General features: G+C 48.3%; 2 protein-coding genes across 22 annotated transcripts in view; one reads left to right on the forward strand and one right to left on the reverse strand.

Moving 5' to 3' along the window:
* Nucleotides 1-28,553: 28,553 nt before the first annotated feature.
* PAX6 (paired box 6) lies at nt 28,554-54,572 on the forward strand. 21 transcript variants are annotated; one of them, XM_050337058.1, is made up of 14 exons: nt 35,014-35,223; nt 35,436-35,578; nt 39,076-39,152; nt 39,497-39,551; nt 42,286-42,416; nt 43,317-43,358; nt 43,452-43,667; nt 44,269-44,434; nt 48,813-48,971; nt 49,843-49,925; nt 50,196-50,346; nt 50,488-50,585; nt 52,605-52,755; nt 53,577-54,572. In XM_050337058.1, the coding sequence occupies exons 4-14, from the start codon at nt 39,542-39,544 to the stop codon at nt 53,660-53,662; spliced, it is 1,293 nt and encodes a 430-aa protein (XP_050193015.1). In that variant the 5' UTR covers nt 35,014-35,223; nt 35,436-35,578; nt 39,076-39,152; nt 39,497-39,541; the 3' UTR covers nt 53,663-54,572. The 21 variants fall into 21 exon arrangements, with proteins under 21 accessions (XP_050193009.1, XP_050193011.1, XP_050193015.1 ...); XM_050337067.1 differs by having other exon boundaries at nt 43,452-43,466; XM_050337056.1 differs by having other exon boundaries at nt 35,015-35,223; nt 50,470-50,585.
* A 10,371-nt stretch (nt 54,573-64,943) lies between these two features.
* Nucleotides 64,944-70,674, reverse strand: part of ELP4 (elongator acetyltransferase complex subunit 4) — a 127,889-nt gene continuing 122,158 nt past the window's right edge. The window contains exon 11 of the mRNA XM_050336729.1: nt 64,944-65,506. Within this exon, the coding sequence (XP_050192686.1) occupies nt 65,361-65,506 (146 nt within the window). The 3' untranslated portion in view covers nt 64,944-65,360. The remainder of the gene's footprint in view (nt 65,507-70,674) is intronic.

The raw sequence follows: 70,674 nt of genomic DNA on the forward strand, positions 1-70,674 counted from the left end.
CGCATAACAATTGGAGAGAAGTTTTCAAGCACAGGGCTTTTTATTTTCCAATCAGCAGCCCCGAGTTGGGACTTCTGGGGTAAACTGGTAGCTCTGGGCAGCTTTGAAGCACCACAAGTGGAGGGTTTTGTCTCCAGAAGATTTACTAGCGGTGATCTTTTCTTCGACCGTTTTATTAGCCTCCTTTTACATATGTATAGCGGTGAGGGGAAAAAACCTGTTGTTGGTGAAGTGCAGAGCTTATTTCCCCTGTGGTATTCACACACACACACACACACACACAAAAAAATAAATTGTGTGAAAAGTTGTTGCCCAGGGCATCCCCAAATCTTGAAATTTAGCTCAGCACCATGAGGTTTTCAAACCCTTCCAGCCTTGTCCACGCCCACCCCCCTCTTTTAAAGGTTGAAGCTGGGGTAACAAATTCAGCAGTGAAAATGGACGTCTTGCCCTTGGCTTCCTGGCGCTGCCAGAATAAATCTGCCTCCCCACTCCCCGCCCCACCTCGGCCGAACTGCTGAAAAGTTTTCACCCACTTAACATGGGTTTTATAATTTTAACTTGCAAGTTCTTCGTGAATTGAGCCCCGTTGCGTGGACAAATTGGACAAGAAAAGTTTAAATGTTACCACTTTGGCTTCTCCTCAAGTGGTGCTGAGCACAGATGTTTGCAGGGGCCATCATGTCCCTGTAAGAATGGGGGCTTTGTGTGCATAACCTTACAAAGGGCAGAATAGCCCTGCTTTGCTGCCAGCCACAGGATCATCCTATCTTTATGTGTTGATTTATTAGGCCAGGGATGAATGAAACCGTAATTAATATTACTGAAGCATTAGAGTCTATTTAATTTAAATGCCACTGAATATTTCACTTTCAGTTGGGAGTGACAATGTGTTCGGGACTGTTGGTGAAAGCCTCAGCCATCTGTTACCCCTACTAGGAAGGGAAGACAAGAGAGACACAGGGAGACAGAGAGCATTGAGCTTTGTGGCTTTTCCAAGCCTCCAGGATCATCATTCAACTCAAGGGCAGCCAAGAAACATTCCTGCACACTGGACCCTTGGCGTATGGGGGAAAGGCCTGAAGGGGTACAGGGGCAACACAGCTCCCCAGAGGATGGAGAGAGGGGGAGACAGAGGGAGAAAGGTGGAGGTTTACAGTATGTAGCTATGTGCATACAAGCCTAAAATAATAATAATAATGGCCAGTCTTCACGAGTGAGCAAGTGCAGCAAAGTCGAGTGCCATGGCAGTGGAAGGAGGGTAGAGTGGGAACCCAACTTTACACCAGCTTACAGCCTTTGACCTGATGGGTATCACAGTGCTGGGAGCATGAGACACTCCCTACGAGCTGCTGCAGCGACAGGGATCCACACCCATCCAAAATAAAAATAATAATAATAAAAAAAAAAAAAGATTTGGAGGATGGGAATAAAAAGGGCAGCGGTGCAGGCAGCAGGCTTAGTGCCGGGGAAATGCTGTGGGGCAGGAAACGAGCAGCTGGTGAAGCATCACCTTTGCTCCTGCAGTGGCAGAGGAGGGTCCCGGGCAGAGAGAGGGGTGGGAGGAGTGTGCCTGTGCCGGGCACGGGAGATGGCAGGGCGGGCGGCTGGGCAAGGACGCGGGTGGGAGGCTCCGTAGTCCGTGGGATGGTAATTAGCACAGTGGGTTTTCTTATAATTGGGATCATTTGTTCTCCCAGTTTTTCTCCTGCGAACTGATTTCATGCCAGAGGGAAGCTGTGTGACTCACACCTTGCCATACCAATTAGCTGATAAACATCAAACGTAAACAAAGATGGCCTAATTAAGACTAGTCGTCCAACCTCTACATGCATCTTGTCAAAATCCCACCGGCCTTTCACATCCAGACTTATTTTCTCGTTTGCTGGGACTAAATTAGCGGCTTTGCACAAGAACCACTTATCTTCGGGAGAAGCTTAGAGCAGGTAATGAAGAAAATTGGGAGCTGGTCTCAGGGGCGGTGTCACCCCCTCCATCTCGGGAGATGCCTCCTGCCAGGGCTGAGGGCAGGGATTTGTCTGCCACTGGGTAACGCTGGAGGCCGACCCGGCAGCCACATCCTGACGTATTCACTCAATTTGTCTTCCTGAGCGCTGCTATCTGTACATGAAATCCGTAATGTGTGTGTGCGTCTCCTGCTGCTCTCACCTGCTGTGAAAATTCATCAATCAGAGCCCATCGCTTACCGTGGGCCCGTCCCCCGGCTCGCAGCCCGGGGAGTTATTTGCACTTTGGAGCGGAGGTGTACGACAGCGACACATCCCAGCAGCAGCGTTTCACACCCACTTCGCACCAGAGCGAGGGATCACACAGGTGAGCTGTGGCAAAGAAACAAGCCCGTGGAGGGAATTTTATTCCAGGAGGTAGCCTAATGAAGTCTGTAGGATTGTTTCTCGCCACTATAAAAAAATCGAAAGGGGCCAGAAAGAGATCTCAGTGGATCGTCTGGACCATCCTTCTGCACCTAAACCGGGTCCCCTGGGTCCCTGAGACTCCCACGGCTCACCCCAGCAGCCTGTCCTGGCATCTCGCTGGCCTTGCTGCCAGGGAAGACACACCCTTGGTTTGAACTGAATCTCTCTGTGCCACAATAACCCCATTTGCTCCAGTCCCACCCAGGATGAGCACAGAGAGCTCCCCTTTGTCACCATCTTTAATGTACTTGAAGGCTGCTATAATCTCTTTCATCCCGGCATCTTCCGCCCTTTTAAGCTCAGCAACCCCTGGTCATTCATCTGTCCCCCATAAATCGTATTTTCCGAGTCTTTCACAATTTTCAGCACTCAGCTGAAGTATCTTCAAGCATTCCTGAAGCATAACATCCAAACAGGAGCATGGCACTCACCTAGCTGTGCTTCACTCCATCCCTGGCTACATCATGCTTGTCCCTCCTATGTCTTTTCCTTGCTTCTTCCAGCCCAAGGTGCTCACCCTGAACACCACTCCACCTCCCTGCGTGCCATTGGGGTACATCCACCGCTTCTCTCCACATGACAGAACCTCCCCTGTCACAGAAAATAACTGGAATACACTAAGTTTATTCTTGACAAATCCCCATTAGCAGCTTCCCCCCCACACCCTAATGTTTACAAATAGTTCTGCAGTTATTTGTTCCAGCACTTTCCTGGGGTGGAAACTGAGTTTCCTTTTCTAAAACTCACCAGTGCCTCTTTTCCCAGTGTAAAGGTCCTCTACAAGCCCTCAGTGGAAGCCACTGATGGCTCTGAGCCCACGTCAGGCCCTGTGCCAACCATCCCAGGTAGCTGGGGAATAACCCCTCATGCCGTGTCAATGAGAGTGATAGAGCACTGCCAATACTTCCCTGCTCCACACAAAAGATCTCAGGAAATCACTTGGAGAAATCACCTCTTCTGTTTTAGTCTGATTGAACTGGTGGCTCATTTACCCACACACACGAGAGAGGGACCTACTCCACTGAGAGGAGGTAGCAATTAGCTGTGCCTTGGGTACCCTTCTTTCTCAGGACCTGCTATGCAGTTTATGTCAGGATCCCTGTAAATGGTAAGGTTCAGTGGGAGGAAAGATGAAGGAATGCAGACACAGTGCAATTGTAAAGGGTGACCAGTCACAGTCAGTGGTGTTTCCTTCCCAATCACCTGCTTGGAGATGCTCCAGAAATGAGCACGGACTCCCCTCACTGGTCTGACCAAGTTGGGAACTGGGACTGAGCGAATCAGCTCTTTTTAAAGAGGGAATGGGAAGTATATATTTTCACACAACAAACAGAAGTAATTCTGATGTCATTTATTTATATAACCTTGCAGACAAAACCTCACACATTTGAAAGTTATCTGCCTTGCAAATTATACAAATGATGGGTTCTGCTTCCCAGAGAAGCCAGGAAGGACATGTTGGTACATGGCTGGAGGAATGAGTGAAGAAGCTTCATGCCAAACTGATGGCTGATGTCCCAACCAGTGTAAAAGTATAAAAAAAATCAAGTGGAAAAATGCAGATTGTGCTACCAGTGTGGATTTATTCACGGCTCACATCAGCACAGAGGTACTTACAGCACAGAAGTGAAGGTGTGAAGCTACCTCAACTGTTTTAATGGGTAAAGTCATCTAACAGTCATTGTAAGAGAAAAATTTCATGGCCATCCAGTAGTCTGGTGGGGTTCTTGTGAAGACAGTTCGCTGTAACACGTAAAGCAGGCCCTTGTCAGTGCTATCAGCTGGAAGTTTTTATATTCCATGAACTTACTGTTGTCTAAAAGCATTTTTGAAAAGAGTTTATGAGCTCATCAGCAAAGCAACATAATTATGCCAGATGACAAAGGGTTTTGCCTGTATGAGTTTCTCTCCACTGGCAGAGCTCAAAACAACATGTAGCCTCATAACTTTTTAAATTCCAGTCAGATCCCGCATGCTCTCCCCACTGGCCTCCAGCTGACTCATCCTTTTCAGAATATTTCTTTTCATTCCTGCGTCTGTAGGCTGCACATCCCGGAGCTGGAGCCAGATCAAGCTGGTGCCAGCCAGTGTGGTGAACCAGAGTTTCTCCACGGTGGCCTCATCAGCTTCTACCGAAATTCAGATTTTACTGAAAAGGAAAGGAGGAAAAAAAAACAATCAAGCTCTCCAGGAACTAGGAGCAAGCTTTGTCACTGTGGCCCCACGGAGGACCGCCTCACCGACATGGCAGGGAAAGAGGAACAAAGGGAAAGTGTGACTGACCCACAGAGGGGACCTGTGGCATGTCCCGAGGGCAGTGTCACCTGTGGGAGCTGTGGGTGTCTCCCCATCCCCACCTGCACAGCCACGGGGACACTGGGGGGGAGATGACCCCACACATGTTTACCGGGAGGCAGCTGCAAGGGGGAAGCAACCTGGAGCAAACCCGGTTCTCGGTGTCCCTTTCCCCGGGTCCTGCAGAAGGGGGAACCCCTCAGGCACAGCGGTGTCTGCCTCCTGAGGTGGCTGTCCCTGCCTGACACAGCTGCTCCGTGCCAAGCAGCCCTTTCGCTGCGTGAGAACCAAAAGGAAAACGATGCTCATCGGCCAGAAGAGCACCATGTAAGTAGAAATGGGAGATTTCCAGTTCCTAAAGAGCTACCACCAGTGAGCATTTTCAAAGCGGCGTTAAAGAGCACTTTGAAGTGCAGCCCATGAGTTTAAAAAAAAAAAATGCGTTTGGGGGATAAATCCATATCTTGTTCCAAAGACACAAACTAAGCTGCGTTTTACTAAATATAGGCACGTAAGGCGCAGCAAAATTCATCAAAACTCTCAATCATATCTCCCAAAGAGATGTGTTGTGACAGGAGACCAGCAACACCATGAAAATGAGGGCTCGGTGTTGCAGTACTTACACGCACGAGTTACCTCCATAAGCAAAGCCCCTGGATCAAACACTTGCAGGATTACACCCCTCATAGCTTACACCAGGTCATTTTGGCAGGATCTTTCCCACCAGACAGTGGTTCACGCTCTGGCCAGGCTCCCAGCACTTCCTCCACAGCTCAGCTCTTCCCCCCATCAGAGATCAAGTAGGAAAGTAACGCTAAAAAAAAAAAAAAAAAAAAATTAAAAAAGCTTTATTGATTCCGTTATACGAAATGATCCCCTTTGCAGCACAGTTTACACTAAGCCTCCAAATCTGACATCCCTTTGAAAGCCCTCTTAATATATCCAATTATAGATTTTCAGCAACTTTGTGGAATGTCGGCTTTCCCGGCGACTGACCCCGGAAAACACCATTGAAATCAGGAGGGATTTTGCTATTGAGCTCAGTGGGGGAGGATCAGGTCCTACATAATTTTATTGTCAGCAATGATGACCTCTCTTCACAAATGAAGAATACCCATCCTGAACCACGGCCCTCGGAACGTAAACCATTTATTTTTATAGCTGGATCCTTCCCCAAGTGGGATATTTTGTGCATGGTTAACTTATCCCAGGGCTTTAAATGCTTGCCAAGTGGCTTTAATAGCAGGATGTTGTTTAAAAAGATTGGGAAGGATTGTGGGCAGTAATAGAGATAATTACCAAGGAGAGATAAATGAATCTTCAATCTCAAACCAACTTGGCTTTATCATTGGGTCAGGAGGGAAGATCCAGAAAAATCCCCTGTCTAAGACTAAATGTGTAATGATGGTTTGGGATTTAGGGAAGTTGGCAGCTGTCGAGATTTTTTGATAAAAACATCTTTTGAGGCTTAATACAGGTCTGCAATTCCATATAAAGGCATGAAATCCCCTTTTCACTCCAGGGATTTGGCATCATGAAATAAAAAAAGCTGGAGGTGAATTTTTTTGGGGGAGAGGAGCAGACAGCAAGTGACATCCTGAACTGAGAGTTTTGCAGGTGGCACCAGGGTAGGGAAACGGCCCATGAAGGGACTGAGCACAGATCTGAGCAGGTAAGGAGTGTTTTGCAGGGCATGGGGCACCTGCAAGGGGTACAGGTGTCCTTAGGAGGCATCTCAGAAGCCTCTGGACCACTCCACGAACACCCCTCAGCTGTCCCTCAGCCCTCAGAGCGGCTGGGAGAGGACAACATGTGCCAGACTCAAAGCTTCCCTCTCTGCTTTGGAAGTAGCAGAGAGAGAGCACATCGAGGACAAATTCAAGTGTATTTATTTATTTATTCATTCACCAGGGAGGGGAGGAGGTTGGAAGCCAACCATTTTAATGAGAAATTAGCTTACCTTACCAGGCAGGGTAGGGTACTGCATGACACAGCAACTTTTCAGGTCAATCTTTTTAAAAATGAGGTGCCAAATAAAGAGTGTTGCAAAAGAAAAAAAACAAGGACTGACTTCAGACAGGTCTCTCCTGCTAGGATTTGGGGGGTTGGAGTGGAATCTCAGCTTTTCTCCCTCTTTTTCCTTGCCTGGTGCCAGACAGTGCCCCAGGCTGCAGGACCCTGTTCTGCTCTCTGCGGTCCAAGCTACCCGAGGTGACTTCTGCAAACACTCACGGGGCTTTTAAAAGAATTGGAGAAGGTATTTTAGAGAGAGATGACTTATTTTTCAGCAAAGGCCTTACCCAACCGGGAAGGGGAGGGGGAACTTCTGGGATGTAATCAGTCAATGTGGAGCACTCATGGGGCTTTCATGAGAGTGGAAAAGGCCTTTTAGTGAATTATAACTTATTTTTCAGCAAAGACCTTTCCCAGCTCAGGGTAGGGCTTTTCCCAGTTATCCTCTTACCAGTCTACTTTTCTCCTTTCTAGAGCCTGTACTCTCAGCTATGGGAAATAACATAGGGGAAACTCAGAAGGACTGTACAGGGAGAAGCCTGACAAAATGATTTCTCTCAATATGATCTGAGAAGGAAACAGTGACCCATTTTTCCAAAAGCAGTATCAAAAATAAGGAGAGGAATGTGACACGAGCCACACAAAACGAGACATCTTTGGGTTAAAGAGTCACTATTTCAAACCACCCGGCTACTTCCCCAGGTTTGCAATTGCCCCCAAGACATGGACAAAAACCATGAAAGAAGTGTGTGTGTTTTGGTATGAGAAATTCTCCTGTGCAAGCAGGGTGCAGGAGAAAAAAAAAAAGACAGACCAAAAACATGAAATAAAACTGGTAAAAAAATCCCAAAACACGAAAAACAAAGTCCCCTGGCAGTGATCCCGAAGGAGAGCCTTCCCACCCGCGTGGGAACCGCAGCCCGTGACATCCTGGGATGTCAAGCTCAGGGATCTGCAGTTTCCAGGCTCCTCGCCCTTTCTCTGGGGAAGGGGTGCAGCCTCCCCAGCCAGCAGGCCATCAGCTAAACTCACCAGTGCCTGGGGCTCCTGTTCACAGCCCGCTTGCCTTTAACGTGGACATGCTCGCACTTGGCGGTGTTTTCGGAGCTGTGGGTCTGATGATCATATTTATACGGCTGACACCCAGGCCTACTTGCCTATTCCTGCGGATTCCCGTGAAGTGCTGTCATGGCTTATTACCTGTCTATCTGCCTTCAAGCCTGGGTGACTTTTAATTTTTCTGAAGCCTGATGCTGGGAAAACAGAGTCGTTTCAGATTGGTTCAGTTCACCGCCTGGGTGTATGGATTTACGGTGTATAGCACCGTAGCACACACAGCTTAGGGGGGGGTTTCACTGCGAGGCTCTTAGAAATGGCCTTATTTTGTGTGAAATAAACCTTTTCGGGAGTGGATCAGCAAGAGGGGAGAAGGGAAAAATACCTTCCTCGGATTTTGGAAACTTCCACAGCCTTTGCTCCGTGTTGCTTGCCAGGCTGAGGAGCCCTTGTTCATGCCTCGGTCTAATCCAGAGCTGTGTATCAGAGCTCAGTGATAATTGGAAACTCTTCTCACTCCAGCATTTTCAGCTGTTGTAAAAGTCTGCAGCTAATGTCATAACAAGAATTAAGCTGTCTCATCATATTACACCCATCTTAGCTGACTTCACTGCCTATTAAGGTGACAGCGCATTGATTTAAAATTTGTGTTAATTGTTTACCCCTTCTTGCAGAGGCTTTCTTGGGGGGTTTTGTAGCAACCTGCAGGTTTTCTGTAGCTGTGGATTACTTTTGTGTTCAGCTTTCTATGGACTTTAAAAAAATGTCCTTTGTCTGGATCACACCATGTAATACCTCAGCCCATGGACTTCTTTGGCACGTATATTCCACTTCTAAAAACAAACTAGTGGAGAAGGCATAGCTGGCCTTCATATTATAAGAGTTTAAGAGGGTTTTTTTTCCCCCTCTCTGATATTTATTTGTATTTGCTGTCTTCAGTTTTTCTGACTACTAATAGCAGGGGTGATTTTTTAATGATAAAGGTATCACTCTGCCCACAAAACCTTTTGTTTTATGGGTTTAGCAGAGAAAGTACTACCTACCAAAACAGACCTTACAGCCCATCATCCTCAGGCTTCCACTTTTGGGTTGAATGAGTCTGTCCCTGTGTAAGCCTGTGGTAACAAGATTTTTACCTAGAGCTGAGAATGAAAATTGTTTCGTGCCATATGCTGTCTCTGGCATAAAATGAGCATCACCTCAACAGGAATTTGGTATGGTCTGTGATTGCAAGGCTGGAAAATAGAAGACATTCTCTTTCTTTTCCATGATCTAGTTCTCCAAATCCATAAATACTGTATTTCTCCACAGATATTTGAAAAAAATCCTTCATTGTCTCTGAGACTATGAGGTTTTTTTCCCCCCCTTCAATGTGAGCTGAAACATTTCTAACTTTCTGCTCCACTTTGTTGTGCTTTGTCTCACTGGAACAGCTACTGAACAGGAAATGGTACGATGCAAACTTGCCTTAACAAAAAAATCTTATTTAAGGGAAAAAGGTAAGTAATCAAGTAAATAATAAATATTTGTTTGAGATCAAAATCCCTTTGACATCACCAACTTTTTGTCCCAGGTGTCAGGGACTTTGGAGCAGGCCTTGGACTCATTCTGGGAACGTGACCTTAACCAATGGACATGTTCCTAAGGAGACCCACTCTGCCTTCCCCTGGCAAGTAGTGCTAATCACACAATCAGCCCTTCCCTCGGCCCATCTCCCACTGGGTCTCTTTTTGCTTTTTAGTTAAAAAAAATGAGCCTGTGCATGAGCTGCAGCCGGATTTTACAATTCTCCAGCGGCCGGCACATTTTACACAGTTTATAGCTTATTAACACGACTGCGAACCGCAAAACTATTCCCGGTTATTCGAGTTCCCGGCGTTTGTTCCCAGGGAAAAAGCAAAGCCTCCCGGCTGCCATTAGAGAGCACTTCATTAGAAAACAACATTCACTATTTATACTTTGAGCGGAAAGTGCCACTCGCTTGCATGAATAAAGCATGTGCTTTCCCAGGCTGTTCCCTGCACATCAGCAGCCTCGGCCGGCCCCGGCACCCACACCTGACAGTGCCTTGAAAACAGACAGGGATGGGACGTGCTGCAACAGCCCCAGCAACAAGTAGGGCTGTGGGATGGCACCCAGGGCCGCCGGGTGCTCTCCCATGAAAGGAGAACCAGGGAGGTTGTCTCTATTTAACATAAACTCTTCTGCCTTCCTTGAACGGCGCTGCTCGGGAGTGCGATAACCGCGCTTTAAAAGCCTTTTGTTTTGCCCCTGTTTTGATGAACTTCTCTCCCTTTGATGTTCACCTGAGGTTTAGCAGCGATAAAACAAGCACAACGGTTAGATTGTGGAGTGGTGGGGGAAAAGGTGCTGGGAGAGCACAATGCAGCGCATTATCCGCTGGCTCCCCTGTGCCGCTCGCTTGGCAGGCAGTGGGGAGAGGGAACCAGGGTGGCAGCCTGGGTGTCACCAGTGTGACACCAAAACCAGGCTCATAGCAGAGGATCTGGCATCAGCCAGGCCCCAGGAAGGGCTCACTGCTGCCAGCACCCAGCCCCTCAGCTCCTGCTTGCAGCTGTGGCAGTGCAGGGCTGTGGTGCAGGGTCAGTCCCAGTTTTGGGGCATCCTCCCCCAAGGCCTCCTCCAACCCCAGGGAGCTGTGGGTGGCTGCAGTGTGTGGCTCTACAAGAGCAGGGTGCATCCCAGCTCCCTCAGTGCTCATCAACATCCCCTATCAGTATCCCATGTCATCCCCTCCCTCACCCGCTCTGCCTCTAGCACAGGAAGGTGGAAGTTTGAGGAAACCCCCTGTGAAGCACTGGGATGCTCCCAGCATGGGGTAGCGCTCCAGCACAAATGCCAGCCTCTTCTCAAGCTGCCAGAGCTCTTGGCTCTGACAGGTTTTCAAGAGCCAGGTGGTACTTGCTGTTGTTTGGGGTCTGGCTCCCAGGGTCAGGCTCTTCTGTGGGCAGCTTGGTTTTCCTTCAGATACATATTTCCAGTCCATCTGACTGGAAAGGAAATCCCCAAAAGCAGGACACAGAGGGAATCCCTAAATGTGTTATTTTAACAGTCTTTCCACAGTTTTATGAAAGGCACTGATGAACCACGTCAGAAGGCAAGAAGGGGCAACAGGGCCAGCAGCCACTGTGGGCAGTCCAGACAGCATTGTGCCCACAGGCCAGTGCTTACCTGAGCCCATTTCTCCCTGCCCAGACCCCTTGCAGGTGTGAATCAGCACCCTCGTGACTTAAACCTCTTTACAAATTATTTGTGCTTACTGATTCCTGGCACCACCCTCTTGTTCCCTGTCCGGTGGCATCTCCCAGCAGCCGAGGCTGGTGCTGCCTGCCCAGCTGTTCACCTTGCAGAGGTGCCCTGAGGCTCCCAGGAACTCCCGTGGAAAGGGCAGTGCCCAGGCTGCACCCCCGTGCCCACAGGGGCTGGCAGAGCGAGGTGACCTGGTGACACCTCTGTGACTCAGGTATCACTCTTTTCACCCCCCACCCTGCCCCAGTCCTGCCCCTGGGCGGTTGCTGCTCTCAGCCACTTCATGGCACATGCCATCCCTGCTCACATCTTGGGACATGCCATCCCTGGGCACATCTTGGAGCACACCTACCCCTGTCACACCCTGTCCCCACGAGGCTGGGGTGGGAATTCTGCCCCCTCTCAGGCTGGGCACATCCCCAGAGCTGCCTTGCACCCCAGACCTTGCACCCACTTCAGCTGCCACAATCCCAAACCTCTGACAGTGTGTGTTAGCGATATTTTTGTGCAGCACCAACACACTGAGTCATTTTCTGTGAAGGCCCTCAGCATTTGGTAGCCTGAAACCCCTTTTCCCAGTAGTGGCTGAGGTGGCTCCTGTAGTTCTGTGGGGACTTGCAAGAACACGTGTCTGTCCTGTCCGAGCTGTCCCACTGTCTCCAGACAACCTGCTGTGCAAAATAAGGACAGAGTCCTAATGAACTCATACATAATCTCATTTCTCCTCAGATGGCCTCTGCCACCAACAGCTGTCTCTGAATAGGTGGGGTTTTTTTAAAAGAAAATTGTATATAGACCTTCTGCAAATATAATTTCTTACCTGAGAACAAGTTTGAGGGATTTTAAATACTCTTTGAGTTGCCAGGTTTGGGGATGGCTCATTTTCTGTATTTTTGCTTAGATTTTTAACCTTATCTTATGACATCTGCATTCACTGCTGGTCTGACCTACTTAGTGGAAGTCAAAGATACTGAAGATTAAACTGAACAATCCACTTCAATGCATACTTATGATTTTCAGGGTTTTGACAGGATTCATTAGTTTCTAATAATAACTTCTTGCTATTCAAACACTGATTGTAAATTTACATTCGAAAAAGTCTTATTTGCAAAAGAAAACCATTTTGTTTGCCTGAGAAGGCAAAATCTGCAAGCTCAAATAACTGAACTGCACCTGAAATGTACGCAAGGATTTTTAACGACACTGCTTGTTAACTAACCAGTGGTAATATCTGCCAGTGTAAACCCTGGTGTGCCACAGTCCCTGTAAAATTTAGCGTAACTGCAGTGAAAAAAACTCTTTTTTTTTTTTTTTTTTAGGAATGCTTTCCACTGCATCCCCCTTTCCAAACCAGAAAGCAAACAAGTTGTAGCAGACTTTCTCTTGCAAAATGAATTTGTCAAGCTCTGCTGCATTTTGCTGAAGTGTAAGAAACTTAAATAAAAGCGAACCTGAAAGTTAAGAAGCTGGTTTCAGGACGGAGATCAGTGAGGATTTCTGTGTGTATATGCACTATTCCTAAAGTTGGAGGTGTGGGTAGGTTTTCTGGTTGCCAGAGGAAATCATTCATGAGTCTAAAACCTTCCAAGACTGATTCCCTTCCCTACGAGCACTGTGCAGCTCATATTTTGATAATATTCCTCAGATACAAGTAGGAAATAGGAAATAACTTGTAATTGGAGATAGAATGTGGACTCTTCCTTTTCTCCATTACTCTTTCACATAATGTATTTTATATATATATATATTTTATATATATATATACAAAGCCTCTGAAAACTGGGCACAAAGCCTCTGAAAATCAGGTGCAAGTGTTTCAAGCAGGTCCTGGGCACTGAACATTTGCAAAGCACCTTATTGTCTTGACACAAAAATACTTGGAGTGTAACACTGTGTTTTCCTGGTAGCTGATGCCCTGGTTTGTGCTTGGGAGAGTATGGGTGCACTATTTAACACCACATTTTTCTGGCTTTTAATCCATATTATGAACCTATCACCAAAGAGCCTTTCAAAACCACTGTGATTGTGGCATTAATGTTTGGAAAAGCAGTTGCTGCCAGTGTAATATTTTTCTGTATTTTTACCCTTTGTGCACAGGCTGGAAAAGGTTTTTTTTGCTGGATCTGAGCTGCACTGAAGCAGCCTGTGTAAACTGCTGTTATTATTCAGCGGGCTTGTGCTGCTGTGACCCCTTCAGACACAGGCACAGACCTGCTCTGCCACGACACCAGCCCCTGATACACTTGAGGATATTTGTGGGTATGCTTTGCTGGGCAATAAAATGTAATTAAAAAATGTGCAAAATGAGTGCGTGCAGTGTTTTATTCCTGGAGGTAAAAATCCACTTAGTAAAACTTCAGCGTTCTACCGAGTGAGAGACTTGTGCTCAAAAATGCATTTCTGCAGTTTTTTCAATGAATTTCCTCGGGTGATTGATTTATAGATGGCTGAATGGTGGTAAAATACAGAGTGCACACAATCAAAATAAATTAGTAGTACTAAGCAAGTGCCAGATACTCAGAGACTCTTTATTACTCTGGAGTATCTCATATCAGTACAATAAAACTGTTTCATGTAACATGAGGCAAAAGCCATTTGCAAAACAGCATATCCTACCTAACCATGGCAAATTTATTTCTAAGCTCTGTAGTGCAAGAGCTGCTTTGCTCTGTTGTTACCATAACCACATATTCATCAGATGTGCTATACAGAGGTTCTTCTTATCCAAAAATCAGTCACGTTCACGGATGTTGCTTTCAAATTAAACCACAGACCCCTGAGCCTGCAAAGATTCAGCTGGACCCTGAACTCTGTGTACAGCAAGGAAGCTCAGAACCCAGGTGAAATCCCTTGCAAAAGCACATGAGGAATACTTTTAGGAGCAGGGTCTGTAGAAGCCCACCTCAAGGACCATCACCCCACCCTGGTAAACACTGTCTGTCTCAGGGACAAATTACAAAGAGTTAGCCCTAAAGCCTGGCCTGGCCACCCTTGAGTTGTGGGTTTTGTCCCACACTCTCAGGCTGAGATGGGCGGGCAGCGCCTCGTGTCCAAATCCAGCCCAGCTGGATCTGTGGATCCCTGGAGAAGTGCCGGTCTGGAGTGCAGGAGGGTGGGCTGTGGGTGGCTTAGAGCTCATGGATGGCTCTGCATTTGTTCCCTTTGAGTCCTTTCCCCTCGAGGATTTGGGACTCTGGAAAGTTTTCTGCCCCACAGAGATCTTGCCTTACGTTGTAGGCGAAGGGCAAATCGCACAAACTGGAGCTTGCTCATGTAGCTGACCCCTCCTGCTAAACAGCATATTTCTGTCTTTGACTGCCTTTTTCTTTGTTTGACTGCCTTTTTCTACCCCATCTCCTTCTGCTCTGCATAATCTGTCAATATTAGGTTTGCTTTCATTACACTTTACTCTCCCTTAACATCTATTCTTCCTCACTGATGGTTCCTCCCTTTACCGAGGATTTTTTTCAGCGCTTTGGGTTGATTCAAACTGAAACAGCCAGAGTCATATTTAAAAGTAGTGAATTTGGTTGTATCTGTTTACTGTAAAGCACACTCTTTGTATCAGCTTCATTCTTTGGGTGTTTTTAAGGAAATTTTAACACTCCATTGATTTTAGATCCTTTTTTTTATCTTGCTTCAGGCATAGGCTCCAAGAGATGTGCATGTAACACAGATGCTTAATTCACTCCTCCAAATATGCAAAGAATATGGCTACGTGCAATAAACATCACTAAGAGAGCGGCTGAAGACCAGAGGAGAAAAAAAATCATTAAAGCTGCTGTGAATTCCTTATTATCTAGGAATTTCAACACCTATTGATATGTCTGGTCTTCCACTGCACCCTCATGAACTTAAGAGGCCTGGGACACACTTATTCAGGGCTGCAAGCTGTGTGTGCCTGCACTAACAGTACAGCAGATTTTGAAACAACCACCTGAGGATGTTATGGTTGTTGGTCAAAATCAACCAGTAAGGGGGATTGAACAGGGGGATTCAGAATGTGACTCATAGAGAAATCACACGGGATACAGGGGCTTCATGAAAAAAAAAAAAAAGCCTTGGAAAAAACACACTATTGTCTGGAAAACCTGGACGTGCAAGTGCAAAATCTGCAAGATCTGAATCCTATCTCTTCCCTGTTACCTGCAGACTGCAGATTAAGTGACATCTGCAGTAAAATATTGAGCAGCAGAGAGAGAAAAGGAGGGGCAGTGGCTAAACTTCCACCAGCCTCGGAGAGACTAAGCTTTCCCCTGCACACCTTGAGTCTCTGATTTTCACATCTAGGTGTAAGTCTGGCTTTGAGCTACGATGCACACTTCTACCCGTCATGGTTGGTATTAATCACATGTTATTTAGATCAATAGGATCTCCCATGCATGGAGCACTTGCCGCTCTGTATCCTCTAACTCTTCATAATTAACAATATCAGATCCACAGAAATGCATACCCACAACTTCACTCCCCAAGCCCCCACTCTTGCTGGTAATGTAAATAAAACATAACATTAAATGTTACAGTCCTGAAATTTTTTAATGTCCCAAATAGTCCCGCTGATCTGACTATTGATGGGGTTTTTCACATCACACTATTTCATATTAACTGTGTGTACCTGGAGAACTGAGTGGTGAAATAGCAGCATCAAACACTCAAAATGTACATATTGTAATCAAATGTATGCTCAGACATGTGGCAGGACGCAGCAGCAATTTACAGCCACATCAAATGCCATGGATTTGGCTTCCTTAAGAAGCATTTCTCACACTAGAAAATGCAATTACTGTTCCGCTGTGCCTTCCCACATGGCGATCTGAAATGCTTCGGTAAATGAAGCAACCTGTCAATACTTTATCTATTGCAGATGAGACATCTACAGATAAGGATCAGTGTAATCCAGCCATTGATTTTAGGATTCTCAGTCCTCCAAGGACTGTAACAAATCCATACATTGTCCCTGAGTGATGGGGTTTGCTTTTGTATCTCTGATTTTGTTGGGGAAACCATGTAAAAGTTAATGTAAGCAGAGAGAGCTCTGCTGCTGCCCAGCTGGGGAGGCTCAGGTCCATGTGGGGGTCCTTCCAAACCCAACTGTTGTGCACAAGGCTAATTAACAATCACACAATTACAGACAGACAACCATCTCTTCTTTTCTACTTTTTTTTTTTTTCCTAAGACAAGAAAAGGAGAACAGTTTCAATATTTGCCAGCTTTCCTGCCTTGCCCCAGATTTGCCTTGCTTTGGAATCCACTTGTACTGTCCAAGCACAGCTACCATGTCTGGTGGGGTTTGGTGACCTGGGGATGTGAAGGCAGCATTTGGCTCTCAGTGCCAATCAGTAAATCTTGTTTGTAAGAATGGACACACAGAAAAATTCCTGTCCTGATGTATCTTCATCTGGAATTTACATGTGTGTGTTATTCCTTTGACATGCTTGCCCCAAAGCAGCTTATAAACAGATAAATGTGTCCTTGTAACAAAAAGAGAGATTCTCTCTTTCTGAGAGGCCCAGGAATTTGAGGGGCTGGGTCTGTAGGTGTGTGAAGGCACACACACACACAATAGGGTCCTTCAAACATACACACTTACACAAGGTTTTATGTAACTGAACTTCAGTGCAGCGCAAATGTTTACAGGCAAAGGTTTGCAACTCACTGGCTGAAGACAACTGAGTAGTTTACTAAAGAAAGCAGGGGAAAATTCCAAGCAATGAGCCCAAACTTCTCAATCTTAAACCAACCAGAAAAGAAGTTTAAAAAGTATGAAGAAATGTTCAGATTTCAGCTAATCTGTAAGATTTATTACACACATAGAGGTATTTGGGTATTATGTGGAAAAGCCATACAATACATTTAATAACCTGGAATTACTAGGAATTCCCACAAATACCCTGAATATTGTCATCAGGGGCTTTTTCTGCCATTCCAAATTGCTGTTCCCAGGAAAATAATTGTAAGCGCTTTTTGGAAGTGTTAAATTTGCTTCTGCTATGTTTGGAGAGAGTATTTTCTCACCCTTTGCCTGCTATGACGATATGTAATTGAGACAATCTGTCCCTCAAATTGGAGAAAAATCCCATAATATTTCATCAAAACGCATTTTAAAACCCTGGCTTCACGAAGTGCATGGCAACCTTGCAGAAGGATTTTGTGGCCACTCAGACTGACCTGCAGAGCTGGGCTTTGCTGCTGTGAATCACCCGGACGTTCCCAACTCATGACCCTCCGCAGACAACGTCAGCTCAGAGCAACTCCAAGGAACAGGCTCTTCTGCACCAAATGCATTATTGCATCTACTCTACACCTCTGAAACTGCTAGTTTATGCACCATCATTACTGCATGAAATACAGCTCACACGTGAGTAGCGATCGCGGCTGTGAGATGCGCTGTTAAAGACACAGGCTCCTCCACACACTTCATCGGCTCTCTGCTCTCAACCCCGACCCAACACACTGGGCAGAAACCCAGAAACACGGAATTCATTCATTCATAAGGCTGAACAACCATAAGGACTCTCATTTTCCAAGGAAAAAAGCTTGATTTTACACTACAATAGGGGGAAAATGTGCTTAGATCACAAAAGAACAGAAACAAAACCTGCGGTATTCGGTTATTGACATAAACACCATCATGCACTGCATGAGCTGTGATTTCAGCCTAGTGACCGTGTCACGTGGACCTGGGAATTTGTCCATCACATCAGTGAGCTTTGGATCAGACCTGTGAAAGTCAGAGCTGTATATGTGGCTTTAACTTTATCTCTGGCAAGGCTTGCGACTCGGAGAAGAGCACGCTTCACTTGCTCACTTGCTGTGTAAACAAGCGCAGACCACGTCACCAAAAAGGCTCTGAGATTTACCCAGCAGATCAGTGAAACATCTGTAGTCTTTCGCATATTTCACAAAGAAACATTTGTCTGGTAACATGTTGCATCCTTTCTGAGCGGCGACACGTGGGGCCATAGGCAGAGCAGTCAAACCACAAGGAAATTAAGTAGTATAAAAATCTAGATTCTATTGCTGCATAGTCTATACAAAGTATAAATATATTCTAAATATGGGTTTATTTAAGTCTATTTCTATTGTACATATAATATAAATATAGAATACAAATACAAAATATAAATACAAAACATAGATATAAATATGTTCATTGATTTAAATAAATCTATATTCTATATTCTGTATCCAATCTAAATGCACTACTGCAATTTGGGGCAGAAGTTTTTGTTTGCTGATGTGCAAATATGCACAAAAAGTTCTATATAAATAAGCACTATGAGCTTTTCAGGAGTATCTATAATCTTATATTGACCAATTACATTATATACATAGGTTTTCCTAGATAACATATGTAATTTGCACAGTAACATCACTTCTAAGCCTGAAATTACTCTGCTTTTCTGATAATGGAATTTCGACATCAGGGTCACTTTCAGAAAGTGGGAAATGATAGCAAAATACAGGGCTAAAATTTGAACAAATAGAGGAATGCTATGTTTGTTCATTTTGAAATTAAATACGAGTCTAGGAACTGAAATGTGTCTCACGTCGGTTTGTGCGACCATCCCTACTGACACTGGGCAATCACAAATCACAGCATTACTGGAAGCCCCCAGTCAGCTGATTAAGAGGCACTCAGAGAGGTCTGTCCAAATAACCACCTTCCTGACATGAGGGCCACAAGAAGCCAAGAGAATCTGCTCCTGTTCCTCCACCACACAGGCAGGTTGGAAAGGGAAAAATGTGACGCTATTAACAGAGGGTGTGTGAAAGCGTGAATGTGCAGCTGAGGTTCGGGGGAAAGGGATGTTTGCGTGTTTTAATCTGTCTTTGGTTTGTACTGGGACATCTTTGGGGGCTGAAGGTGGCTGGGTCAGGTCCTGTCCTACCCTGCTAAGCAGAGGCACAATGGAAAGCAAGGCCGAGACAGGACAGGGAGAGCTTCATTTCTTGTGTCTGTGCGTGTGAGAGGGAAGCCATGGACAGGGTACAACCCCAAGTGCTGCTCCCACAGGCAGTAAGGTTTTGGGGGTGGGGGTGCAAGAGGTTGCAGGGGGAACTCCGAGCAGCCTCACACCCAAGGCCTCCTGTGTCCAATTTCACCTTCAAGAGGCACTGAAGGCATCACAGACCATGTTGTGGCTTGAAGGAGAGACACCCCCCACGTCAAGGCGCTGGTTGGATTTTTGTTGTGTTTTTCCCACAGAGGTGGAGTTGGGAAGACTAAATGTCCCAGCTTAATTTCTTTTTAATGGTCTGATGGAGCGTCTGACATGTGAATCTTCACTGTCCCCGCTCTCCAGCTTGACTTCAATGACTGCTTTTAACAAACAGCCTCCCCCAGACAGGGAAATTCTGTTACCTTGCCCAAACCTGCTCAAATACTTTGAGCTCCCAGTTATCCATTTAGCACAGGATTTTGGCAAAACGCAGGAGAGGCGCATTCTTTGAACTGGAGGTAGACTTAAAAACAGCCCCTTGATCATCAATGATGCCTTTATCCACTGAACCAGAACTGGGTTTTATAAAAACCTTACGCCCATAGTCTCTTGATCTCCTCCCGACGTGCCAGCCAGCCCCTGCAAACCAGGTCATTTTAGAGGAGTTCCTACGCCTGTATTCCTGCAGCCCCGCAATATGCATCACAAGTAGCTTATCCGGAGCCATCAGTGACCACAGATTAGCGGGGCGATATTCCCTCTGGAAATCTTTGAGCCTGCACTGCCTTCCCTCATTACAGAGGCTATCGGGTCTGCATTGCTTTGCATCCGCTAAAACCGAGGGGGCTTTGCATAAACTCCTCTTGGGGTTTCGGAGTTTTGCCTCTGAGCAGATCGTGGGCAAAGCCGGGTTGTTCATTTCCAGCGCCTGCCGGGGAAGGGGAGCCCTGGTGCAGTGCTCGGGTGCCCTGACATCCCCAGGCCGGGCCTGGCTGCCAGGACAGGGTGGGCTCCAGCCAAGAGCGCCCAGCACGGGGGCTTCGCTGCTTGTGACTTCTCAATGCCAAGTCCTAACTGGGAATTAAAAACCTGCCCCTTCTTAGTCTTCAGGGGTAAATTTCAGGGGCTCCAACGCTTGATAATTAACGAGTTCTGTCGTTCCCCTTGCCTTTGCACTGGCTGTGGTATTTTTAAAGCTTTTTATTAAAAATTAATTTCTTTATTTTGTTGGAGACCCATCACTCAGTCACGTGGCTCCCTGTCATGTTTCTATCCTTCCTACTCATATTCGAGTTATGCCATCAAGCTAATATATTGTGACTGCTCTTCTCTCTTGTGACAAAGCCTTGCAGCTGCCTCCAAATCAATAGATGTCAAAGAAATATGAAAACAATCATGACAGAGAACTTAAATCCTGGCTAGAGTCTGCATAATAAAAAATGTGCTTCTGTTCTCAAGGCAGCGGATTAATTTATCCTAAAGTTTAGTCAAATTTTATTCCGGTACCTTTTTCCCAGCAGATAGAGCTACATCTGTTGGGTTTGTAATGTAATTTGTAATTACTGCCCTTCATGTGGTCCAATGCCTTGAACCATCTTTAATTAAAAGCATAATTAAGGGAAGATCTAAAGGAAGACAATTACCAGATGGTCTTTTTTTTAGAAACAGTTAGTTGCATTGAGGATGTATCCTGGTCCATTTCTGACTTGGATTAAAAGGCAGGATGCCTCCCACACAATCTGCGAGGTGAGAGGCTGAAAAGGGGCTCGGGCATCCCGGGCGGCACCACAGCCAATAACTGCGAGAGAGGCTGGGGAGAGCCAGAGGAAGATTCGGGGGGGGGACTTTAGGACAGAGGCTCGCCCTGGCTCCATCCCATTTCCCTGGGTGGGTGAGCCCTGCTGCCCTGCTGCAGCCCAAAGCCCTGGCAAAAACCACCTAAGTCACACCCCGCATCACCAGGGACACCCCACACCTTCTGGGGAACGTTTCTACGGTGAAAATAGTAATAAAAAGTAATAATGATAGTCATAGTGATATTGTAGTAGTAGTAATAATAATAATAATAGTAATTTTTAAACCCCACAGGGATCGAGTCCTAGAACAGCTTCCAAAAATGAATTATCGCTTTTACCCCGGGTAGGACAGACCCTGATGGGGTTTGCCGTGCCTGCCCAGCCCTTGCTCATCACCCGAGGCGGTTGTTTAGTCAAAATCTCTTCTCAGGCTTCAGCAGCCGCCCCGGCCTTGCTGGGCTTAGTTTGGGGATCCCTCCTTGCCTTTTCGGGTGCTCTCCTTCCGAAAGGTTCCCCACACCCTGCATCTGAAAGTTTCAGAGACCATTACTAAAGGAGAAAGGGTAGGAGGGGATGGGAAATAACCCCGAAAATATGAATAATGCAACAAAGTGCAGAATTATGTGTGAGCACAAAATTTCTAGGGGAAGCTAGGCATAAAAAAAGCGGGGAGAGAAAAAGAAAAAGGGAAACCTCGAGCAGTGGTGTAATGTAAATTAAATTTTTGCTGTATTACTAAGATTTCATTATTTGACTGTTCCTACTCAAAGTAAGGCAGCAATGAATTGTAATCATTTCAATTATCTTCAAGATAGTTTCTTTAGGACACAAGTTGTCAGAGATAAAAAAGTACATTCTTGCTGCTCCATGGGTCCATTTTCCAGACGGTTTGTCGTTCTTGCTGCATGATTTAGTCGGGGCTTTTTTTTTTTTTTTTTTTTTTGCATACTCCGGCTCTCCCGCACGCCCTCCGCGGGGGTGCGGACCCCCTCCCTCCCCGCGCCGAGCGGCTGCGCAGCGCTCCGCGCCCGCGGAGCCGGCGGGGCTGACCCTGCCCCGGCGCCCTCTTCGCCGCCATCCTCTTGAATTAACTTCGCACAAGAGCTTTTTTTTTTTTTTTTTTTTTTTCTCTCCCCATCTCGCTTTCTTTCCTCCCCCCCCCTCCTTCCCTCCTCCGTGGAATATTTCCTGACCCATTACTCTGATAAAGCAATAAACGCGGGGCGGGAGGCCCCGCACCTCGCCTGGCCGCGGGGCACCCGAAGCAGGATCCGTCCTCGTCCCCATCCCCGCAGCCCTGCAAATACTGTTTTCTCCCTGCTGATATGGGTTGATTTGCAAGTGAGAGCAGCTCTCCGCCGGGAAGGCGCTTAGGTCTCTTTAAGCGCAAACCAAATAACATTTAAATGCCTTTTTACTGCCGGGGCATTATTTATTTAAGTGGCCGTCGGAAATCACAGCAACGCGGTTCCCGTTCCTCCCGGAATATTGTCCTTGCCGGTTTATTAGAGCGACTGGTTTAAAACGGGCTCTTTCGGAATAAAAGGGCGCGTTTCTCCCCATTATTCATATCTAGGGAGTCCCAGGCCTTTAGTACATTAAAAAAGCTTCAAAAGGACAATTCGCCATCCACAGATATTATATTTGTGAAATGTCCTTTTGTCGAAGCTTTTAACACCTTCTTATAACGAATCATTTGTTCTTTTCTTTTTAATTTTGATAGACAATTAGCCATCAAATATACACCAGTTGACTGTAACCGAGCATTAAACTAGCCTTTATTTAACGCTAATTTAGCATAGCTGCTTTGTTTAACTTTGCCATACAAGAACCAGGTTTTGTAGCAAAAAATAGGTGTAATTTTATGTGGGGCTTCATTTCTTTTGGCCCTCTACACAGCAAGCCCTCTCCTCTTTGTAACCCATTCTGCTGGGCAGAAACACCATTTCGGAGTGCCTAGCACCTGGAGTCTGGAAAAAATTAGCATTGATATAGATTTAGTTGAAATGTAATCTCTTAAATCTGTCCAAGATTCGGGGAGATAATTACACTTTCACTGAATTGACAGAGGTCAGCGTCTCTGTGGACCTGAGGAGTTGATTTACTAACAATAGTGTTACATAAAAAATGGTGTTTGAGATTATAATGTTAATAGATGCAGTCACTGGGGAAAGCAGGCAGGCTACAACTAATTCGATGGAACTTGGTTTTTGCTTTACAAGGATTCAAATCACTTGCAGCATTTAATTTAGAGGAATGAGTTTGCCAGTAATTACAGCAAATGGAAAGGTCGCCTTGGAATATTAGTTATTTTTTCCCAACTTGGGAATCGGGGGTTTGTGGGGAGGGTCCTTCTCCTGTGCCCCCAGCGATGGCCAGGAGAGCCGCGGTGCTGCATCTCCTGCACTTCTACCCCTGATCACCTCAGGCCCAGCATAAACCCACTCAGACAAAAGAAACGGGGGTAAAAAATATTTGTGTAAGCCCTGGAGTCACCTCTCGAGTGGGACCCGACAGTTTTCTGCGAGAGTCGGGAATTCTTTCTGCTCTTGGAGGATGCTCTCCGGGCCGGGCCAGGTCAGCATCTCCTCGGACAAAGCGCACCACGTCCTGGGGGAAAATGTTCCGCAGTTTCGTTTGCATTTTGGGGGGTCGCGACAGGAGCGGGGGGCCCACCTCTTTCTGCCCGGGAAGGGCAGAGTTTACCCAGTGACGACCTGGCGGGGACCAGATGGCCCAAATCCGGACACTGCCCCGCCAACCCCGACAGGTCACGCCGCCTCTTTGCGCACCCTGCAAAGCCCAGCCCAAGCCCAAGCCCTTGTGCCACGACGTGCCCTGTGTGTCGTGACCCTCCACACCCCGCGGGGAACGTTCCCCACTTCGGCAGGACCTCGGATTTTTTTTTCCCGCGGGGACACACGGCCCTGCTGGAGGGTCAGGACTGGCCAAGGGGAGCCGAGGGACGGGGGTCCCTCGAGGGAGTGGAGCTGGTGTCGGGTGTGGGTCCCCTCTCCGGTCCCTCCGGGGAGTCCCGAGGGGTTGCTCCCTCCCCGCTCCCGGAGGTGTCCCTGCAGACCCGACGGGCAGCGAAGGCAGAGAGAGAGCCCTGTCCTGTCCGGCCCTGTCCGCACCCGCGGGCCCGGCGCTGGGAGCCCGGCGTTGCCCGCGCTGCGCGGGCGCGGAGGGGCGCGGCAGCCCCTGCCCCGCATCCATCCCCTGCCGAGCATCGCCGCCGGGGAGCCGTAAATGCACACCGATTCCCGGCAGGACACACCGCCGCCCACCGTGCTCCGTATCCCGGTCGGAGCGGGCGGTCGCTCATCACCGGCGAGCCCCGCACACCTCGAGGGGATGCGCTACCTGCGCCGCGCACCCCGCTCCGGCCCCTCCGCGCCCTGGCCGGCTTGGGGTGCGGACAAAGGCGGGCGGGAGAGTCCCAAAGGCTCGTCCCCGGGCTCGTCCCGCTGCCCCGGCAGGGCCATGCCCGCACCCGCGGGCTGGGGGCGGCGGGGCGGCTCCCGGGGCCGCGGCTCCGGTGAGCGCCGGCAGCCCGGGCAGCGCCGGCTCCGCAGCCTCCGCCGCCCTTCCGTCCCTGCCTGTTTGTGTTTTAAGTCCACCCCGATCTTATATGTAACAGCAATATATATGTTAATTGAAAACTTCTGAATTTAAAAAGGTTGTGACAAGTTATAATTTGTCTTGTCAATGTCTGGAATCCTTGTTTAGCTCTTTAGTTGTGTCTGCTGTTCGTGCCTGTCAGATAACAGCTTGCCTAACACGCTGCCTTCCTCTCTTATGGCACGGAAATGACAAATGTGCTGTTTTATCCATACAATTTATTTCATTATTGTTGCCAGCACGAAGCATCACAATCAATCATAAGGAAGTCCAGTTGGCAGGTGTCAATCTTGGTATGTTTTTGTACGTCTCAGTCTATATTTAATCCAATTACAAGGGTCATGGAGTAAGTGCAAATCCCCTTGTTACAACTCACATCTTATTCAAGATTTAAAGTAAAAAGTCAACTTGATCACATGGGCGCTTTGGGGGTCCTCCGATACCTTTTGATATGTCGTCCCCCCCTCCCAAATTATGCAGAGATAGCGTTTTATCAAAGAGTTATCGCGGGTCGGTTGGGGTTTGGGGATTTTTTTTTTTCCCTGAGTGTTTGTGTGCAAATGAAGTATCTTGTTATTTTGCTAAAGAAGAGGGAGGCTTTAATGATGGGAGATCTTTCCGCTCATTGCCCTTTCAAATACAATTGTAGATCGAACTCAGCCTTGTCACGTTGAGGAAAAGTGAATTTCTAACATCCAGGACGTGCCTGTCGACTTTCAGCGAATTGCATCCAATCACCCCCAGGGAATTCAGCTAATGTCTCAGTCTAAACCGGGATGAGGGGAGAAAAACAAATCAAACATTGTCCGGAGTCACGCTTATTATGAAAATGTTTTAAAGGATAGAGAAGGGAAATAATTCAAGACAGCCCAGAATAAAGTTTTCGACAAATTAATAGCATTAGGAGTCTTCGGGGAAAAAAAAAAAAAAAAGAAAAAAGAAAAAAAGAAAAAGATAGAGAGAGAAAGCCCAGATACAAAGTTAAGGTATAAAGAAATGATTTATAGCTATACGTTTCTTTTTTTAAGTAAGAAGCATTTTTTTTAATCTTGATTTTTTTTTTTTTTTTTTTTTTGGAATGAGAAACAGGGTTACGGCATTGAAAATAATAGTCTTATTATACAGTCTGCTACAGTGGGATTCTTCACGAGGGAAAATGTTATCTTTCTGCTAAATTTCTGTCTTTAGGACGCTTCAGTTCACAGAAGTTTCTTGCAGCATCTTAAATTAAAACCCCCAAAACACACGCTCCCGCACACTAATCCCGCTTGTTACAGCAAGTTTCCAGCTCGCCAGGGTTCACAGACCGGGGTGCCCGTGTCAGCCGGCTCAGCCCGCTCTGGGCAAATGCTCAGGAGAAGGGAAGGTGCAACCGTTTACCAGGTCGCAGGAGAGCCTCGCAGGCTGCCAGCCACACAACAGCCGGAAAGCTCTCCCAACTTTATATGCCAGCACACAAAAAGCCATTTCAATAATAACTCAGGTATTTTTTATTCGAAGAGATGGAGCTACTCAGTTCCTATCAAACTACGAGAGGGCTGAGCCGACAGGACGAGAGGATAAAAAAAAAATAATAAATAAAAAAGCCCCAACAACAATAAACCCAACAATACAAAACAAGAGCAAAATTACATTCCTGCACCAAGGTTTAAACGCAATCCTGGGGGCAAAAGAGAAATGTTAGACAAGCAAAGAAACGTGTGGGGGGGAAATAAAGTATTTAAAAGCACATACCTTGGACAAGGGCAAAATATCCCAGCTAAAATGCTAGTCAAGAGCCTCTTTCCTTGAAAGCCAAAACCACGTTTCTATCGCAATATTTTTCCTGTTCTAGAGGTTTTCCTTTGGTTTTTACCGTTTATTGTAGCTAGTCTTGGACCCTGCAGCCTGTGCAATGCCACAGTAAACAAATTGTTCTGATGTGCTTATTATTATTGCTCAAGTTCTGCTTGGATAGAGAATTAAAGCTCATTATTACAGTGTGTGTTGAGAATTGCTCAATCTATGTGAACACGGGGGTTTGGGGCATCCTCGGGAAAAGGAAAAAAAAAAAGAAAGAAAGAAAAAAAGAAAGGAAGAACCCCCCCACAACTTCGGAACGTAGTGTAAATCAAATATGTATAATGCTTATAAATTTGTAACACGTTGCCGTGCCCCTGCTCCTGTCCCCTGCCCGGCGCCGCGACGCCCGCACCGAGCCCGCTCCCCTCCGCGCCCGCGGGGCTCCGCTCCGCGCTGCACCGCGGAGCCGCCTCCGTCCTCCGCGGCTCGGGAAAGGCTGCGGACCCGGCCGTGGCAGAAGCAAAAATTAACGGGGACACACGCACAGGCGGGGCCGGGGGTGGAGGGGGGACACTTTGCCTGCCCGTTCCGCCGGCATCGCTCCCTGCCCGAGCCTGCCCGGCGGGGCGCGGGGGCTCCGCGGGGCTGCGCGGCGGGGGCGGCCCTCGGGCACCCCCTCCCCGGTCCGGGTTGACACCGGGCCTGCCCGGGGGCGCCCCCGCCGCCGAGCGGAGTTTCCCGAGGCAGCGCCCGGCAGGGAGAGGCGGCCAGCCCGGCCCGCCGCCCCCGGGGTCCCGCCTGCCTCTGAGCGCAGCCTTTGCAGGGTTTTTTCCACTATTCTTTATTATTATCCTTTTTCTTTTTTTTTTTTTTCAGGCGATCTCCCAGCCAAATACGGACTCTGTTCCCGTCGCTCCCCCACTTTCCTGCCTCGCTTCCCTCTCCCTGTCTCTCTCTCTTTTTTTTTTTTTTTTTTTTTTTTTAGGAGATAAAAAGGCAAACAGAGCGCTCTGGCGCTGGCGAGGGGCTGTTTGCCTGCCTCCGCCGAGGCCTGGCCAAGCAGACTTGGCTTCACGCCTGAGCAGTTTCTGGAGAGCGGCGCGCTGGAGAGCAGGGGAGGCAGCACCTGGCCCTGCTTTAGGAGCCATCTCCTTTTATTGACAGCCAGATAAGCAGGCGGGAGCCGTGGTGTTTCCAACGCTTCCCTGGAGGACCCTGCCGGGTTGCAGGGAGCCGCAAGCCCCTTAATGGCAGCGGCTCCAAACGCGCCGCGAAACCCCTTCCTGGCAGCACCCCCGGGGCCGTCGCTACCTGCCAACGCGGCCCGGCCGTGCAAGGGACAGGGTCACCCGGGATCCGAGCGGGCTCCCCGGGATCCCTGCCCCGGGGGGTCCCGCCTGACCCCGACCCGCAGGGCCGGGGCCGGGCGAGCACCCCCGCACCCCGCAAAGCGCTCTCCCCGCACCCCCGCCAGAGCCCGCTCCTAATGGATCCGGCGGCCCCCGCCTCATCCCGGGCGGGCGGCAGGTTCATGAAACATTTAAGTGCAGTTCAATAAAACTATCGGCTGCGGGGGGGGCCCTCTTTGCTGATGAATTATTTACCCTGACAAGTGTGTGCAAATAACGGGCCTCTCTCCCTCCCTCTCTAATGGGAGAGGGTGCGGACGGGGAGCCCAGGCAGGACCCGCAGGGCCCTGAATCACCCGCAGAGCCTGCCAGGGCACAGGGAGGCTGCCGGAGCGGCCCACGCGTGTCCCGGCCGTCCCGCGGCCTGTCCTTAGGTCTCGCACGGTCCAGCATCTGGTTCCAGCAGGAGACCTGCGGGCGAGCTGGGGGGCCACAGCGTTTCCCAGGAGCCACAGGGTTGGGTCAGGTTTTGCGGGGCCTCTTCACCCGCGCAAGAGCGTCCCTCCTTCGGAGCGCCTTTCGGAGGGGAAGAAGCCAAACCTCAGCCTAAACCTCGGCCTGAGAGGCCGGGGCTAGGCCCGGCTGCCGGTGGAGCTGCGGCTGGGGCGAGCCGTCGGGCCGCAGACCCCGGTTGCCGGTGGGCAGCGGGAATAGGCTGCGACCCCGCTGCTGCCCGAGGGAGCCCCCGGTCCAAGGGAGTCCCGTCCGCTCACGGCGGAGCGCGGGTGGGGAGCCCCGGGCGGAGCGGGGCCCCGGGCGGGGCCGTGCCGTGCCGTGCCGTGCCCGCCGACGGGGCGGGCGGTGTCCGGGCTCGCGCCGTTCGCGCTCGTGTCGCCCAAAATGTCTCATTAGCGAACTACTGTCCGCCGTGACGTCACCGGGGCGGCCCAGCCAATGGGGGGAGGCGCTGGCGTCGATATTAAGGGAAAGTTAGTGCAAAGGCAGCACCCCTCTTTTGCTGTCATTGACATTTAAACTGTGTGGCAGGTTCTTTGCGTGGAAATTGGCGACCGGAGCCGCCAGGTACCTCCTCCCGGCCGCGGGACCGCCGCACCCGGACCCTCCGCGCCCGCTGGCAGGTAACGTCCCCGCACGCCCCTCCGCCCCCGGCCACTCGCCCCGACCGCGGGCCCGCCGCCGGCCCGACGGGAGGGGCCGGGCACCCCGACCCCGGGCACCCCCACCCCGCGGGGGGAAGGCGAGGGTTGCGGGCCGGAGCCCCGCACAACAGGTGGGGGTGGGAGGAGGGGTGGGAGGGAGCGGCTCCGGCCGCTGCCCGCCCGTCGGAGGGGGCGCCGCGGGGCGGAGGGGCGGCCGGCGGTGCGAGCCGCTTCCCGAACTTCCCCCCCTGCGCGGGCGGCGCAGCCCCCTCCCCTTCCCCCCGCCCCGTGACCCGGGCCCCGCTCCCTCGCCGTGACCCGTCTCAGGTGGCGGGGGCAGCCGCGGGTTACCGCGCCCCTCGGAGGACCCCGTTCGGCTCCCCCCGGGCCCTGGAGCGGCCGCCTCGGGCTCGGGCTCCAGCCCCCCGGGCTGAACGGACGGGATGGGAGCGGGTCACGGAGAGTCCGGCGCGACGCCCCCGCGGAGGGGCGCGGAAAGGCGGGCTGGCCGCGGGGCTGCAGCGGCAGAGCCGAGCCGAGCCGGGCTGCCGTCGGGGGCCGCGTCCTAGCCGCCTTTTTCCCCGCCTAACGCCGGGGGCTCGCCGGTCGCCGCTGAGATTCTGTCACCCTGCTCGGGCTGGAAATGTCCGGTCGCCGAGAGGCGATCACCTCTCGGTCCCCAAACTCAGGCTTGGCTTCCCAACCCTGAGTGCCTCTGCTAAATCAGGGCGTCAGTGGGAGAGAAAGGTACCGTAGAAAGGCCGTTCTTCCTCCGAAATAACGCTAAACAAAATAGCAGCGTAAAACCTAAAACACCGCTTACCTGTCTTCGAGCATCTCCAAATATTCCTTACGATGCGTTAAAGGGAACGCTCCCTGTGATGCTTCACTATAATATACCGGTAAATGGACATTCTCCTTCAGTAATAAATCAAACACCATCTATCTCAGATCCTCCTCCCTAATTAGAGATGTTTATTGGAGATGGTGTTTATCCAGCTGTCATGCCGAGAAAAAGCTGTGACATAATTACCTCTGACCAGATAGTCTTTTATATGCATATCTCGCTGACATATAAAGGAATCGGTTTGCATTAAAAATGACAAGATCAAATGTTGATTTTAGCCGATATAATAATATTCCTGGTCGTTAAATTAATTGAAATTCAACTTCTAGGCTCTCCAAATTACAAATCTTGCGATTTAAACTTTTTTTTTTTTTTAAGCAATTAAATGAGAGGCTCCGGCGAAATGATGGGCAGAGAGAAACGTGCCCTGCAAACTTGCCGCGATAAATCAAATATACCAGCTTAAAGAAAAAGAGCCCTCGACCTCTCAGCCTAAGAACACAATTGACGTGAATCCGAGGAGTTTCTCTATCGGTTCCTCGTGGTTTGCCAAGTTTAGGTTTTGCTGCTAATTTGGGAGGCCAGGAGAGTCCGAGGCTGGAGAGAGGCGAGAGCAGGACCCCCCCCTTAACGCGTTGTTTTTAACCCCCGCACCTCGGCGGGGCCAGCGCGATGCTGGTTCATTTGGATTCGTGGCTTTGGCAGCGCCTGCGGAACCATCTGCGTGGGGCTGCGAGCTAGCCCTGATAAGCTCCGAATTACTCTGTAATTGAAAATATATTTTTGGGAAAGGCTGGTTTTACAAATATCAAGGGTGTAGGCTTTTGATCCTTTCTGCTGCCTGTGTTCTCCAGTTGCTAATAAAACTCGCATTGAGCTCCTTAGTGGCTTGATTAACAGGCAGATTAACTGTTACTGGGGTTTTGAACAGCTTGTCCCAATCAATAGCATTTAAAAAGCCCGTCAGGATGCGCTAAGCTTTCACCCCCCCGTTCTTTTCTGAAGGCTTTTCGAGCGGGTCTGGTTGCATGACACTTTTCCCATATTTATAATCAAAGGCTTTCTCGTACAGAAAGGTGTATGTTCGTCTTCCAGTTTCAGAGCGACTTAGGCGAGGTCCAGAAAGCCTTTTTTTTTTTATCCTGCCATATAAGGCTGTGCCTTATGCAAAAGGCCAAGATAAAAGAGGTTAAATCGATTCCAAACTTTTTGCAGATTGTTTATAAACTAGAAAAGCTCCACTTAACTCAGTGTCCTGTGCATTATAGGTTTCAAACACTGTCTCTACATATACAAATAGGCATTAAGTGTCCTGAAGGCAAAAGCATTGTAGTCTAAGACGTCAGGATTTGTGTATCTCTTCAGTTTCAGACCGAACTGGACAAGAGGACTTTAAGCATTTTTCTGGGTATTAAAAAAGGTAGTTTGCAGCCCAGATATTAATACAACGAGACGATACTGGAGTCTCTAACTCAGCACTTTCTGCTTTCAACACCTAACAAAATGCGAAAGGGAAGCAAACGCTGCTGTTTAACACAAATCAAAACCCAGGCACGAGACCATGTAAAAAAAGTGAAAATTATTTTAATTAGGAAAACCAAACAAACAAAAAAAAGCGCACCTTGCCATGTATAGTAGTTACTTACCTTTCTTTTTTTAACCATTTTTTATATTACGCCCATTTTTTTTTCTTTTTGTTTGGAGTAGTTAAAAAAAAAAAGAAATATGGGCAGAGGAAAAAAAAAAAGATACAGAAAAAAAAATGCTAGTTACAATAATCCTGTGCGGATTTTAAAGCAGAAATCTTCAAAGAGTGCCTAAATCCATGCCGAGGGCCGGGGCTGCGAGGTCCCACGGCCGCGGGGGTCCCACGGCTCAGCCTTCGACCGGGAAAAGGGGGGGGGGGATGTCGGTCTGCTCCTGCAGGAGGGCAGGGCTTTGGGGGAGAGGGGAACGCTCCGAGCACCTCACTGCGCTGCTGCTCCCCTCCTCTGATTACAAAGGCCAGAGCACTAATTTCAAAAGTGGAAAATTCACTTTAAAAAAAAAAAAAAAGAGAGAGAGAGAGAGAAAGGAAAGGGGAAAATAGGGGAAAAAAGGAAAACCAGGCCGGCTGGGCAGCGAGGGACGGCTGGCAATCTGCTAGATGGGGAAAAAAAAAAAAAAAAAAAAAAAAAAAAGGAAAAAAAGAAAAAGCAGAGCGTTTCCTCGGGAGGTATCCAGGCACGGCAGTCCCGGCAGGTCCCGGCTGCCGGGAGCGCCGGGGCTGGGGGGGTGGGGGTGGCGAGGGGCTCCGTGCGGGCCGCCCGCTCCTCCGGGGGGGCGGACGCGGGTACCCGGGTACCGGCGGCGGCGGGGCCGGTCCCGCACGGCTCCCGCACGGCCCCTCCGCTCCCGCCGCTCCCGGCGGAGGTAAAATGGCGGCGCGGAGCCGGGCCGGACCCCGCGGCGGGATGGGACAGACCCGGCCTGGTGGGACGGGACGGGATGGGACGGCGCGGGCGGTACCGGCGGCTCCGCTCCGCTCCCACGCGCGGCCCGTCCTGTCCCGCCCCGCCGCTCTTTCTTCCTCCCAACTTTCGCTCGGGGCTCCCGCTCCCACCGGCACCCCCCGCCCCGCCCTGACGTCACCGCTTCACCCCTGCCCTCCTCCCTGCCCAGGGAGGGCTTTGGGTTTTTTTCTTTGGGGTGTGTGTGTGGGGGGCGTTAAAAGTTTTTTTGGAGGTTGGGGGAGGGAACACAAAGCCCGCTGCGCCCGAGGGGAAAATAGCAACAAGATTACGGCTGCTTTATTCTGGCGAGGAGGAGTAAGAAGGTGCTAATCCAAGGGATGGCTAATTGAGAGCTTGTAAAAATGATATTTGCCTGCGATTTCGGACGAAGTGGGTTTTCTCTTCTACCCCTTTAACGCCTTGTGGACGAGAGTTGGAAAAAAAAAAAAACCCAAACAACCCACAAACAAAAGGCAAAAAGATCTCTCGTTTGCTAGAGAGGGAGTGCAACAGGGAAAATAAACAGCACCACAACAACAACGACAACAACAAAGCAAGATTAAAAAAAAAAAAAATCAAAACCCACGGACACGACTGACTTCACTCCAGAAAAAGGACCGGATCCCAGCTTTTAACATCCCTTTGGAGCCTCCGAGATCGGTGCGAGCTTACAAATCGCAGCCTCTTTCTCTCGCCCGCAGGATGCGTGCGGCGGGACGCCCGGCCTCGGCCAGCGACAACTAGGAGGGGACAGGCTGCTCCGCGGGACAGCTCGCAGGGACTCACCCACCCTGGAGGGGACACACTCCGGACACAGGTTCGTACTTCATTTTGGACGTTGCCTCTTTTCTCTTCTGTCGCTCTGAAAAATTTCCTGGGCGCCCCTGAAATGATGCTTGGCCACGGGCAGGTTAACTTAGTGCCAGATGTTACTTTGGAAAGTTTTGGAGAGGAGGAGGTGAGGTGAGCGCGGGGACCAGGGGGCTGTAGGGGTAGGAGGGTCCCTGCCTGAGCCCCTAGTTTTGGCAGAGCCCCCCTTGGGGTGCTCCGCAGCCCAAGGGCCGGACTGCCCTTACCTTCAGGGAAGATCCCATCACTCCCAAATGCTCCCGTGCGTCCATCACGATAGTCGGTTCCATTTCTATAAAAACGCATGACTCGGGTCAAAACCCGAACCAAAATAGGACCGGCAGGTTGACTTAGGCCTGCCCAACGCTGCAGAGCCCCTCGCCGCTGCAGGTGGGGTCGGCCGGGTCCCGGGGCAGGAGGGTGGCAGTTCTCTCTTCCCCGCATCCTCCGAGGAAAGGCTTTGCTCGGCCCGTTCCCGGGTTGGAGGGAGGGCCGGGGGGAGGTTGTCCGCCCCAGTCCCTGCCTCCCGGGCCTCCCCACCGGGCGCGGAGCGGGGTGGTCACCGCGGCACCCCGGCATCGGGGGAAGGGTAGGGAAGAGGCGGAGGGGCAGGCAGCAGTCTCTTAAGAGCCCATTTTGTGCTATTAGGGAGCTGTGGCAGCTTCTCGGCGGGACCGGGGATGACAGTGCATGACGGCCGGGCAGCCCATTATCCCGCTCCCATTGAGGCGCCCTTTCACTCACATGCAAACTCCTTGGCAGAGTCGTTTGTCTCCTCATTGTACTTTATTTAAGAATGCAATGGTTGTCAGGGCTCTTATTCAATTTCAAGATACTTTATTGATGAGCTTTGACTTTTAGCACTTTTCACATGTCAAGAGAAGTCAAGTGTATGCGGCTACGACTTCATTTTATGCTTTGCGCGTTCATACTCTCCACTTTCCGCGGTGGCTCTTGGAATTTCTTTTTCCTGTCTCTTCTTCTCTTTCTTTCTCCCAAGCCTTTTTTTTTTTTTTTTTTTTTAATTGTTTTTTTCCCGGTGCAGACCCCCTTCCCCTCCCCCCGGCCCACTCGCCATAACCGATTGGGACACCCTGAGCTCGGACTGGTGCTCCCAGTGTAACCTTAAATGCATGCGCTGAGGGGTTGCTTTAGAGTTTACTGAGGTGTGTCTTAATAGTCCGGCATTCAACAAATGTACTTGTGGTGTGTGGTCAGAGCAGCAAAGTCATTTACTTACTTTCCCCCTTGAGTTTCTGGCAGCCAGGCAAGGGGGTCCCTTTGCAAAAGGAGAGGGGAGGCGGGGGGAGCCTCTTCGGACGGGCACAAAGCGGCAGCACTGCCCAGCGCCAGGCTCTGCCCTCCTCCAGCTCCTCCGTGGGATCTTTAAAAAAAAAAAAAAAAAAAAAGGAAAGAAAGAAAAAAAAAAATCAGCCGGGCAGCCCTTAGTCAACAAATGGCACGTGGGAGAAGTTGGTGAGTGTTTGGTAAAGGACTCTTCAGGGCCTTTTCACAAGAGCCCTCAATACACAAAGTAAATGGTGTATTTGCTCTGCTCTTTCCCGGCCGGGGCAGAGCCGGGAGCTGGGGGGAAAAAAGGCGGGGGAGATGGGGAGGGTGGCGATCGGCCTCGGGGCGCTCCTGGGGCGATTCACCGGCGACAAAGCGCGCCTGTCTCCCAAATATTTATGCCTTTACCATTTGAATGTTATTTCCACACCCTCCTCCCTCCCTCCCTCTCCCACCAACCTCCCCCCATCCTTCCCCAGCCCCCAACCTTATCTTCCATTGTCGGGCCGGGAGCGAACTGTTTAAATGCAAATCGACCTCTCCCCGCCATCGCCATCGCCATCACAACCACCATCACCATCATCACCATCACCACCACCACCGCGACCACCGCGCCGCCGCCCCCCCCCCCGGCGGACCTGTGCGGTGCGGGCGCGGTGCGGGGCGGCGCGGGCCGCGCTGGCGCTGCCGGGCCCTGCGCATTCATATTCAAACGCCTGGGCCAATTGGGCCGGGTTGGGCGGCGGCGGCCAATGGGCGGCGGGGAGGCGCTGGCGGCGCTTTGCATACGGCGATATTCGGGTGGGAGCGGAGCGGAGCGGAGCGGGCGGCGGGCGCGGTGCGGCGGGGCCGCCGAGCCATTCAAGTGGGGTTTTTGGAGAACCGCCGGCCCCCGAGCTGCTCCGCCGCTTTGGTTTGTTTTTTTTTTTTTTGTTTGGTTGGTTGGTTGGTTGTTTTTTTTTTTTTCCCCCGCTCGGGTCCCCGGCGCTCGGGAGGAAGTGTTTTGCTGGAGGATGATGACAGAGGTCAGGCTTCACTAATGGGCCAGTGGAGAGCGGTGGAGGCGAGGCAGAGACCAAGGCACACACACATTAATACACTTGAACCATCACCAATCAGCATAGGTGTGCTCTGCCTCTCTCTCTCTCTCTCCCCCACTTCACTCACACACTCTTTTATCTCTCGCTCTCCAGTCACTGACAGCCCATTTTATTGTCAATCTCTGTCTCCTTCCCAGGAATTCAAGATCACACAACCAGCAGCTTCAGTGGAGAAAAACTATTTTGCTGGCAACTCTTTTTAAAGCACCATCATTTTAAATCAGTGCGCTCTTAAACTATTGACAGGAGCTTTGACAACAAGACAGGATGCCTCATAAAGGTGAGTGCTCATTTATTCTCCCAACTTCTCCCTCCTCGCATTTTAATATTTAGGCAGGGCTCTCTCTCTCACCCCTCCTCTCTCCCTCTCTCTCTCTCTCTCTCTCTCTCTCATATTCCCATTTGCATTCCGGAGAGCTTCCAAGGGAACTTTCCAGCCCAGGAGCTCACAAACTTTCTGCCTTTCACATGAGCCCGTGTCCTCTGGAAAAGCTAAAGCATCTGACTCGGAAACCAATGCCAACACCAGCAGCAGTAATTCCCACGCAGCGTTTGCTGGTCAGGGAGAGCACAAGCGCCGGTGTCTGTGGTGCCGATGCTGCTGGTACCCAGCTCGTAGGAGCGGCGGGACCCGAGCCGGGCTCCGGCCCCACGCCACGCCGCGTGGGAGGGAGAGAGGGAGGGAAGCGGCGCCTCGTTGCCCCGGGGGCGGCCCCGTCCCCGACTTCTGCTTTGTGTTCTGCGGTCTCGGTTAGGGAAGGCTCACCCCTGATGGTGGGGGAAAAACACAGCGAGCGGCCGGGAGAGTTGCGTGGGGAGAAAAAAAAATTAATAAAAATAACCCACATCCTAGGCCAAGTCAGCTCCCAGGCGCGGTACAGGCGGGGAGCTGAGCGGAGCTGAAGGGCTGTCAGCTTTAATCAGCCACCCGGGGATCTTCCCAACTTGTCCCTAGTGCCGGCAACTTTGCCAGCTCCGGCGCGGGAGAAGCGCCGGGGGCGCGGAGCAGCCCGCACCGTGCACGGCGGGCCCCGCCGGATGCCCCGCACTGCCCCGTCCCTGTTCGGCACCGGGGCTCGCCGTGCTCCCGCTGTGGGGAATTTTTTCACTTGCTTTTAAAATCGATATGCTGCCTTTTTTTTTTTTTTTAAATTAAAAAAACCCTAATATATCTCATTTCTACAAAAGCCTCTTTGATCCACCTCTGCGATCCCCAACTACAGCAAAGCTTTCTTCTTTTTTTTTTTTTTTTTTTTAAATTTTTAAGAAGTTGCAAACTCTTCTCCATGCAAGGAAAAAAACCATATTTGCTCCAGCAAAGCGCAGCAATAAACTTGATTCCTTTTCCCTCGCAAGTGCAATTGCAAAAAAAAAAAAAAAAATCTGGGTTTGAATTTAACCTTGTAACGCTTTGCAGCAAGGGGTTACATGGGCACGCAGAGCAGGAATCATTTCTGGAAAGTTTAAAAACAAACTTTCTCGAATGATTCAATGTACCTGGCAAAGGCTGTTTTGGGAAACCACAACAACGTATTAGAGAAGAAAAATGACTGCATCTTATCCGTTTTAGGGGCCTAAAATAATAAAAGTGGCCCTTGACAATAAATGTTTATGGCTGCTGACCTTCACCAACGCTTCATCGCAAACTGATTCGTTTTTATCTTTTTCTCATTTGCCCCGGGAACGCGAAACTTTGTCCTAAAGGTCTAATTACGGTTTTACGGGGAGAGGGGGAAAAAAATGCTCTCCGCCACGGGATAATACGAAGATTCCGAGATTAAGAACCGAGTTGCAGATTAGGCCCGGCCTATTAGGACGCGGCAAATTGCATCCCAGTTCTCGCAGGGAGCCGGCCGCGTCCCACGGGCCCGGTGAGGGTGCGGGGGTTCCTGCGGGGCAGCAGCGGATGCGGGTCACGGAGGGAGGAGGCGATTTCGCGTTGGTGTCGCGGGGCCGCCAGGCCTGGCCGGGGCCGCCGGGCCGGTGGCTGGAGGCGGTGGCGAGTTGCTGAGCAGACACGCAGCTCCTTGTCCCACGCCTCCTCTTACCTTGCTGAAGATCTTGGCTACCCTCGCCCTCTATCGTAAACCGCTTTGGGCTGTGCTTGGGTTTGTTTTGTTTCGTGGTCTTCTTCTTTTATTTTTTTTTTTCTTTTCCCTCTCTTTCTATTTTTTTTCTTTCCTTTTTTTTTTTTTTTTTTTTTTTTTTCTTCCCCTCCTCCATTTCTTTTAAACCCACTCAGTGTCATTTCTGAGGTCCGTGCGGGCAGAGCTGAGGGCTGGAAGTTTCCTGGTGCCTTTCTGGACGGCTTCTTTAACCCCGTAGGCCCCACGTTTATGATTTGTGCATGAAATATGGGAGGAAATTGTGTCTGGAGAAGTGGGTTTCCCGTTCGGTGTGTGTCTATGCAGACGTGTTTGGTGTATTAAAGGGATGACTTCACGTTCAGTTCAGCTGAAGGAGATATCACCACGTCTCCACTGAAGTACAGTGTAGCTTGCTCTGCTGCTAATCAGGTAGCTCTCCAAAGAGCAGTAAATATTTACCAGTTAAAGTCTTCACGCTGCGAGAAAGTACTTGTTTGATGTTTATTTTTATGGATTTAAGATTGCTAAAAGCTACTTAATAAATTATACCATGGCTAGTCCTGAATGGGGAAACGTGCCTCTTTGAATTCTCCATCATATGCAGGAAGAGTAAAATTAATATTCATTATAGGCGCAAAAGAAAGAGAATGAGTATTTTTTGTCGAAAAAAAAAGGAGAGAAAATGAAGGCTGCGACTATTTCATTATTTTACCTCCTTTTTTTTTAGCAACCCCCTTGAATGGGCTCTTTATTGTAATTGTCCCTCCCCAATTGAGCACCCCACTGAGCTGTTGTATCTTTTTACAACCCCTAACAACTCGCACCAGTAACACAATTACCGCCAGATATTTATAACGAGAAATTACTTTTCCATTTTCACCCGCGACGATTTCAAATAAATACATGGGGACGCATAAATAAATAAATAAGTGGGCCGGGGGTGGCGGGGGGGAGAGGGAAGGAGGGAGGGAGGGAGGGAGGGAAGGTGGCGAGAGGAGGAGAGAGGGAGCAGTGGAAGGAAGGAGGGAAGGAGCGAGCGAGCGAGAGAGAGAGGGGGGTGGGGGTGGGGGGGGAAAGGCGCTGGGGACTGTCCAGGCGCTGGGTCAAGGCAGGCACTAATGAAGGGAGAAGGGGCTTGTTTCTCTGCTCTTTGTAAGTTGGAGGGTTGTTGGTCCGTTGAGTTGGGAAGCTGCGCGGCCGGTTAAGGAGCCTGGGTTTCTGCACTCGGGGTTTGGGTAGAGGAGCAGAATGGAGGCCATTGTTCGCTTTCTGTAGGCTTTGTTTAACAGTTCTCACCCCCTCCTGTTCTTACTTTTTAAAGCAGTGAGGCGAGGTAGACAGCGTGTGTCACAGTACAGTGAAAAAGGGGAAGATCTAAAGACCAAAAAAGAAGTTAATCACAAGACGGGGAGTTTGGGGTAGAAAAAGTTGCCAGTGCCGCGGGGAAAGGGGGAGGGGGGGACGGGGGGGAATAAATAACTCGAGGAAATACCCGGAGGTAAAAATGGAGCCCTGCTCCCAGCACGCAGGGCAGCCTGCGGAGGGCTCCCCCCGCCGCCGGTGCCCGCGCAGCCCCCGCGCAGCGCCGCCCGCCCCGCTCCGCTCCCCCCGGCCCGCGCCCCGCCGCCCCGCACACCTTTCCGGCGCCGCTCCACACTTTTTTTAATGTACTTCTTCTGCTTTGTCCTAGAGGGAAGACTTTAACTAGTGACACGCAGATGTGCGAGTCCCTAAATTGTATGAGAGGACAGTCCACCCTGCTTTCAGGCAAGTTTAAAAACATGACTTCGGACTCTCTTTGTGATTGTTGTCGCTCCACTTAATACACCACCTCAGCGAAGGGCACTAACGACGAGGCAATACGCCACCTGCATGCAATTAAAACGAGAAACCACTTGGCGGGCTGCTTCTCTTAATTTTTTTTTTTTCCCCGCGTGTTAGGGATACATATGTACATTTTTGCCTTGAGATATCAAAAACCCCCAAATCCTTAAACTAACCGGGGTAAGATGCCTAAGGATAACAAAATCAGCCTGTGAGATTATTAGCCTCTCTGCAGCTTGACTGTGTGCACTACCTCGCCTGATTAACGCCTATTTTATCACTGATAGACTGCTATAGGCGACCCCCGTGGGATACTGCTCTATCAGCCCAACATGCAGAACAGTAAGTGACTCCGCGCCCCTTCGCGGCCGCGGAGGGCAGGCGGGGCGGCCGCGGGCGCGCAGGAGCGGGCCGGCACACCGGGCCGGAGGGCTCGCTCCGGGCGGGGGAGGGAGAGGCGGCTCCGCCGGGAGCGGGGACCCCTGGGCGGCCGGGAGCGCCGCCCGCCCCGTCGGGGCGCGGGTACCGCCGTGGGCGGCGGGGAGGGGGCCGGCGGTGTTGTCACGGCTCCCGGGCCACTGGGGCTGGCCCGGCTCGTGGCCCAGGACCTGGCTGTGTCCCTGTCTGGTCTGCGGTGGGGATCTGGGCAGGAAAAAGCCACTCCGTGTTAGGTGCAGTTTCTCGCCACCTTCTGAGTTTATTTGCTTTCCTGATTCTGATGTCTTTGTGGATTATTAATTTTCTGGGGGACCTTTAATCTGCTGTTGTTGTTGTTGTCGTTGTCGCTGCTGTCGTTAAGACCTCGCCGAGAGGCCTGTGCGTTTCTCAGGGAGGAAAGCTCTGGCACCAGGCAGGAGCGCCCGGAGACGGGCGCGGGGGGCGGCGAGAAGTGGCCTCTCCTTGCGTCCCGGTGGAAGGGGCTGCGCGGGGATCGAAGGGACCGGGAGTGAGGTCTCAGCGAGTCTGGAGTAGGCCCCATGTCCTCGGGACGCGGGGTGGGCTCCGCGGGAGCGCTTATTCTGCGCGCGTAGCGGCGGCGAGGAGCGCAGGCCGAGTTGCGCGGCCCTTGCGCGGGGCGGCCGGGCCTCACCTCGGTGCTTCTCCAGAACCTGGCTGGGGATGCCTATCCCACCGTTCAACCGCTCAATAAGTTGTCCCCATCCCACCCCCCTCCGTGTGAGGAGCATCAGGAAAAATAGAGGTTTTTGGGATTTCTCAGATATCCTTGGGTGGAGCGCTTTTTTTTTTTTTTTGGTTGGTTGATTTTTTTTTTTAGATTTTTCTTTTTTGTTTTGATGTTTGTTTGTGGAGTCGTTTTCCTTCTTTTTTTTTTTTTCTATCGGGGCCGCTGCATGCGTGTCCGTGTGACGAATTTTCACGTATCCCGAGCAAAAACTGAGCCTCGGCAACCCGGGGAGGGTACTACCTGCGCCTCGCAAGGACGGCGGCGGCTGCCCTTGGCCGTGGCGTGCCGAGGGTTTATGGTAATGGGGGATGCCTTCACTCGGCCGTTTGGGATCGCCACTGCAAAACGCAGAAAAGATATCATTCGGGTGAAGCCTTTATTTTGTTTAAAGGTCGCGGCGGGCTCTTCAGGCTTTGTGTTAATAACTCCTGGGTGTATATGGTGCAGAGCATCCAAATTGACACCATATGTTTTCCTATTAGATGACTAGCAATAGAATACAAGGCGCATAATCATTGCCACTGGGCGAGATCTACACCGCTCTCCAGGGAAATTATATAATGATTAAGGCTTAACCTTTTAAGTGAAACTTTGATTTTGCTTTCCCCGCTGCCATTTTTTATGTCGGCGAGGGTCCCCCCCCCCCTTGAAATGGGTTCCCCGCACCGCATTTACGGGGACGGGGGGAGGATGCTGGCTGGGCAGGGGGGGAGCAGCCGTGGGGCCGCGTCCCACGGCATCCCCGAGCCGGCCCGCCCGCCGGGGCGCAGCCCCGAGCCCCCCGGGGCGCGGGCGGGGAGGGACGCGGGGCTGCTCTCCCCGCGGTGGGAAGCGCAGGTCGCAGCGCCGGCCGCGCTGCTGGGCCGGGGCGGCAAATTCCCCAGCCCCGATGTCACTTCGAATCCATTGCGCGGGGAGCGCGCCCCCTCGGTGTGTCCGCGCAGAGCCCCCGGCTACCGCAAACCGCAGCCTCCCTCGGAGGGAGAGCGAGTAGAGTTCAATCTAGTCTGAGTGATATCCAAATGCGGACAGAAAGGGTCGTTTTATCATGCTACTATTTGTCGTGACGATGCAATTTTCAAAAGCAGAGTACTGTCATAAAGTGACACGCCTGCCACAAGTGCTCCAACTGATCTTTTCAATTAGCCTTCCATGCATGATCCGGGGCGACTTCCGCCTATTTCCAGAAATTAAGCTCAAACTTGACGTGCAGCTAGTTTTATTTTAAAGACAAATGTCAGAGAGGCTCATCATATTTTCCCCCTCTTCTATATTTGGAGCTTATTTATTGCTAAGAAGCCTGGGCTCTTGGAGTCAATTTATCAGGAGGCTCCAAAGAGAGGAGAGCGGAGAGCGCGTAGAGCAGAGCTTCTCCAGGGAGACCCTCCAAAGCCTGGAGCTTCAGGTTGGGCACTGGCGAGGCAGCCTCTCGCTTTGCTTTTGGCGAAGCAAGCTGCGGCTGTGCGGATGCAGGCAGGCTCGCTTGGGCTTGGGCTTTGGGCTTTGGGGTTTTTTTTTTTTTTTATTATTTTTTTTTTTGTGGGGAGGAGAAGAAGAAAAAAAAAAAAAAAAAAAAGGCAAAGCAAGGGAGCAACCCAAGGCTATCCAGCCAGGAATATTCTGGGCTTTTGGGTTGGGTTTGGGGTTTCGCCTCTGCCGCGGGTTTCGCAGACGGGGAGTGCGGAGAAAACGCATTTTCTGAGCCGTGGTGGCTCCCGGGGAGCAGTGGGCGAGGACGGGGCCGAGGCCGGAGCCGGGAGGGGAGCGGTGGCCCCCGGTCGGGCGGAGGGGATGGGCGCGGAGCGGCGCGGAGCCCTCGTTCTGCCGGCGGGGCGTGCGCGGGTCGGGCGGGAGCGCAGGGTGCTATGGTGGGCGCTGTGCTTCCCGCAGGTCACAGCGGCGTGAACCAGCTCGGCGGGGTGTTCGTCAACGGGAGGCCGCTGCCCGACTCCACGCGGCAGAAGATCGTGGAACTCGCTCACAGCGGCGCCCGGCCCTGCGACATCTCCCGGATCCTGCAGGTGAAGGCGGCGGCGCCCCCCGTCCTCCCACCGCTCCGTCCGCTCCGCTCCAGCGCCGCTGTGTCACCGCCGGGCGCTAATGCGACCCCCCCACACCCACCCACACACCACCACCACCCGCCTTCCAGCCTAATAAAACGATCCATCTGCTCGGTTGTTGCTGCAAATAGACCCTTTCTACGCGTATATCTATCTATCTATCTATATATATGCCTTTTAAAATATTTAAATTTTTATTTTTCGTTCCCCTCTATTCCCACCCGGTGATAACCCGCACTGTCGTTGCAGTTAGTTCGCTGTAATAAACTGAATTATACGGCTCGGCATAATTCCAGTTTCCTCTCCTTCCCTCCTTCCCCCTCCTATTTGTTTATGATTTTGTGATATCTGTATGCATTTGGCGTGGCTTACTGCTTTTTTATTTTTACCTTTTTTTTTTTCTTCCAAAAACCAAAACAAACCAAAAAAAAAAAAAAGGCGGAAAAAAATTAGAGAGAGAGAGGGAAAAAAAAAAAAAAAAGAACCCCCCTCAAAGCCACGCTGTTTTAGCCCGGAATCTGTCTTTACAGACACTCACGCAATCTGGCGCAGCTCAGGGGTACTTTGTAAATGTAGGTCTTGAAAACGCCTCACTCACCCTGTCCCCTGCAAGTACTTTGGCTAAGAGCAGTGAGGAGGATGGAGAGTAGTCTGGCTTAGCTATTGTTCGCATTTAAGGAGTATTTTAACATTGATACTAAAAGAATTACGTTTTGACGAGATGATTTTTTTTTTCTTCCAAATGTTTTTAAAGTATCACTTTGGTAGAGGGTAGGGCCAAGAATGTAATTTTTTTTAAAGAAAAAAAAAGACTCTCTAAGTAAGTTCTCATACCATTTAAGGTATATTTTTGTGTTATAGACCCATGCAGATGCAAAAGTCCAAGTGCTGGACAATCAAAACGTAAGCTTGTCATTGTTTAATGCATACTTAAACAATTTTATTTTTGTCTTGAAATTATTAATAATGTGATTTTCTGTCCGCTTCCCTATCCAGGTGTCGAATGGATGTGTGAGTAAAATTTTGGGCAGGTATTACGAAACTGGCTCCATCAGACCCAGGGCAATCGGAGGTAGTAAACCGAGAGTAGCGACTCCAGAAGTTGTAAGCAAAATAGCGCAGTATAAACGAGAGTGCCCCTCCATCTTTGCGTGGGAGATTCGAGACAGATTACTATCAGAGGGGGTCTGTACCAACGATAATATACCCAGTGTAAGTTCATGAAAAAACCCTTCCTGTGTGCTGTGTACAATGCTGGGTAGCCGTAGCGAGCCTCTGCTTCCTTTGTTTTGGTATCAGAGGAGAGGATAGCAGGTTCACATCATTTGCATGTGGCAGGGTCAGACGCATTTTTTCATACAGAATCTGACAAATGCCTTTAAGGAGGGAAAAAAAAAAAACCAAAACCAAAACAAACCACAACAAAAAAACAATATGCGGGTCACCCCTGCGCCTGGTGCCTCAGGACTGCGAGCATCAGTCGAAGACATCACTCTGGTTTTTGCAGGGTTGGGTTTGGGGCTTTTTTTTTTTTTTTTTTTTTGGCTTTTTTTTTTTTTTTTTTTTCCCCGTGGTTTGTTTGTTTGTTTGCACCACCACCACCACCAGCAGTGAGCGAGTCGGGGCGGCTGGGACACGGCGGTGCGGGGCGGCCGCAGCGCGCAGCCGGCGCTCGGGGAAGCCCTGACTTGCGCCCAGGTCGAGCCGCCCGCTGTGCGGAGGGGGCGCGGAGGGGACGCGGGGGGCTGCGCGGGAGGCTGGCGGGGAGCGCGCTACCGCACTACCATTGCCTTTCCTGTCCTTTGCCTTCCAGGTGTCGTCGATAAACAGAGTCCTACGCAACCTGGCTAGCGAAAAGCAACAGATGGGTGCCGACGGGATGTACGACAAGCTAAGGATGCTGAACGGGCAGACGGGGACCTGGGGCACCCGACCCGGCTGGTATCCCGGCACCTCGGTACCCGGGCAGCCCGCACAAGGTAAGGGACAGCCCGCTCGCCTCTCCGCGGCCCGGAGCGGCTCGGTTCGGTCTCGTTCCGTGGAGGCGGCCCCGATGCGGGTCCCCCCTCGCCCCCTCCCCAGCCGCAGCCCTGGGGACAGCGGTGTCCCTCCCGCCGCCTCTCTGGGGGGCTGCGGGCAGGTGGGTGCGGGGTCCGGCGGCCCGCAGGGCGTCCAGACCCGGCTCCGGCAGGGCGGCAGGCAGAGGAGCTCAGGAGCATCCTCTGCCAAAGCCGCATCCGCCGAGCTGCGGTGCCGGCAGCCGGGCGGGATGCGGGACTGAGTCTTAACCTCAGCCCGGTAATTAGGGCTCCCGCTCCCTCCCGGGCCGCCTTCCCGCGCCGGGGTCTCTCTGCAAAGCCGGGGCGATCGGTAACTATCTCCGTAGGGCTGACTATAATTCCTCCTCAATGGACCCGAAACAACTTTGTAAATATAGGAAACTGTTTATCCTGAAGATTAATAGGTATTTGTTGTAGGAATGACAAGGGGATAATATGAAGGATAATGGGATGTTACGTTACATACTTAAGATGGTTAATGGCTTCTTTTTGAATGCGGGCTCTGTTGAGCCTCGGCTCTCCCCGGCTCTGGTCATTCCTTTAGAAGAGGTGTCTATATACAACAACCTGCTTTTTGTTTTCACCCCGCAAGGAAAAAAAAATCGGTAACAGTGTGCGGAATATCTGGTACAAAGGATGTTTCTGTCACACGCAAGAATTTGTTATGGGAACAATTCTGTCGCTATGTAATTGCTCATTAGAGATCGTTTTGTTTCTCATTAAGGCGACATGAATAAGCGTCTAGTTGAAGGAGACAGCTGTAGAAATGTTCCACAGGAGACCTCTGGACACGATATGGCACCGCTTGCCAATTAGACATGTCAGTTTTAAGAGAAGAAAACAGTCTATGAAGGACACTAGAAAGATAGAGCGGAGTCCTCGCTTCCCCCCACCCCCACTTTGGTGTTTTTTGTTGTTTGGTTGTGGTTTTGGTTTTGGTGGTTTTTTTGGTTGGTTGGTGGTTTTTTTTTTTTACATTTTGTTTTGCCCGATGTCCACCCCCAGGAACCGGGACGGCTCTTACCCCTGGCTCGCCCCTACCTGCGGGGCCCTGCCCCGGCCCGGGGCCTCTCGGCCATCCCCGTGTCTCGGTGCCCTTCCCTCCCTGCCCCGCACCCGAGAGCCAAACGGCGGGGCTGTGCGTGGCGGAGGCACCGCACCTTCCGCCCCTGGGGCTCCCTTCCCGCCGGTCCGTGGTTTCGGCCTTTGGTTTTGGTTTTTTTTTTTAAAAGAGGTGTTAAATTGAGAAATTCGGGGCGCAGGGCGGTGGTGCGAGGCCCAGCCGCGGGTGCGGGAGGTGCGGTGCGGGCTCACCTGGGGCCGGCGGGCCCCTTTGGCCGCACCAGCGCTGCGGCAGAGCCGCCTGTGCCACAGAGGATGGGGGTGCGCGGGGCTCGGTGGCGCTTTGGGAGCCCGTGGTGGCCCCTTCCCGTGGCGTGGGGATGAGCGCAGTTCCCGCAGTTCCCCGGGCAGGAGCGTGAGCGGCGGGAGGACCTCGGGAGCCCCTTCCTAAACCGCAGCCGAAATAAAAGCGCTTGCGGGGCAGGGCTGGCTCGGGCCGGGGGTGCGTGTGGGCAGGAGAGGCGAGGGGGAGGCAGGCAGGCACTTAAAACACCCGCATGGCAAAATTAAAATTAATAAAATGGATTTCCTCTGGAATATTCATGCTCCCTCTAATGTTTTTCCCTTGCAGGGGTATGTTACTGGATTTTAAGAGTCCATTACTCAAAAAGCATAAGGCGAGGTTAGGTCTCAGAGGGGTACAAATATGGTCTCAATCTGATAAACGCCATGCAGCAGTGAATAAAATAATGGATACATGAGGGCTGACAGAACAAAAAGAGACATCTCTATCCGGGAGAAATTCTCCAGTGATTTAGTGGTTTTAGGGATCACCGAGACACTGTTTCTTATCTTTTTTTCTCCCCTCCCTCTCTTATAAGACTAAAGCCTTCTATAGGATTTAGACACTTTCTCTTTCAACAGATGCTACAATGTTTTGATCCCGGCTCTATAGCTGAGAGGTGCCGCAATTGGTTTGCTATCTTTTTTTGCTTGTTTTCCGCCTCACTGATTGAGACACTAAGAAACTAAGGAATGATTTTATTTCCCAGAGTCTTTTTTTTTTTTTTTTGTCCCTTTTTTTTTTTTTTTTTTTTCCAGGAAACAAATCCTATACCCAGCGTCAGATGGTCTAGCTATAGGATAATAGGGACGGACATTCACTTGCTTTCTTACGGATTAGGTCTGGAAGGTGGAACAGCCCTATTGAGATCGCTCCTTTTAGTGACTTTAAAAAAAAAAAAAAAAAGAGAGAGAGAAAAAAAAACTAGGAAAAAAAAGGGGGATGTCTAAAAAGAAGATATCTTAATTGTCTTGGGGTTTGAAATGACGGGGTGGGGTTTGAAGTGATCATAAGCGAGTTTAGGTGAAACTTTTAGCTGGCTGAAAGGTCTGGGGGAGAAAAAAAAGAAAAAAGAAAAAGAAAAAAAAATTAGGGCTTGAAAAGTTTTAAAGATAAAGGGTGCGTGGGGGCAAAAGGGAAGCGCCCGGTTCGATCCGGCCTCTGTGCTCCCCGGCGGGACGGGGCGCGCTGCCGGGCCCCGACGGCGCGGGGGGCCCGCGGCCATCCCCGCACGTCCCCTCCCATCCCCTCGGGCCCCGGGTCGGTGCGGGCCCGTCCCGAGCGGACAGTGATGGATGAGGGCGGTGGCGGAGGTGAGCGCGGCCCCCGCCGCGGGCGGGCGCGGCCCCCGGCGCTGCCACCCGCGCTTGGCAGGGCGCTGCCCCGCCGCGGCGGCCGTCCCCGGGCCCGGCGCTTTGTGTGCCCTGAAAGGCGGGCCCCCCCGCACCCCCGCTATTCACCCGCCGCCGGCCGCCTCAATGGGGCTGCGGCCGCCCATATGGTGACCACGGCCGCTTGAATCCCCGTGTTTAAATGGAGGAGAAAGTTCGGGTTTTAAAACATTTCAAAGTGGTTGAAAGGGTCCCACCAGATCCTGTCACAATTCCCCCCGAGCTTTGAAGGCCTGGGCCATTGTTCGCCGATTATAAATGATATTACTTTAAAGTTGATTTCCCACAATATTTAAAGGATGTCGCGGGAGTGTCGCTATTTATTTTTGGCGTAACTTTTCAAGGGAATTAGCATAAGTAGCCCATGCGTCCCTCGCCCCGGCTCCCTCTTTATGCGACATCAAAACGCCTCGAAAAATATGCTTTGAAAGGAGAGGGAGAGCTCATTTAAGGGACAACGACTTCTCTGCCTCGCCAGCAGCCTCCGTCCCTCTGGCCCCGGCGGCCGGGGGTGCCCGCGGAGCCCCCCAGCACCGTCCGGCCCGGGCCGCAGCCGCCTTCGCCCGAGCACAATGAAACTTTCCCCTGTTTAATGACAGAAATTACATTAAAAGTGGTGGAAATGCCCTAATTAAAAATGTACCGCTTAAATGATATGCCAAACGCTCAGCTGCAGAACACCGTATTTAGCTAGTTAGTGAACTCGCTACTATTTCTTTTAAAATTACATGTTAAAATTTTAAAAGAAATCTTACTTTTCTCTGGTGCAACACATTACAAAGAATGGACAGTCCTTTTATCTAAATATAAAATTCCATTTTCAGCAATTATAGCCTGTTCTTGGTGATGATATAATTACAGCTGTGCTCAGTAATAGGTGTCAAGGCAATGCACACTCATACAATAGTTGAATAAAACTGCAGAACAATGCAGGCACTTCTAAATTCACAACCTTTAAAATGAAATTGACTGTGCAGAATTCAAATAAAAACTGGATAAATATTTTTTTAAAAAGATTACAAGCTTGGTTTGGTTTCTTAATAGCATTTTCTGCAAACCTATCAACATCTAATTGATTAGATAGGAATTACTGATTATAGATAATCTGAAATACTGAACATCACTATTTTAAATATAGCAATAGGTAAATAAATGCAGCAGGCAGAGGAGACTGCCATGGCACTTCAGCAGCGATTCCCGGAAAGAATCACTTTCAGGGGAAAGTATTTTTATGCAGGTTTTATTCCAGAGGGAAAACAAAATGAAATTAAGACCAGGTGATCGTAATTCTTCCTCTCCGATGTTTACAATAAGGCTGGAAACTGAAATGTTCCCGTGTTACCCATGTCATTAGCGCTGTGCTGCTTTGATACCCGAGACATTTTTAAGGGAGGGGTGTCAGCAAACATGGCTGAGCTTGTTTCCAATCGCGTTATTTCTCTGATAGGGATCTTAAAACAAGGGTACCTACATTTCACTTTCCTACTCTCCCGTTCCACAGATGGCTGTCCGCAACAGGAGGGAGGAGGGGAAAACACTAACTCCATCAGCTCTAATGGAGAAGATTCAGACGAGGCCCAAATGAGACTCCAGCTGAAAAGAAAGCTGCAGAGAAATAGGACATCCTTTACCCAAGAGCAAATCGAAGCCCTTGAGAAAGGTGAGTGACATTTTCCTGTGGCTGAAGCAGGAGAGGAAAGCAAAATGTGCCCCGACTACATTAACAGCTGAACGCAGGCATGGCATTCACGTGCCTTATATACACATATACATTTAAAAGTCCGTGGCTCCCTCCATGCTCTTTTATTCACTGAGCTCCAAATATTCATTGATGTCTGTGGTATGCCCTGAAAAGCTGTTAAAAGGTTTTTCAAAGGGAAGGTATTCGGGGCACAGATCGCACCGAAACGTCGATGCTACACCCTGGGCTCCTCTGAGGGGGGGAAAAATCTCCTCCTGCCCACTGTCCCTGGTTGGGCTGCATTGCTGTGAGCTGGGAAGGCATGGGCAGGCAGCTGGGGCTGGCAGCAGCCCTCCATGCCTGCCCCCACACACTCGCTCCCCATCCCCAGTGCTGCTGCCGCCCGGGGCTGGGAGCAGGTGCCCTTTTCCCTGGCCGGCCTGGGCGCACCTCGCCTCTGACCTGCTGCGGATCTTTGTTCTGGTTTTGCGCTGTTATTTAGCGACGTGCCATTTCGCTTCCTGCTGACAGGGTCAGAGCTGCCTTGGGGACCCCCTCGGCGGAGGCAGAAGCCCTCACTGCTTCTTGAAAGATGCAGCATTGCACCCAAGCCTGCCTACCCCCACAGCAATATTCCCCAGCAGGCAAGGCGCCCTCCTTCCTAACACACACACACAGGCACAGACACACACACACACAGACACAGAGACACAGACAGAAAGCTCAGCTTTGCCTTTACAGTGATGCTTCTTAGGAGCATTTAGAGCACAGGCAGCGCAGGAGCAACTCTGACTTTACAGCCGGCCACATTAACTCTTGGCAACTAACGCAGGAACATTTCCTTCTGCAGAATTTGAGAGGACCCACTATCCCGACGTGTTTGCAAGAGAGAGACTAGCTGCTAAAATAGACCTGCCTGAAGCAAGGATACAGGTAGCGAGTTGCTCTTCAATTATAACTACTATTACTTTTGCTGTTACCGTTTCGATTTTGTTATTCCTGGCTTCTCAAAGCACAGGGCAGCCCCTATTTATGATCAGGCATTTGTCCATATCCCCCTTTCAGGAAAATAGCAGCAGCTGGGCTTTGCTTTCACCCGCTGCTTTGCTCCACTGTGAGCCATGGCCTTGAGCTACGTGGGGGAGGCCCCACGCCTCTAGTCCTTGTAAGGTCGCTCACGACTCTCAAATGCTGTACTTCCAGGTATGGTTTTCCAACAGAAGGGCCAAGTGGAGAAGGGAAGAGAAGCTGAGGAACCAGCGAAGACAAGCCAGCAACACTCCCAGCCACATTCCCATCAGTAGTAGTTTCAGCACAAGCGTTTACCAGCCCATCCCGCAACCAACCACCCCCGGTAATGCCCAACAACCCGCTCACGCTGATCCGTCCTCTTGGGAAAACGAGGCTTTGAGACTGTACTGCCAGCTGTAATTGTGGTTGAACTAATGTGTTCATCTATCTGTCTATTCTATTATAGTTTCCTCTTTCACATCAGGTTCCATGTTGGGCAGAACGGACACGGCGCTCACAAACACGTACAGCGCGCTGCCGCCCATGCCTAGCTTCACCATGGCCAACAACCTGCCTATGCAAGTAAGTCCAGCACCTCCACGACGGCACGATGCTCCCTCGGGACTTGGCGGCCCCTGGGATATGCGGGAGTGTGGGTGGAGGCCCTTCCTCCGCAGGATGAGGGGGGTTACGAGACCCAAACCATGCTGTGCGGGGAAACCATCACCAAAGACATCAGAAAAGATGCCCGCTTTGGGAGAATCAGAAGGGAAAGGGAACTGAAGGATCTGGTGCTCCACAAGCACCTTCTTCTGATTTTTAAAGTGGAAAGTCCTCAAATTTGCAAGGCAACAGATCTGGGATGAAAAACTGCTTTTTTTTGGGAAAAAACCCTGTGGTTAACCTATGGAACTCGCTGGTGCCGTATCGTGGAAATTGCTGCCTGAATAAGCTGCTGGAGGGATCCGACATTCTGGGTGTAGGTAATGTGGCAGCAGCACATTAGGAACACCTGAGAGAGGGAAGGATGTGATTAGCATCAGTGGTTATGCCAGCTAAGCCAGAATTGCAAGAGCTGTCAATCCTCATGCCTGAAAGCATTAGCTGATCACCAGCTGGGTTAGGAAGAAATCTATTCCTTTGGGGTCTGTTTCTATAGACCTTTCAGATGCAAAATTCCTCCTTTTTTAATGGTGGGGTTGGCCTAGGAAGGTGCTGGCCAATTACGGGAGTTTTACAGCTTTGTCTGAGGCACACAGCATTGACCAGTGCTAGAGGCAGGCGAGCAGATTAGAGAGCCTGACTCCTCCGCTGCGGCAATTACTATGTTACTAATTGCTGAACCAAAATTAACCAAATAAAGTTAGAGTCTCGCAAGTCTATGGAAAGAAGTGATGTTGGCTACGTGGCTGTTCCGTGACGTCGGAGGCCGGCGGTGCCGTTCCCGGCAGCAGGCTGAGAGCAGGCGACAAAGGATCAAAAGGCTGATCCAGGAGGGGACCCTTGGGAAAGCAGGAGGCCCCTGATTCACCGCTGGGCACCTGGGCAGGGACCTGGCACGTGTTTGAGCCGCCCTGGAAAACCCTGCCTGTGTGTTCATCACGGCACAGCAGCCACGCCGTGTCGGAGAGGGAGATTTGGCAGCCGAACCATTGGCATCTCCCTGTGGAGGCAGGGTGAGCTGCTAGCTCTCCCAAAGCACAGCGTGTGTGCCTAGCGAGTGAGGCTGTCAATATTTTTGGAGACACCGTGTGTCAGGGGCATGCAGACAGAGGAAATGCGTGCAGATGTGTTGAACCTTGTGCGCTTGGAGCGGGAATTACTCATCCTGCTTCCTGCTCCCCCACTGCTTCCCTGTGTCAAGGCTGCACTGGTCCCCACTCACCTGGCACCCTGGAGCAGGAGAAGCCCCTGCTTGGTCTCTCAGCCCCTGCCCCCAGCTGCTCTCCCCACTGGCAGGTAGGGTTTTAAAGGTTGGACTTCAGGTAAATGGAGATGTCTGTTCTCCTGGGATGTTGCTGGCACAGGTTTGGGATGATTGCAGCTCTGACAGGGGATCAATGCGCACGTATGAACGGGTTTGGGGATCCCTCTTCAGAGCCTCAGTCACCCCAGACCCACACACTGTGCGTACACGCTCCAGGCTTGCAGGTGCAGGACCAGACTGTGTGCCTCAGTGGAGTAATTTTTAGTTACACCCCCTAATAGTTTTCAGTTACATCATCAAATGTGAGGTAAGATGTTGGCCGTGTCTCTGGCTGCAAATGGTATGAGACATCTTTCTTTTCCATGGGTTATAAACGAGGACATCACTCAGGCTTAGCTATGTAACACCTCCATCAGCGTCTAGATGCAGGGATCTGCTTGCCAAGCACGACTGAAAAAGCGCCAGTGACGGCCCGTGTGGATCTTCAAACCGAACACCTTCATGAAGAGTCTGCTCGGTTGAGCTCCTAAACAGGGCTTTACATCGGGGGCCCTGAATTTGAACCTCAAGCTCATTTCTGCTGCTGCTGAGGGCTGGCACGTCCATCCAGGGCAGCCTGATGCCGTGTTTGCCTCCACTGACAATTAACGCTGTTCTGTCCTTTGCTCCCACAGCCCCCGGTACCCAGCCAGACCTCCTCCTACTCTTGCATGCTGCCCACCAGTCCATCGGTGAATGGACGGAGCTATGACACCTACACCCCTCCTCACATGCAGACACACATGAACAGCCAGCCAATGGGCACCTCTGGCACCACTTCCACAGGTGAGTGACCCCGTGCTCCCCAAGCCTTTCTTCCTTGCTCCATCAGTTTTTTCACGTGTATTCACTGGGAGAGCTCCCTGTTGGGTTCAGTAGCTGCCAGACAAGGCAGAAGATGAAAATGTAAAACCTTGCAAGCTGGAGCAAAAAAATTCTGATTTTTAAGCTGCTGTTGGAGGGCCTGATGGAAGACAGCTGATTAACAGAGGTGGTGTCTCAATAGCAGGACAGTGGAGAGCTCTTCAGTGCATCCCACAAAATCTTCCCCATTTAATTAATTTCTAAATCAGCATTTATTTCAGCATTAATTTTCAGCAAAGAAACCCACACCAGTGAGGTTAAGTGTGTGGGAAAGTGTTTGCAGGACTGGACTGGGTGTATTTTTACTGCGTCTGTGCCAGACACAGTAAATACACTGCTAAAAATCTGAAGCTATAGAAAAGGCAGGGAACCTGTAGAGGTATTACCCTATGCGTAAAAAAGGCAAAACGGGGTAAAACAGGGTAAGTGTCAGCATAAACAGCAGCAAGCCAGACACTTTCAAAAAGACTAAAACTGTTCAGTGTATTTTGGGCTGAATTCTCAACTGATACAACCGAGCTGAGGCTCTGGTGTTTATCTCAAAGCATGACAGTTTATTTATAACAACAAATCAGTGAGATGTGCATAGGTTTTTAAAATATACACACACCTGATTCTGCAGGCTGGTAGATGGTGAGAGTTAATGCTTACTGGAATTCAAGCACAAATCTGCAAAACTGTAAAGCAAAAATTGTGCTATGTATAGGAAAACTAAAATATCCATTTTCCCTCTCAATTTTCAGGTCTCATTTCCCCTGGAGTGTCAGTTCCAGTTCAAGTTCCTGGCAGTGAACCTGATATGTCTCAATACTGGCCAAGATTACAGTAAAACATGTGTTAATTCCGTAAATGACTATATGGACAACAGTTGGATGTTCAGCAGTATTTTATAAAGGAAGAATGGCTCTCAGAGTACTTCTGTACTGCAACTGTGCCCAATGCTGTAACACATGGAAAAGACTTTCACATGGACCTTTGTACACTGAAGGCATTATATCAGTTGGAACAAATCTTCATTTTGGTATCCAAACTTTTATTCATTTTGGTGTATTATTTGTAAATGGGCATTTGTATGTTATAATGAAAAAAAAAAAAAAGAACAATGTAGACTGGATGGATGTTTGATCTGTGTTGGTCATGAAGTTGTTTAAAAAAAAAAAAAGAAAAGGAAAAAAAAAAAAAAGAAGCCATGATCAACAAGCTTTGCCACGAATTTAAGAGTTTTATCAAGATATATCGAATACTTCTACCAATCTGTTCATAGATTATGGATTGACGTTCCAAGTTTGTATCATTCCATTGCATATAATTAAACCTGGAACAACACGCACTAGATTTATGTAAGAAAAAATATCTGTTGGTATTTCCAAAGGTTGTTAACGGCTGAAGCTATGTGCAAACAGGGGGTAAGGAGAGAGCTCCGGTGAAGAAAAGAGTTTGATAGATAAAAGGTAGATTGTGTCTTCGATATAATCCAATTTGTTTTATGTCGAAATGTAAGTATTTGTCTTCCCTAGAAATCTCCCAGAATGATTTCTATAATAAAGTTAATTTCATTTATATTTGACAAGAATATTCTATAGATGTTTTATACACATTTTCATGCATCATACGTTTCTTTTTGGTCGGCAAGAGTTAATTGTTCTTAGATATAGTTGTACTACTGTTCACAGTCCAATCATCTTTGTGCATCTAGAATTCATTCCTAATCAATTAAAAGTGCTTGCAAGAGTTTTAAACTTAAGTGTTTTGAAGTTGTTCACAACTACATATCAAAATTAACCATTGTTGATTGTAAAAACCATGCCAAAGCCTTTGTATTTCCTTTATTATACTATTTTCTTTTTAACCTTATAGTGTGGTGTTGCAAATTTTGTTACTGTGTTAGGTTAATCTCATTAAGTTTTATTTTGATTTTATTTTCAGTTTTCAATGAGGAGGGATTCTTAAGAAACGTTTTTTATAGACTTTCAGCCCTTCCACCAGCCTGTAATTTGGGCTAACAAAAAGAAGATAGGTTCACGTACCTAATTGCAGCTGAGAGCAGGAGGAGGCTGTTTATTTAGCTTGGCTTTCTGGGGATGCTCTAAATGAACTCCAGAATCCGGCAGAATTTCCAGTGGGGAGTTTGCATCGTGCCAGTCGGTGGCAGAGACACGATGCACGCCCGTGTCTATCCGCTGTAATTGTACGTATAGACACGCATACACACAAATATACATTCCTGACTTCTAAAAATTGTTCTTGTTAGGATGCTTAAAAGGGGAAAAAAAACCCCAACCCAGCTGTGTTTTTTAACAGGCTCTTTGGGAGAGTGAATACCGTCCCTTTATATTGCCACACAGCACAATCTTAGTGTAATTTTCCATTGAACTTGTAACCTGGTTAATACCTCAATGCGCTTTGTGTGAGGGTTGTTAGTGTGGGCGTGGGTGGAGAGCTGCATGTCAAGGAATAATGAGAGAAGACAAATCAACAGGCAACAACAATGCGAGCTGGGACTGGCTAGTGAAAGCTAAAGGCCTTTAGTCACTGGCAGGGAAATCTAAACATTCCCATATCGATGAAGCTGGCTCATTGTGCTGCAGTTGTTACTCGCGATGCTGTGCTGAAAAAGGGATCTCACGATTAAAAAGCCAGTGCGCAGGGAGTTTTGAGTCAAAGCACAGGCATCACAAGCAGCCTTTGTAAAAGCAAAGATACCATCTAGGCTGGTTATGTTTTCCTTTCGGCATATTTGTCACAGCAGATAACGCTTCACCGTAAACTTGGGGTAGCAGAGCTGTGGTGCCGAGGTAGTTGCAGCGCTGCAGACGAGATTAAGAGCACGTAAACTCCGGATCCTTTAGGGAAAAAGGGCAGTTTTGCCCCAAGCGTGAGATGATAGCAAAATGAAGAGCCCGAAGCGAGCAAAAAATGAACAAAAACACTAGGTTTGGATTTCTTTTTAATTGATACTGGTCAGTTGTAAGCATATTTGTTATACTAGCATAAAGTAGTGTTAACTACCTGGAAGCCATCCGTTCACAAATACCGAAGTAACGTTGATTTTTTTTTAAAAAAAATTTTTAATACATATTTTTGTCAGACCTGTACATTATGTATTTATGAGGTATGGATAGATTGCATTAAACACCACAACAGGCAGGTCCCTTCTCACACAGCTAAATTGATTCTGGGAACAATTAATTACAGGTACCAACCCGGCATTTATATAGCCACTTAGCGTGTTTATACCTAATGTAGTTTGCTACCTAAATGCCAACTTCTGCTCAACCAGGAATGGAAAACAGCTTCCCATCCCTTCCTCCCCTGGCAGCTTTTGTGCCCTGGTCACTGTTCCTGCAGGTGCCGATCGGCGGGCAGGGGCAGCTCCCCATAGCTCTTCCCTGCCCTTCCTGGCTTTTCCTGGCCTTGCAGCTCCACCGCCTGTGGTCCAGCCCCTGGTGGCCCCCATATCGTGCCGTCGCCAGCCCTGTCCACCCCTCCTGAGGCCTTTTTGGTGGCAGGCTGTGCTGGGGGCTGCAGACCCTGCGCCTCCGCAGCCACGCGACAAAGCCGTCGTCGTGTGCGCGGATGAACCTCGAGATCATTTCGGTGACAGGCTGGCCGGCCGTGGCGGAGAGGAGACATTTCTGGCTCACTGGCTCGTTATCGTGCCCTGTGGAAGCAGGTCGGCGGGGAGAAGTCCCTGGCTGGCTGCACATCGGGAAGGAGCCAGGGCATTTGGTCCCCAGAGCGTCGCTCGCCTCGAAGAGCGCGCCGGGGGCTCCGCGGGTCACGGGCGGCCTCGGCCTGCATGTCGCGTCCACAGCCCCGCCAAGAGGCATTTCCCCGGGTGGGCTGGGGCAACGGGGCCGAGCGTGAGGGGCTCCCACGCCTGGGCACCGGTGCCAGCTCCCGGGTGCTCGCTGGGGGCCGGGAGAGGCCCCTGGAGCGGCCCCAGCGCTGTCGCGGTGGTGTGTGGCTGTGTGGGGGACGTGCTGCCTCGCCAGGCACCACGGCCAGCTGTGTGCATGGGGAATGGAAACCTTCAGCACGCTCCAAACAGCCTCTACCACCCGTTTTCATCCCCTCTTTTTCGGCCAGACTTGTGAGGACCGGAATCCGCTGTGATGTGCTGCTCAGTGCAACACGGCGATTTCCAAGGGTCTCCTCTTTTCACCACCGAAATTAGTGGGAGTTTTGCTACTGATTTCAACAGGAACGAGACATTTCCATGCATTTGGTTAAAATGTATTTCATAATAACACCTTATACCTTATTTATAAGCCCCTCCTAAGGCATTTCACAAATTATAGTCACACAGGAATTGATGTGTGAGCGCCGTCTTAATAACACCGTATTTCGTGTTTCAAATATTGTGTTCCAGATACAATATTTACATTTACAAGTGAAAAGGCTGCTAACCTAACAGTTATTGTTCAGAGCAGACAGATGACGAGCCATACGTGCTGATGGCGAAGCAGACATGCGTGCGGTGACACACGTGTTGGAGCTGCCTCGCGCCCTGCAGACAACCCGGTTTAATTGTTTTCAAGAGGTAAGCACGAGCCAGCAGGTCCCTTGCTCCAGGAGGCAGGAAGAGCTGCTTTCTCACCCAGGCTGTGACACAGAGAGGGGATTTCCCCTCTTCTTTTTATTTATGAAGTGAGCAAAATGCCCCTGTTAGGCTGGTTTACTTTAGGCAGCCTAACATGGGATTTATCTGTGGGGGCAAGATTACAGTAGCAGAGAACAACCCGGGACTGATAACACACATTGCCTCCCCCAGGCTTTCCAGCCATTGGAAGTCCTATTTCATTCCCATTTCATTCCCTTTCCATGGCCAAAGGTGTCTGGGTGTTTGGTTTTTTTGTTTGTTTGTTTGGGTTTTTTAAATGACTTTTCTGGTATTACGGGCTAAAATGTATCTCCTTTTCTCCGGGAAATATGTGCAAGTTTAGAGTTGTGCTAAGGTTCAAATTTGTTTTGCATTTTCATGGTATGGACAGTACCACGAAAACTGGAAATGTATCGTTGTTTTTAATTTCTTTTTTTTTTTCAGTCCATTTCCATTTGCTCTTGTCCTCGGCTTCAGCAGCTGAGCATTGTGCCACGTGCAGCTGATAAGGCTCCTCTGCTCTGGGAACGGTGTAGGATCTTCCTTTAAAATAACTCTTCTTTGACAAGGCACCTGTTTGCTTAATAATGAGCTCCTGCAGCCGTGTTTCTAATCAGAAGTGTGACTGGCACCTACAAATACCCAGTACAACCCCCTCCCCAGTTAGAAATAGACTCCATTTGGATTAATGCTGGAGAATGATGCTAGGGAAGTCTCTCCCATATGTTGTCTCTCACTATTTCTTTCAGAAAACAGCAGAGGATGGAGCAATCTGCACGAGGTGCGTGGTAGTAAAGATAGTACAGTTTGGATAGGAGCCAGTTTGGCAAGTTCCTTGCTTTAGAACATGTTTTAAATTAATTCCTCCCCTAATATTCTCTTAGATGTAAAGAAAGAAAACCCCAGCAGACAGTTAGGGTAGCTTACCTAGGACGGTTCACTATCCTAAGATGGTTTTCAGAAGCGACCACGTGGAAGATGAAGGTGTTTTCACAGGGTCTGCAGAAATGAAACCTCAAAGAAATGAAATGATCAGTCTGTTAATATGTACAGTTGATGTGTTGTAGATTTTCATGAATCCCCCACCTGCCACAACCCCTGTTGTTTCTTTTGGAAGGTGACCCTTTGGAGAAAAGTCTCCAAGAAACCTGCTTTCTTCTGAATTTCACTACGAACCCCTGATGTCTGTATTTCAGGGCCTTCTGTACTATTCCCTTTCCCCCTCTTGGTACCACCCCTAGTGAAAGGATCATGATTTTGAAGGTGGTGAAGGTGAAAACGTGTGCCTGATGCTGGTGGGCTGCGTGCTGGAGCTGCTTTGCCCCCACAAAAGAGTGTGATACTGTTTTTGCTGGGCCTGGAGAGGTCTGTGGTTTCTCAGGTGCTGGAGCCTCACCTCCAAAGTCCAATTGCAGGTGGGTCAGGTGGTGAGCAGAGGTTCTGTGAGTGACCCAGGAGGATTCCTCTTACCTTCAGGTGCCTGACAGGAGCTCTAAGCTGCATGAAATCCTCCAGCAGAGGTTGCAATTGCCTCCAGGCACCTGACAGACCTCACGTACACTCTGGCAGCTAAAATTGGTGAGGGTTGCAAATTGCAGTTCTTCCTCTCCTGGGACATACGAGCTTTTCCAGCTGCACCAGAGAAGTTTGTAGATTCACAGATAACCTCCTTCAGGTCAGGCCTAAGCCAGTGGATTTTGAGAAGTTTATGAACAGTTATTCCACAGAAATTACACACAGGGCAGCAGAAGGACTCTGAGTTACATGGAACTGCATGCAGCAGATAAACACCTTCAGGTTGTTACAATAAATATGTTAACTTATCATAAGCAAAGACATGTATATTTCTCTCTCTTTCTTTACCCTTTGATGAGTGAATCTAAAGGGTAAAAACATAAAGTTGAAATTAGTCTGTATTCTGCAGCTTTGTGTTTCAAATACTGCAGGGGAGGGCTTATTTATTTTTAAAACTCCCCCTGTCAGACTGGATTAAGTAAAAATCCCATCGTTTAAATGTTACAGTTTTTTTCGCTTTTAAAGAAGCAAGTTGTCCACTTGGATTTCTCTGAATTTAAGTCAACACTGTTACTTTGCAAAATACACATTCAAATCCTTAGATTCCCATTTAAACTAAGTTTTTGTTGGGTCTGATGATTTCCTGAGTTACGATTCAACTGCTCCTGGTGAACTGTTGATTCACACCTCTTTGAGAAAGGAGATATTTAAACTTCATAGCTTCTTCTACAGTCAAGGGCTGCAAAAAAAGCCCCTCAGTTACCTCTCTTGCTTCTTTTAGTGTGCCTGCCTGCTGTACTCTCCTGCTTGTACACAGGTAACTGTGGATGCCTCCATACTTCTTGTGCTTCCATCCTCTTTCCCTGTTTTTTACTGGGACAAATTCTATTTGTTTGTCTGAAGCTGGTGCATTGGATAATGTTTGAAGCTCCTTGTCCGTGAATTTCTGCTAGTTTGGATGAATCCCCTGTTTCTGAGGTGGCTCCTGAGAAGACTCCCACGCAGTATCCCACACAGATGGACTTGCTATTCCACTGTCTCAATGAATGTGCTGCCAAACTCCTTCTCACTCAAGTAATTTTCCAAAATTGCTGAGCTGTCCTGGACTGGTAGGCTAGGGAGCCCCATAAACGGGAATTTCATCATGCTGGGGAATTCTTCCAAAAGCTTTTCTTTGTCTGTCACTCCCTATCTGGTCTCGACTGAGTTCAGTTTTATTCATTAGTGCTGTGTCCAGCTCTGGGCTCCTCAGCACAAGAGAGATACGGAGGTCCTGGAGCGGGTCCAGTGGAGGGCAGTGAAGATGAAGGGACTGGGGCATCTCTTATGAGGATGGACTGAAGGGGCTGGGCCTGTTCAGAGCGAGAAGGGACCTCATCAGTGTTTGTCAGGATCTGAAGGGAGGCTGTCAGAGGACAGACAGGAGGCAATAGGAAAAGAGGCAACGAGCAGAAACTGATGCCCAGAAAGTTCCACCTGGACACGAGGAAGAACTTCTTTCCTGTGTAGGTGACCATGCCCTGGAACAGGTTGCCCAGAGAGGGTGTGGAGTCTCCCTCCCTGGAGATATTCCAGAACCATTTGGATGCAATCCTGTGCCATGTTTAATGATATTTAATGAGCCCAGAGAGGAAATGGACCTGCTAAAAATTCCCTGGTGAGGAATCAATAACATAAATATTATTGATTAATATATATCATACATATAAATATTTATCAATAATATATAAATATTATTGATATAAATGAATCCATGCTAAGGAATGCAGAAAAGTTTCACTCAAGCAACATATTTTAAACAAGCTGGCAGCCCTTTCTCCACGTGTTATACTTTCTTAAAATATGGGCACTGAAAACTGCCTGATTTCATATTTAACCCAACCCATTCATTCTTCCTGTTCTTCTGTAAGTCCAGCTCGGTGAAATTTCAGCAAGAGCTTTCTCCAGTGTGTTTGCTCCAACCTGACTCCAACAGAAGCATCTGGAAGTGTAGCAAAATTCACCTGTTTCAAGATTTTTAAGAGAATACCTCTGATATATTTAAGCACTGAGAACATTCCGAGGGGATAAACATTCAGACTCAAAGTCTGCCAGCATAAAGACTTTTTTTTTTTTTTAAAAAAATCCTTCCTATATTTTGGATTTTACATATATCTTCAATGCCAGAAGACATTAAGATACACTTTTTTTTTAGATTTTTTTTTAAAAATTTATTTATAGCAGAATATGCAGCTAAAAATTACCTAGATTTGCTAAATTGTAAAAAAAAAAGGTCCTCTGACCCTTACCCTAGCAGGTTGCTCCTAGTCTAAGCCATCACTAGTTTCTCTGGAAGACTTTTTAGATTAAGCTGTACAGGTCCAGAAAATCCACATGCAATAAAATGTTGAAAACCCCACACTCCTGTTAAACAGGAGGTCTATAAATTGGTTTGATGTGCCTAACATATTTCAAAATTGTTTAAAGGTAGAGTTTGAATTAGCAACCAAGTTTTCATCAGATGCTCTGGGATGCTTTATGCTTTATGCTCAACACTCCTGGAAAAATCTACCTACTCAGATGCTGAAATACAGATTTTTTTCCCCTCGTTTTTGGGGAAAACAAAGAAGAGCCCAACATTTGCTTATATCAGACCAGAAGCTGAAAAAAAAAGTGGAGAAATTTTGGTTTTCTTTTCCTTTCCCTCCATCTGAGCTGCCTTTTTTTTCCTGTAAGATGAAGAAGATTCACTTTCATTCTCTCTTTCTACAGAGGTACATTTATTATTGAAGAACCACCATCATGTGCTCAGTGTGATTAAAAAAAAGAAATGTAGGCCTTGCACTCAGGTAGCTCACAAGAGAAAACAAAACCCCCAGGAGATGTCATGGGGGATAGTACTTGCTTCCAGAACCTCTTAAAGGCATAAAAGCATCTTCTTTCCTATTTCTGCTGTGCTCTGTTGTTAAGATGCTTCTCCAGCACAGGCAAAAGGAGAAGACTTCACTAAATTTCTAATATATGATCCTGGAGAATTACTGGTTTAATTATGTGTGTCTGTGTGTGTTTGAGTGTAGGACGTGTCATATCCCTTGTGGTTTCAGAAAAACTCAGATAATTGGTTTTGTAGAAGGATTTTTGTAAGTTAGATTTTTGCATTTTTCCAAAAAGCTGTGCTTGGAACAACATCACTATTTATTTAATATTAAATTTAAAGATTAAACCGGTTGCATACTACCATAGGCATCAAACTGTAGTAGCTGAATGCCCATTTCCAGACACTTGTAGCAAGTGTTACAGAAAATTGAATTCAACTGCACCCTTGAAATTGCTTTTGAAATGCCTTTACAAACAGAGGAAAAAGATTCAGCTCCGCTAATATTCTTCTCATGTTCCAAATACTCATATTTTGAAAAATCTCAGCACAACAGAAATTATATAAAGAATTCTTCTCTGACATATCAAAGGCATGACGTTTTAAATTTCATTACCGCGTGTCACAATTCTGTAAAGATCAGGTTCTTGTGCTGAATCGGGAACGTCTTCACTGGGAGGAATCTACTGTTTACCTGCTGAGTTTGGGGGTTTCAGTTTGTAGCCTGCTAAAAAAAAGTAGGAAGCACCGCTTGAAAAATTGCAATAAGCAAGAAAACCTCACACCACAATCTCTGGAAAAGAGCGCTCTGAGCAAAGGGAGGAACGCACAGACTTTCCATCCAAGCCAGCGAGGAGATGCCAAAAGAAGCTGGTGGCACATTGCAACAGCCCACTCCTCCATACCTGGGCTGCACCCCTCAGGTAAATATTTGTCTCCAGATCAAGAGAGGAAAGAGCTGGAGGATGTTTTGTGCTCAGGAGCCTGAGGGTGACAGAGTGGCCGTGGGGAACAGGCACAGGAAATCACCAGGGCAAAGCTTCTGCGGCTGCCCAGGTCAAAACCGCTTGTGGTGCAACATCTGGAACCTGCAGAGTGCCCACTCCACATCTCCATCCTCTCAGGTAGCACGTTCACAGCACTGTTTCACCTAGCAGTTCACTGGAGTAGCCAAGTCACTGTCATCATGCTGCTGTACCTGATAAGATATTTTGGAAGAAAAGGAATTTTGCTCCGTGTCTTTGCCCTTAGGTAAACAACACTGTACATCTGTATTCTCTAACACTTGCTTTACAAAGCACGTTCAGTGACTCAGAAAAAAACAAACCCCCACCACACTAGTGCACATTTGCAGAAGGAGTTCCTCTTATTACTCAAAATATTTGTCAGCTTTCATATTGACCTACTGAAGTTTTGGAAACTGAAGTCTTATAAATGCACAGGACACACATACAGACACCCATGGGATACATATGCTGCTTGCTAACAATTTTCTGTTAATACATTAACTGGGAATGGACTGTGACTTTCATGGTGTTTTCTCCCCTGTGTGTTAAGTGAACGACCTATTTAAGTTATGTTGTCAGCAATTCACATGCCTTGTGACTTTACATTCCATGTGTGTTTTGTGTTATTTACATTAAAAAGATGTACTTTGTAAAACTTCACCTTTGTTAAAAAATCACTTTATCCTAAGTATTTAAATTATTTCATGCTTTCAAATGGCACAATTAAGTACCTAATGAGAACTTCCATTCAGTGTTACATATAGTACAAAAAGAGAAGAACTGTTTGAGACATCAATGATAATATTTTAAATATGTTTGCATAGGAAAGTAGATGTCTTTTTTTCTTCATTAAACTGACAGTTCAGTTCTGAAACTTTATTTTGAAAAGACTTAAAAAGAATTTGTGTCTTTAGAAATAAAAAATATAACAGGCATATCTAAAAAATATAGAAGAGAAAACCTGATTGTTACTACTAATGAAATAGCTGATGACAAAATAGTAGTCTTTTTGATTTTGATCACAAAAAATAAACTGGTAGTGACAGGATATGATGGATAGATTTGACATCCTGGCAAATCACTGTCATTGATTCAATTATTCTAATTCAGAATAAAAGCTGTATACAGTATGTGTTTATGCTACAGTGGAGTTTTTTAAGTGATTGACATTCATCATATTAGTTAGACAGTTTTAAAAGCTATGTCTTTGTTTTACACAGCCTTGTTGAGGAAAAAAAATAAAGTAGAACCTGGATTGCAGGGGAAAAAAAAAAAAAGCAAACCACTTCACCAACTCTTGGTTCCAAACCCATCAAAATACGTTACCATTATTGCATCCTATTAACACGTTCTTTGAGGACTCAATTTCACCCCAGCCATGTAATACACTATTACAAAGACTAAATTTCGAAACTGTAATGCAATCTTACAGCTGGGTGGCTTGGAAGTTCTGCAGAGAAGAAGATATTACCTTTCAAAATGGAAGTCAGCCTCAGAAGAAAGAATGCAAACCACTCGAATTTACAGGTCAGCTTTGCTTTGCTGTTCCTTTGTGTGATGGGAGATACACAGAGACGCACACAAACCAGTTAGAAGTTCACAGATTGTATATCTGAGGGTGGGGAAGCCTGAATTACTTGTGTATTCTGCCCTGCTTTAGACCAGCACGCTGTGATATCCTTCCCCGAGCTCAAATGCACTCTTCTGGTTTCCCAGCATTAATGTAGCTGTCGGTTTGAATTTCAATCTTGAATTATGTCTGTTGACATAATTTCATAGTGCTGACTTCAATTGTTTAGGCTTACTGTTTTGAACTACACAAGGAAATCAATTCTTTCCTCTCTGGTTAGTAAATTCAATTCAAGTGCATTTTAATGCATGTAGTAAACCATAAGGAAAAGTAATTATCTGTAATATATTCTGATTTAAAAAACAACTATTCTTAATTACTGGCACATTAGAACAAAAACTATCTTATGTATTTTAAATTTATTATTACATATTCAATAAACTAATGTAGTTTCCTGAAATTTAAGAATGGTATCTCAAATTACAAAAACGAATGTTTTTAAAACTATGTAGTTTGCTTTCCGAATAACACGTGACAATGAATTGCTTAGTTTCACTCCTTTATTTCAATAAACCATCCAACTCGTTATTCATACAAAATATTAAATGCAACTATATATAAAAAAATCTATTGGGAAAAACATCCCTTTATTTTTTAGTGTAAAAAAATACAGAAATGAAAACGGTAACAGCAATTTTCATATTTTAAGGATAGGAACAAAATACTGTATGCTTCCAGTGGAGCAGAACAATGGCAGGACCCAACACAACAGAAGCTTCACCGAAAAGCAAAATCCAAACAAGACCAAAATCAGTACAAAGAAACCAGAATCCAAAAAGATAAAAAAAAAAAAGAAAAAGAAGGCATCACACGACAACGTGTATTTTTAAAGACTGCTGGGTCAAATCATTAAGAAAAATATTTATATAAGTCATTAACACTCATAATTAGAGTGTCATATAAATCTGAGTGGAACTGCTAAGTAGAAATCACTAGAAGTCCAGGTGCTTCTTGCCGATGGCCATCGCACCACATCCTGAGCTCAGCAGTTTGGCGGATCCTGCCAGATCCTGTTTGCTCGCGCGGCTCACTGTGTCTGACAAGTCTGGAGGCAAATGCAGCCGCTGTGGCAGGAGATTTTCAGGAGGGAGAGAGAGAGACAGGAGAGAGAGAGATTGGAAAAAAACAGGGAGAAAAAAAAATAAATAAATGCAGCAGAATTCATTTTTCATAGCTTATCTCAAAATGCAGTCTTTTCCCTGACTGATCGGTGTTTACTCGCACAAATAAAACACCTCCCAGACGTTCTTTTTGGGCTGACCTGGAAACAGTTTTGTCTGGTTTCAGTACGTTGGGTTCTGTGAATTGGAAGAGATTTTTTTCCCCCTTACGAAAATTTTCTAAACAAAATAAAAATTTGCTCGAGATATTTAATTATATCTGTGGGCATTCTTCCTTTAAAAACAAGTGTTTTGCCTGTTTGTCCACCTCTAACTCAAGTAATTTGATTACTATAGCTACAGTGTAAGTGTAGTTTTCTTTCAAAACACGCACACTTTGTGGCAGAGCCTGAAAATAAATTATGTGATGGTCAAAAGATGGAGAGGGCTCACCCTGGCTGCAGCATTATTCTGCTAGATGTTTCTTCTTCATATTCTACTGCTAGTTGCTAATAAAAACAAGCAGTGATACAGTTGCATATGTATAGGGCAATCATACATGTTAATCAAAGCCTGCCCTCCCTGGCGAGTTGTAGGAACATTCCATCCAGTTTACAGACGGGGAAACAGAGACACAGGTTACATGGTTGTCCACAAGCACGTGGCCCTTGCATAATAAACCTTATTTTTCAACTATGACAAAAATATTTCTACCCTCTCTCTGAGGACATTTTACACTGTAGATATGTAAAGGACACGAAATCACCATTTAGCTTCTGTAAAGTAAGGTGAAAATGAGGGTAAAGCTGAGGCTTTACTTAGTTAATTACTGGTTTGCTTTTGGAGGCAGCGAGGCACTGAAAGCCAGTCAGATGAGACAGTTGAGCTTCTTCTGCACAGTGCAATAATTTATGAAACTGGTATCATGGAAGGAGCATATTTCTTGAAAGATTTAGTAGGCAAAGGCTAGACTGTGGGGTTCTTTTAAAATGCACAGGTTTCTGAAGGGAACAGGAGAACAGTAATGGCTGTGTGGACTATCCTTATCCTCAGCTTTTGCTACATTTTTGCCTTTACCACAACACGTAAGCACAGCTGCCTTTCATTCAATCCCTTCGAAACTTTTGTATGATAAGATAAGAATTCAATTAAAAAGCATAACACATCTTTGTATTTACAACGAGCTGAGCTGTTCAGTTCATCGCTGGCTTTGAGACTGTGCAATTGGGCATAACTTGAGAGATGCTCTCAAGTGCTTCTTACCACTCCTGGTTTGTGGGCAGCACTTGGGAGAAGAATGTGTGCTGGCTTGATGTCTTCTCCAAGGGAAGGAAGTGCATAAAGTGGTGTGAGAAGCAGGGAAGCCCGAGTCCAGGGTGAGATGATATCTTAGTGTTGCAATAGGAGGAATGTGTGCATTTATTTACAGCACTCTGCCTCTGAAGCACAATTTACACACCAAAACCCGCTCCCCAGATACACCACCTAGTGAGTGTGCAGCTCTGACACTTCAGTGAGCTAAATCAGAGCTGTGGTACAGGATCCTTCACCCTCAGTCCTCTCCCTGTTCCGAGGAAGGCTAAGCATGGCAGTGGATGTGAACTGCAGCCCACGATGCCTCATCTCTGCATCGACACAACACGAACCGGGGCACGAGCCTGCCTTGTCTGGCTGCTGGGAAAAAACGTTTGCTGGGAAGAGCCAATGCAGGGCTTGGATTGTGGGAGAGGGGGCTGGAACCACTGAAAACGAAGGAGGGGGAGAAGCTGGGAAGGACAGGGGAGCACTTGGCAGATCTTTCAATCGCATTTTCTTTCCAAAAAGAAATCAAAAAAAAAGTGTACAGTGCTCTGCTTATCAGGGTATAGGCGGAGAGACAAGTGAACTAATCCAACCTTCTCCCACTCCCTGCAAACATCTCTCTGCCCTCACCAGGAGGCGGCTTCCTCTAGGGAACACGTAGCAATGCCGTCCTCCTCCTGCAACTACTGACCCTTTTGCCAAGTCTGCCACGTGGATTCAGAGCAAGGTGATGATGAGCAAACAGAACTGAGACTCAGCAAACTCATCTTACACAGGGACTGACTAATATCACAGACAGGGAACAACTGCAAACCCTGCCACGCTGGCCTGGGCTTGAAAGTGTGGTCAAAAGAAAAGAAATCTTTTATGTTTACACAGTCATTTGGTCGATGTTGTGTTCACTTGCTGACATACATTATAAACAGAAAACAGACAGAAGAATATTTATAAATTTCCAAAGACTTATAGGTAGGAAAAGTAAAAAATTATAAAGATTCTCAGATTGGATCTTGGAACTGAATTGGGCTTTTAGAGATATATTTGCTACGATGCAGTATTTCATTATACAGGCATATACTCTTCTTCCCCCATCTTATTCACTGAAGAGGATGCACACTGCTCATTTAGTGACTGGCTATTCAGTATTTTATTTTCTTGTCACTGTTTACTCTGAACTTTTCTGACATATTTATTGTACACTATTCAAACCTCGTTCTGAAGACAGAATGGCTTTTCAATAGCACATGTCAGTATACAGCACTTGAATGCTTCACAAATACCAACTGTGTTATTTTCCTAATATTCTTGTGAGAGAAGGCAGAAAAGTTACCTCCATTTTAGAGACAGGGAATTGAGGCACATAAAACACATGGCAAAAGGTATCTACTAATTTCAGAAACACAATCTGAGGCATTTAGGACTTGCTTTTCCAGAATGTTTAGCATTTTACAGCATTTCACACGATAAAATGCTAACTTCATTTGCAGTTGTTAGTGCTTAGTATTTCTTCAAGAACTCCAAGTCAGGCACTCAGAAAGCTGGAGACACAAAATAAGGGTATAGAAATAAAAATGGTGGGTTGAAGCAACATGATCACTCAGAAGCTCAGTGGTATTGGCAGAGACACATCACACCTTCCATGATATCCTTCAATTGACTTAATTACAAGACCATCCCTCCTGCAATCCTTGCCCTCTCTATAATCCCAATTTTCAAACATTATAACAAATTGCTGGTTCTCCAGGAAGGATATTGCACTGCACATACCACACTCATTCTCAGATCAGACATACTCTGAACAGTAAACAACTCTTAGAGTCCTTTGAAAACAACTGAATATTATCCTGCCATTAAGATCTGAATCATTGGACACACACATGCTACTTCTGAATAAAGCCTGAAAAGCTTTTTCAAAATACCATTCCCTGCATCTTCTGTGTGCAGATTAAAAACAAATACAGAGCTGAAAATATTAATACTAATAAATATTTTAGCACCATTAAAAATGTTCTAAATTTTAAACCTCAAACAAACGGGAAATTCTTTGCATGGCATTTTAGAGACATCCACAGGCTATAAAAACCAGGCCTTTATTTTAGGCACCAGTGGGGACATTGTGGTCCCTTGAACTAAGGCAGTGATAGCATGAATAGGCTGTGATCCTTTTTGAACAACAGCACCACAGAATGATCAGACATTTTCACAGATATTTGCTGACTGCAGAGAAACAATCCCATTTAAAGTCCCAGTTAAGGGCAAAATGTTTTCTGCTGGACAGATTTCTCTGCTATTTCTGAGGCTGTGACCTCCATCCCTTTCGACCCCTCTTTCTCTTATCAGTCTGATAAGAATCAGGCTGATTTTGCTCACTTCAGCAATCCCAATCCTTCTTGTCCAGGCCTCCCATCCCACAGCTGGTTTCCATGACAAAAATGTCTCTTCTTTGGTTCTCTGCACCCCTCAGACTCTGCCCCAGCCTCAGCTTTCTGCTTCCATTCAGCTCTTCATTCTCGCTCCTGCCATTCTTGGGTTTCTCCTGCCTGTTTCTGCCCCTGCTCCATCCACTGCTCCTGTTCCTAATGCCCAGGTCCAAACTCAGCACCAGCCCACCCTTCCTTGCCTCCACCCTCAACTCCTCGTCTTCCCTGTCAAGCTGAAAAGGAAGCACTGAGTGTGCCTGGGCCAAACGGGTGGGTTTTCGCAGGGCAGCAAAAACCCAAGTATAAATGCCAGACACAAAACTGTACATTTTCATTTGTTCTTTTAAGCAATTTAAGGTTTTCACTACAATATTCCAGTGTGTGTATAAACACACTGTAGCCAAGAGAAAGCTGGCAGGGCAACAGGGTTTTCAGGTAAAATGGCCATAATGTGGCAAAAGTAGACACACAAGTTGAAATAGGATCCTGCAATTACCCTCCCTGTGATAACTTCTTAAAGAATGTATCAAAGAAAGGTAAAGTTTGCCAGTGTAAAAACTAGGGAACGCTGGAGTAAACTTCCTCTGTGCAAAGTTGATTGTGTATCTGCACTATTACAGTGTGTTTAATTACATGATCACCACACTATTTTCACCCACGGAGGCTGCCAGAAAGGTTTAAACCCAGGATCTTCAGAATCAGACTCCAAGTTTCATTCACTCAGTGAAGAAATAACTGGCCATAGAAGAAGGTTCTTATGGAGCAAGGCACAGGCAGGGAAGGGGCACGACGTGAGTGCTGGTGCTCTGTTTGGGGCAGCCCGGAAAGGCTTTGCAGGATAGGAACAATTACACTGAACCCAGCTAAGCACACAGCTTTAGGGCATGCATTACCAAAGGAAAACAGTTTAGACAAAACTTATTACATACTTCTCCTCTGCTCCTCCCTCTGCCTGAAGAAAACTTCTAATTACTTTATTTGTTCTCAATGAGGGGGGGGAGAAAAAAAGAAGGCAGAAGTGGAAGGCAAGACAATGCAAAAGGACAGGTCGGGAGGGACACGGGGCAATCAGGGAGTGCAGTCCCAGCACAGAGCACCAAACACAGCGCTGATGGTTTCCTGACACGGGTCTGCCACGCAAGACTGGGATGTAAAGAGCCATACCATGGCTGCCCTAGGAACTTCCAGTGGGCTGCTACTTTTGGTTGGGGTGCAGTTTGGTTTTTTAAATCCTAGCATACAAAAATACCAGAAAGTGCTTTTGCCAGTGTATCTTACTGTATCAAGGGGACTGTTTCAGAGGTTTATTACAAACCCTCCAGGTTTTCAAATGTCTTTTCTTCTCTTCAGTGTTAAGAGCACTGACCAGCAGTTTTCCTAAAAGCCTCCTCTGATGTTGATTATACTTCA

The sequence above is a fragment of the Myiozetetes cayanensis genome, unplaced genomic scaffold (assembly GCF_022539395.1).
Source record: "Myiozetetes cayanensis isolate MyiCay16 unplaced genomic scaffold, myiCay2020 scf6-25, whole genome shotgun sequence".
NCBI classification, from domain to species: domain Eukaryota; kingdom Metazoa; phylum Chordata; class Aves; order Passeriformes; family Tyrannidae; genus Myiozetetes; species Myiozetetes cayanensis.

Bases quoted from the DNA above. Each gene is read 5' to 3' on its own strand.
- PAX6 (XM_050337052.1), top strand. The intron at 43,668-44,268 runs GTAAGTTCATGA...TTTGCCTTCCAG, and splicing joins CCAACGATAATATACCCAGT to GTGTCGTCGATAAACAGAGT. The intron at 50,347-50,469 runs GTAATGCCCAAC...ATTCTATTATAG, and splicing joins CCCGCAACCAACCACCCCCG to TTTCCTCTTTCACATCAGGT.